This window comes from Tachypleus tridentatus, chromosome 10, assembly GCF_004210375.1.
Source record: "Tachypleus tridentatus isolate NWPU-2018 chromosome 10, ASM421037v1, whole genome shotgun sequence".
NCBI lineage: Eukaryota > Metazoa > Arthropoda > Merostomata > Xiphosura > Limulidae > Tachypleus > Tachypleus tridentatus.
Window position 1 is genome coordinate 92255417 of NC_134834.1, and position 51305 is coordinate 92306721.

Consider the following 51305-nt stretch of genomic DNA (forward strand, 5'->3'; position numbering starts at 1 on the left):
ATAGACGAAATTTGACAAGTAATTTTAGGTTTTAAAGTTCTACCAGTGTGTCAAATCTGAAAAAAATAATCTTAACGTACATGAGTTTTTCTATGGAATAAATTACCGTATTTTAAGTGCGAAGAAGAAAAGAGAAAATCAGTATATCAACGGTATTTTTCAATGAATTGCTTTGAAATTTAGTATGCGAAGTAAGAGTCCAGTAGAACACACCCATTGAAAATATGTGACAGTTTGGATTACTACAGTCCGAGCTGGCCAGGTGGTTAAGGCACTCCACTCGTAATCCAAGGGTCACAAGAATTAGGTGATTTTGTTTATTTGTTATCAGATTATGGTCTATTTCTTTTGAATGCCCATATGCATATCCGTATGTGTATATAAAATTATTTTAAAAAAGCTAAATATTAAAGAAGTGAATACATCATAAGGAAGATGGCTAGGTAGATTAAGGCGTTTGGCTCGTAATCCGAGGGTCAACCGTGGGGGCGCGTGTTATGTGACGGTCAATCTCACTATTCGTTGGTAAAAGAGTAGCCCAAAAGTTGGCGGTCGGTGGTGATAGCTAGCTGCCTTCCCTCTAATCTTACACTGTTAAAATAGGGACGGCTAGCGTAGGTGGCCCTAATGTAGCTTTGCGCGAAGTTCAAAATCAAACAGTTCGAGCGACAGAAAATGAGAAATACTAAATTATTCCTTCCGTTAACAACATACAATGTGTTCTCAGGTTGTATTGGACGTTTGACACTATAGTGTATCTTACATAAATGTGTACTTGTTTTTAACTGGCCCGGCATGGCCAAGCGTGTTAAGGCGTGCGACTCGTAATCTGAGGGTCGCGGGTTCGCATCCCGATCGCGCCAAACATGCTCGCCCTTTCAGCCGTGGGGGCGTTATAATGTGACGGTCAATCCCACTATTCGTTGGTAAAAGAGTAGCCCAAGAGTTGGCGGTGGGTGGTGATGACTATCTGCCTTCCCTCTAGTCTTATACTACTAAATTAGAGACGGCTAGTACAGATAGCCCTCGAGTAGCTTTGTGCGAAATTCAAAAACAAACAAACTTGTTTTTAACTAGTTTTGCACTGAAAAATGACACTTGGTACGTTACTACTATTAAAACATTATACGTAAAATAAATGGCGAAGCTACAAAATAGAAACAAATGTTATCAATGTTGTGATATTACACTTTGAACTTCATTGTAATGCAATGACGCTGTTTCTGCTTATTTTATAGTTCAAAACCAGATAGTTTCCTTTCTGTCAAAAAAAGTTTTCATGTGCAAGTTTCAATTAATAATCATTTAATTAATGTCTGGTAAGTATAGCGTTAACTGTAGGTGCGTTGAAAGTGTTTATTTTGTTATATATAAAAAAACTTAACGATCTTGACTCTGAGCATAAAACCTAGACAGTTCACTGCTTTCAGCCACTGTATATCTAATACAAACATCGGTTTGGGTGTATTTGTCTTACTGAGTATGTCTGGTATGTGAACTGTGGGTTGTAAAAGATGTGCAGTATGGTGTGGTTATGAAAACCAAAACAAAAAATACCTTTTGGATATTTGACTCCTACACTTCGCCAGGATTTTCTTATGGGAATATATTTCTGTTCAAACTGGGATGACTAGGTGGTTAGACAGCTTGAATCGCACTCTGCTGGTCGTGGGTTCGAATCCCCGTCTCACCAAACATGGTAGTTCCCCAACCCCTGGTAGGGGCGTTATGTGACAATCAGTCCCACTATTCCTTGGTAAAAGAGTAGGCAAACACTTGGCGGAGGGTGGTGATGATTAGCTGCTTTCCCTCGAGTCTTTTACTGCCAAATTAAGGACGGATAGCCCTCGTGTAGCTTTGCGCGAAATTCATAACAAACCAAACCAATCGTTTCTATTCGCGGCGATTCTTTCATAAATATTGTTTGTTTGTTTTGAATTTCACACAAAGCTACTTGAGGGTTATCTGCACTAGCCGTTCCTAATTTAGCAGTGTAAGACTAGAGGAAAGGCAGCTAGTCATCACCACCCACCGCCCACTCTTGGGCTACTCTTTTACCAACGAATAGTGGGTTTGACCGTCACATTATAACGCTCTCACGGCTGAAAGGGCGAGCATGTTTGTTGTGACGGGGATTCGAACCCACAACCCTCAGATTACGAGTCAAGTGCCTTAACAACAACATGGCCATGCCGGGCACTATTCACAAATAAGTGTACACCGTTTGAATCTCGTGTTTCTAACTTTCTTAACGTTTTCTTTTCATGTTTAATTCAAAACGTCCTTCAGTAATCTGTTAATCGACAGCCATGTTTCTATCTTCAAAAAAATTTTGTTTGCTCGAAACGTCGTTAAGAAAATAAAACTAAAACTAAACATTTTAAACATGGTTTACGTTCAAAAGTATTAATTTCTTCATTTCGTCACGTTTTTTTTTTTTTTTTTTGCCTTTATCATTTGTTTGTGTTTGTATAAACACACGTAAAAACTACTCGGGCTGTGATGACAAACAAGCTAATTAAATCTTCATGCAAGTTTTTAAGAAGCCGAATGCCGTCTACTGATTACGTAATAGAAGCTTATGTATACGTTACCATTATATTTGAGTCTCGATTTATGAATAGCTGTTTTTTACTTTATTATACAACATAATGTACGAAAAGACGTTTCTAGTCCTGATTTCTCAAAATGGGAATCTCGTTAATTTCGTTACAAAATTATTAGAATTATTTTCAGTTTAAACACCGTAAGCACCATACTGTACATTATCGGAGTCGCTTGATGTATGTAGGTGTAAACAAATGGTGGAAGTGTTTTGAAGCTTATTTTGCTGCCTCGGTGTGAAAGAAAATATGAGTTATTTATTCTGCCGAGAGTGTTGTTTTACAATGTGGTACTTGATCATTACGCTGTATTAGACGGTGGTGTACGTACATATATTTGCTGTATAAGTCAAATAGTAAAAGAGTGACAACTTCAGCTCCTCCGGTTTTAACGCCTGTGCTGAGAAACGTGACCACTGGTGATTCAAACGTTATAGATATGCAAAGGATATTGGTTTATTTGTTAACCTGCAAGTAGATATAGCAACTGGTGAAGTTAATATTTATTAGTTTTCCAAGAGCAGGGTTCGTTCGCCCCTGCCATTAGGAGTACGAAACTTGCAGTGTTTTTTTTTTTGTGGGTCGAAAATTTTGATATCATGATGTTGATTCACAAATTTACTTTTAATTAGAAGCTATTTATCAGTTTTGAAGTTCAATAACTTTTTTTTTCTGTAGAACTTTAGGTAGAGTATACGTAATATGTCTGATAACTTTAATAGACTGTAGTCACCTGTTGAATGAAAATGGGACGACTTGAAGAAGGCTTCAGCGTAGAAACTGAAACTTTATCACTCCTATCGGTGTTAATAAAGAGTACAGGTTGTGATAGGTTTTGTTCCTACCCGTGGCTTGAACCTACACTTTTAAAACTTCTTATAACTTGGCTGATCAACTGCTCTGGGTCTTGGTATCTGAGATACAACCTGTTTAGTTCTGTAGTGGAGTTCTGTTGGAAGTTAACTTTTGAATCTATACTAAATATTAGGATCACATCAGTGAAGCGACCTGATTTGTGTGTATACCAGAGAAATACTGAATCGGAATCTGTATACTGACTAGTACATATTGCATACTTGTAATAAACTGGCCAGTTCAAAGATCATTTGGATTCGGGTACAACCACTTTATGTACACTTGTGCTAAATTAGTCAGTTCAGAAACCATTAGAGTTCAGGTATAACCACTTCATGTGCACTTGTTATAAATTACTCAGTTCAGAAACCGTTAGAGTTCAGGTATAACCACTTTATGTGCACTTGATATAAATTAGTCAGTTCAGAAACCGTTAGGGTTCAGGTATAACCGCTTTATGTACATTAGTGCAATATTAGTTAGTTCAGAAACCGTTAGGGCTCAGGTATAGCCACCTCATGCGCACTTGTGATACATTAGTCACTTCAGAAACTATTGATTAGAGGCAACACAGCCAATTGCCAGAATCGCTTTTTCCAGCCCTTTGAGACGACTAATTGGATTATCTCGCTTTTATTACGTTTCCCATAGACGAAAGTGTGGATTTTATTCAGCGGTATTACGTGTTCAACTTTTATTTTTCGATCTGTATCAACTGGGGCAAGAAAACTACAAAACAAAGTGTATGTGAAACTATACAGAAGAAAGTTAGTCGTTTGTAACGCATTACTTAACGTTTGTTTGTTTTAGATTTCGCGCAAAGTTACACGAGGGCTATCTGCGCTAGCCGTCCCTAATTTAGCAGTGTAAGACTAGAGGGAAGGCAGCTAGTCATCACCACCCACCGCCAACTCTTGGGCTACCCTTTTACCAACGAATAGTGGGATTGACCGTCACGTTATAACTACTTCACGACTGAAAGGGCGAGCATGTTTGGTGTGATGGGGATTCGAACCCGCACCCTCGGATTACGAGTCGAGTGTCTTAACCACATGGCCATGCCGGGCCTATTACTTAATGTATGAGAGGTTTAAGAAATCTTACCAACGCTGTGCAAAATAAACCATTTAAATGAACTTTTATTTTTCCTTTGAAATCTTATGATATTTGTTTCAATATGGTAATAAGCGTATTATAATACCGTACACGACCCTATATCATAAATAAATCGCAATGTTGCGGACAAAAGTTTCGAAAGTGCCAAACTTCTATTTGTTTATATTAAGCCATACAATTTTCAGTTTAGTAAAATATTTTAATGACCGATAAAATTGCTAGAATGGTGCATGAGCACTCATTGCTTGCTGTGAAGACTGGGAAACTGTTGTACGTTAATACTTTGGTCCAGTCTGAAAAAGTATAGAAATGTCTTTTTTTTTTTTAACTGCGCATGCTCGAACTTTCCATTCCTGTACAGTTGTACTGACTTGTTTCGCTTTCAGTTTGATCTTTTATTTTTATATGTAGTGCAAGTATCTCTTGGTCAATCTACATCAGAGAAGGATTTAACAGGTTTGTATCTCAGAACAGCTGGTATGGGTATTAACACTTACTGATAAGGAGAGAACAACGTTTCGACCTTCATAGGTCATCTTCAGGTGAAGAAAGACACCGTTGCCGGACACACGTTTTAGAGACGAAAGTATAAACGGGTACTGTACTTTCTTTTTCTTGTTGTTCTTGCTATTGAATTGATTTAACAGGTTATTACGAGTTAAACTGGGCAAGGTTAGTTTACATAGCTACAGGTACATTAGGTGCAATCCATGAATATTAGTGGCAAAACTCGTAACCTCACTAGTATATCATAGTTGTGTATGTTATGACAGACTAAACTGGACAAAGCAATTTACAGAACACACACTTAGTTGGTTCGGCATTGATCTGTGAACGTAAAAAATTAACCAAACAGCATTTCTCAACCTCATGATCACAAGAACCTATACACAATTTAAAACAAAAAAATCACCCATACTGGATGATACATTCCCTGGGACTCAGCACATGAAACAAAACAAACACTCAACATATTAAGAACCAAATAAACACATCCACGAAACTATGATCACCCGATAACATTAACGACGAAATCAACAAAATAAAACAACACTTCATCAACATCAACAAATTTCCTCCAATAATCGTTGAAAAAATTATACTCACACACATACATCAACAACAAACAAACAATAATAAATCTCAAGATACAAAACACTACAAAGCCTTACACTGCTGTTTAACATATTCCTGACTTCAGAGAAAAAATAACCAACATTTGAAAAAAAAAAGTAAAACAACATTCCAGTAAACGCCAAATATATTCAAAAACTAAGTACAAAACTAAAGCCCATACTATGTAAAAACTACACTGACAATGCAACAACGGACACGACTTCTATGTTGGAGAAACAAGCAGAAGAATGAAAACCAGATTCAAAGAACACAAACAAACCACCTTCACACGTTTTTGAACACAGCAAATCAAATAAACACAATATAACCATAGAAAACACCCAGACACTAATTAGGGAAACAAATATAAACAAACGTAAAGTTAAAGAAGCTCTACTTATACAGGGTGTTCGGAAAGTCACCGTGCAGTTTTGTAATCATATTTTATTCAGTCTATTTCAAGCCAGCAACTGATAGCGGTGTTTAGAAACAAAATAAGAAGGATCCAGGCCTGTATTGATGCCAACATGGTCACTTTCAACATTGTTTATAATTGTCATTCATATTTACCTCCTGTATTCTATATTGAAACATGTCTGTTAATAAATATATAAGTGCACAGTGACTTTCCGAACACCCTGTACAACTAAAACCAGAATTAAACCAATACAAAGGAACACCTTTATACCTATACTAATTAATAACCTAATATCTGACTGCAACGCCCCCTACAAATCCGTGTCTGTTTACACCTTCGTTCCTAAGACACGTGCCCGGCAAAGGTCAGTTGCAAACTCTCTCTTTGTTAGCCTGAAGATGACCTAAGAAGGTCGAAACGTTGTTCTCTGCTTTATTTTGGTAAACGTGTTAATACCCACACCAGTCGTCCTGAGATGCAAAGTAATTTACATATCAACAGGTATATGTTGGTTGTGATCCATGTATATTAGTTTAAATATTATAATCTCACTCAGATATCATAATTGTGTAAAACCAGGTGACTAAACCTAAGGTTGTCACAGTTTTAGCTTATTGAAAAAATTACTGAGCTTTTATACAAAATATTAGTGGAGAGATTTTAGCAGTGCCTTATTATTAGCACATTGTTATCAAACATAACATGGCAAGGGAACTGAAAATAGCAAAGATCTTTATTTGGATGTGCACCACTGTTATTAAGAATGACTAAACTTTTAAAGTACTTTTTTTTCCTCGTATCATACAACTAGGATGTATTACTGTACACCGTATTTTAGAACTATTAAAAACTCGAAACTTTTTCAGTTTGATGACTAAAATTGTTTTTCAAATAAAAAAGTAAAATGTTATAAATATCTCGATGGAAAAAAGTGCGAGTAGGTGGCGTTCTATGACTACCCGACACTGTATAAACCATGTGTCATAGTCTTCACGGACTTCTTTAAATGGCTGAGTCAGTTTTGTTAAAAAGTTTTGGATATGCAAATCAGCAGCCTCATCTGAGAACTACACCTGAAATTGCGGTGGAACAGAATGTATCATAGCTACATCTTTATGTTGCTTGGCCCTTCAAAAACATGATGGTTTTTGATAGGTTATGCGAAATATTCATATACTCGGATCGTGAAGGTGTATTCAGATCGAGAATCTACAATTTCCCATAAGTAAATTGTACTTAATGGCATGGAAAAGCAAGGGAATACAAACAGTTTAGAGTACCAATACCATCCTGAAAGAGACCTGCGACGAGTCGTACCCTCGCTGTGGTAAGCAACGTGCGGTATCTTGTAACTGGAAAGAATCCACAATTTTAAAAGACAGTGGCAAAATCTGTCCATGTGCCAGACAATAAGTCCGTGTATACTACTAACACTACTAGTTGCCTCCATAACATATCCAAGAAAGGAAGACAAAGGAGAAATAGCAGTATATGGTAACACCAAATGAAGCGTTTGTGTACCATGGTAACTGTAACCAACCTTATGCCATCTCCTACCAGGCATTGGATGAAAAAAATGAAATAAAATCCATGAGTGGTAAAAGCATGATGTGGAACGTTTTGAAGAATTCGTGATCATCGCTGGTTACTGTGTGAGTGCAAGTTAAGGATTATATATTTCAGGCCCATTGTGCTATTATATTAAGAGTGTGAAATGAAAAAGATGTTTTGTGCCACAGTTAAAGTAAAATCTTTATTAGGGATTTCAACCGACTACTTTCGGTAACACAGTTTACTGTCGTCAGTATCCTTTATTATAGTAACTGTGTTACCAAAACTAGTAGGCTGAAATTTCCAATCATGATCGTTTGTAGTAATATGTAACAGGGATCGCCCATTTATTATTTTCTATCATTATTTAGTATACTATTGCGTCAGCTTACAACAAAAATGGTTGTGAGTATTACTAAACGCATCTTGCGTACGGTGTTGGATAGCGTTTATGTTTGTTTAACTACGTAGCAAAGAATAACAGCTGTATAACCGTTGACACTCAGTAGTTTTCTATGCTGTTCATATGGAGCTTCGTGATATACTACATGCGTATATAACTACGTTCAGGCCGTGGATATACTTTAGGGTCTATATGGCAGGCATGGAGCACGTAACGTTGCGACTATTACCTTAACTGCTACAACTGTTAATTATGTCGCGTATCTGTTGTTTCTGTATAGAAATCACGACCTTCCGGACACGACTCAGCCCTCAGGATCGCAGTTTTTGCTTTCTCTTTTAACCGCTGGATAAATCAATTTCCGCCATGTTACACAAGCTTCCTAGATGTTATACAAACATCTAGGTTGTCTTATACGACATAAAACTTTAAGCCAGGGTTCCCAACCTTTTTGTACTCGCGACATGAAAATGTAATTGATGAAATAAAATTAATGTTATCCCAAGCAACTTCTAACAAGGCTACGCGATTCCTCTGCCAAGGCTTCGCGACTCCCCTGCCAAGGCTTTGCAACCCCTTGGGGGGTCGCGACCCACCGGTTGGGAACCCCTGCTGAGTTTAAGACATAGTACAAATACAGTAGTACAAAGATAGTACAAATCTTAAATTCGAGCATCGGATCGGCAGTCACGGTGATGGCTGATGATAAATGTCGAATTATTGTCAACACAATAGTGTTAGATAAAGCATGCAACAGCGTAAGATCGGCCACCAGAGTTTAGAGTCGTCACAGAGGAAAAGGGTTGTAGAAGTATCACGACTCAAACAATTATCAGAAATGGAGGGGAAGGTAAATTAATCTAATCAATTAATAATTAATACGTTTTTCGATATTGTAGAATATTCGCTCTGAGAAGAAACCTGGTTATTTGCAGCAAAACCGTGACAGGACTAACTATGACCATCGGAGAGGAGGAAGAGAAAGCGAAAAGGAGAAATGTAACAACTGTAAGAAATGTTTATTTGTGTACATATGATATATTATGGCACATTGTCTTATGTTTTTTTGTTTGTTTTTGAATTTCGTGCAAAGCTACTCGAGGGCTATCTACGATAGCCGTCCCAAATTTAGTAGTATAAGACTAGAGGGAAGGCAGCTAGTCATCACCACCCACCGCCAACTCTTGGGCTACTCTTTTACCAACGAATAGTGGGATTGACCGTCACATTATAACGCCCCCACAGCTGGGAGAGTGAGCATGTTTGGTGCGACCGCGATTCGAACCCGCGACACTCGGATTACGAGTCGAACGCCCTAACACGCTTGGCCATGCCGGGCCACACACACATTGTCTTATATTTGCGTTGAATACATATGTATACATCTATACACACATACATACATATACCCATACTAAATACTAGTCAACATGCTATGCTGGTATAAAACGGCTCGGCATGGGCAGGTGGTTAAGGTGCTCGACTCATAATCCGAGGGTCACTGGTTCGAATCCCTGTAACACCAAACATGTTCGTCTTTTCAGACGTGGGGGCGTTATAAGGTGACGTTTAATCTCACTCTTTGTTAGTAAGAGTAGTCCAAGAGTGGGTGGTGATGACTATTTTCATTCCCTCTAGTCTTAAACTGCTAAATTAGGGACGGCTAGCACAGATAGCCCTCGTGTAGCTTTGTACGAAACTGAAAAAAACAACAAACAAACCTTCTAGTTTTTACATTAGGAATGGTTAGCACATATATCCCGTGTATATCTTTGCGCGGAAGTTCAAAAACAAACGAGGTGTTACAAAGTCCAGTCCATGCACTATACCAGTATAGTTCAGAAGATACTTCAACCAGGGGTTCAGACTCCACATATAGTTACATGATATAAATATAGTAGCTATATACATTTTACAAACGTCATATATAATATGATCACCATGTATTATTGTCATACATACACTGCCACTATCAATGATGTAAGGAACAACAGTCATCCAATATATATGTAGCTAATCCAACTGTTGTCATTGTTTCCCGAGAGATCTTACACACCAACCACGTATTTCATTGAACTAAATTGTTTTAAATAGGATAATAACGTTATTATACAGACTTATGTCACGACGACGGGTTCGAATCCCCCTCGCACCATACATGCTCGCTCTTTCAGCCGTAGGGGCGTTATAAGTTACATTCAATCCCACTATTCGTTGATAAAAGAGTAGCCCAAGAGTTGACAGTGGGTGGTGATGATTAGCTGCCTTTCCTCTAGTGTTACACTCCTAAATTAGTGACAGCTAGCGCAGATAGCCATCGTGTAGCTTTGTGCGAAATTAAGTAACAAATAAAAAAAAGCTTGAGGTTTGATACACAGTGTTGACATTATTTCTTAAGCTCAAATCGCTATTTTGATTCCATGTTTGAAATCTGTAATATTTAGAAGAGTGGACAACAAGATCTCAGAACTTCACCTGCGGCTTTTGCTAATAGAATAAAAGATTCAATAAAAACAAATATTGCCCGTATCATAGTTTTTACAACGTTCTAGTTTGTTTTGTGGAGGGGTACATAGTTTCATCACAACACTGCTTTTGTTAACATAATAAAAACTTTCTTACGAACTTTTTTCTTGAGAGGAGGGTTTAAGATTTTAAAGTTTTTGTAATAATTTTATTATAATACTTTCTGCTAACAAAATCACGGTTTTCTTGCGGTCTTTTCCTTTGGTTGCATAATTTCTACGATCAGCTGTTCATATATTGGTAAGTTCGTAACTTCTAGTGGTTTTCATCTCTGGTTTTATACAGTGGGATTCTATGTAGTTGTTTTTTTCAACTAAAATTCAACTTCTCGTACAGACGTCTGCACAAACAATGTTACAATTTATAATTCACATATTTATTACAGAGTTCTATTGAAAAGTGGAGGGAAAGTCGTCGCAACTATTACCTGCAACACAACTGGTGAAAATAATTTTACTTAACTCAAATTATAAAACAATAATAATATTAAACGTTTTTAAAAGATGCATATAATTAAAAGTTGATTTTTTATAAAACTAATATTAAATATTTCAATAAAGATAATTTTTATGTGGACCAAGTAAATACAGAGGTTTGATTACGTTATACAAGTATAAAGAAAAATATTGCTAAATAAAAAAATACTATGTACGGCTGGCTACTGAACTTGGAGAAAGGAACCAAACAAGGTAGGAATGGGAGTGCACATTCGGTTTAATCCGGCTAATGATGACGTAGCAGACTAAACTGTCCAGACTTTACATGGAGAATAAAATCCTTATATTACTGTTTTGTTTGTATTTTCATTTTGTTTATTGAATGGATGTTTAAAATATCGTTCCCCGCTGGCACAGTAGTAAGTTTGCGGATTTACAACGCTAAAATTAGGAGTTAGACTCCCCTCGGTGAACTCAGCAGATAGTCCGGTGTTGCTTTGCTATATTAAATCACACACACACACACGTTTAAATATCATCTCAGATTTCATCGGTATATCTTCACTTTAGAATACTACTTTTATGACTGTTTCGCAATAGCAACTTCTGGTTATATTTGTTTGCCAGTGGTATAAGTCTTCAGATATACAACTGTTCCACTGGGGGACATACCATAATATAAACATTATTTGTTTACGTCACAAAAATAGGGATTTCGGCCGATCTCCCATGGGTTGTGCTTTAAGTTCTTTTTTTGTTTTGCTGACTTTATGAAACGTTGGTGATCCTGGCCACAATGTAATACATCCTGTCACCGAACATGTTTGTCCTTTTAACAGTGGGGGTGTTATAATGTTAGAGCCAGTTATATCTTTCGTTGTTGAAAAGTAGCTTTAAGAGTTGGCGATGATGACTAGCTGCCTTCGTTCTTGTCTGTGACATCTAAATTGGGAAGGCTAATGCAGATAGCTCTCGACTAGCTTTACGTGAAATTCAAAAAACAATATTACTGTTTTTTTTTTCATTTTGTTTATTGAATGAATGTTTAAAATATCGTTTCCCGCTGGCACAGTAGTAAGTCTGCGGATTTACAACGCTAAAATTAGGAGTTAGACTCCCCGCGGTTTTTTAGTTTTAGTTGAAACTCAGTTCATGTCACTCTTTCATGGGTCATCTTACGGTAACGCATAAGCTACAAACATCATGGCCAGAAGGGTTAAGGCGTTTAACTCGTAGAGGGTCGCGGGTTCGAATCCCAGTTGCACCAAACATGCTCGCCCTTTCAGCCGTGAGGGCATTATAATATGATGGTCAATCCCACTATTCGTTGGTAAAAGAGTAGCCCAAGAGTTGGCGGTGGGTAGTGATAACTAGCTTGCCTTCCATCTAGTCTTACACTGATAAATTAGGGACGGCTAGCGCAGATAACTCTCGTGCAACTTTGCGCGAATTTCAAAAACAAAAAAGAAACATCATTCGTTAATTACGAGTATGTATGAGAGTACGTCAGAGCAAGATGAACGAAAATTATTTTAATCACATCTCTTTGTACAGGCCCGAGAATAACATACTAGTTTATTATTTTGTTTCATATTCCACTACGATTTTCAATACACATCCTAGGAACATTTTCAACAAAAAACAGAAAACCGAAACAAAGTACAGAATAAATATAAGCTTAAAGTAAGATATATGGAACATACATTTGCTCAAAAACATGGTTTGGTTGTTTTTAAGCGCAAAGTTATACTGGGCTAGCTGTAATCGTGTGTTTTTTCTTATAGCAAAACCATATCGGGCTATCTGCCGAGTCCATCGAGGGGAATCAAACCCCTGATTTTAGCGTAGCTGTAATCGTGTGTGTGTGTTTTCTGATAGCAAAGCCACATCGGGCTATCTGCTGAGTCCACCGTGGGGAATCGTACCCCTGATTTTAGCGTAGCTGTAATCGAAACCCGGTTTTTAGTGTCGTAAGTTTACAGACTTATCACTGTGCTAGTGTGGAGGGGATTATTAGAAACAGCTTTAAATAAAATATATATAACTTGCAGAGTAGTCACAAAGTCTCAATTTTTATCCGCGGGTAATAGAAGGGTTAATTTTTGTTTGTTTTTCTTTCAAGTGCAAACGCTTAGCTCATACTTTCGTCATCTGTTGACTGATTTGAGATCTCATTATAGTTTTGAACTCAGAAGGTTAAACCCTTTCTATTGATGCATTTGAACACGCCAAAGGTCTCATAGATTAACCCATTATAATCCTGCCTAAAAGAATTTCATTTGAGGGTGGACTAGTAGAGAATCTAATGAATAATAAAACTGAATCGGGTATTCGCGAGCCCCACGCTTGGTATTTCTGGCGCACAAAAACACAACTAATAACTGCTTGTTTAAAAGTAAGCACAAAGCTACACAATGGACTGTATGCTCTTCCCACTATGTGGACCAAAATCCGATTTTCAATATTATGAATTCACAGATTTACAACAGTGCACTGGGAGGGAGCATAGCTAATAATAAGGGAAACAAATGTCTCACAGACTAATTTACTCTAATCCTGTCTGAAACAACTTTATGTGCCGCGGCTATTGAAGATTCTCTCATGTTTTAAGCGATTCGTCTCGATTGACCACCAGTGACTCTGCGGTAAATTTGCTGATTTATAACACTAAAATTCAGGTTTTGATACTCGTGATGGACACAGCAGCGACGACCAATTGTGTAACTTTGCGCTTAAATACAAAACAAAAAATCATCTCAGTTAATCAGTGGAATAGTAATGACATAAAAGAAAGTAAATAATACAATAATACGCTCTGGAAGTGAAACGTATAGAGAACATTTTCACAGTCTTGAGAGGAAAGACTAGTGTTTTGTACAGATGTACGTTTTAATATATAAAGCAAATGTATAGCAGCAGTGAGAGGTTTTTTTGTTTTTTTCTTTCTTATATGGATCCAGTAGTGCAACGGGGTTTCGAACCCGCGACCCTCAGGTTACGAGTCGAGTGCCATAACCCACGTGGCTAGGCCGGGCCGTTTAGTTTTGTGATTTTGCTTTTAGCTTCATGCAACTTTGCAATGTATTATTTTCATTTACTTTCTCCACGTTCTGTATTACATATATCTCGTTAAAGATACTTTAGAAAACTTTGTTGTTTTGTTCCAGGTGTTGCTCTTGTGGAGAAGAGCATATTCTGTGTACGTAAACGGATATTAAACATCAACTCTCAAACTGCTACTTTTATACATAAACAATTCTTCTCATGTCAGGTTTAGTTTTAGATGTACAATAAGAAACAAGACCGAGTTTTAATATTTTTCTTTCTTGTCTGAAGCGGGTAAAAAGTTTATATTAAAGAAATACCTTTTCTCCAAGGTGGTACAAAATTTCAGACTCTAACACAGGATTAACATTACAATTTTCAAGGCTGAAACAAAGGTATTATAGTGTGTCTAATAACCGTGCTCTAAAGTGCATTAAAAATTGATATGTAAACTGCACATTAACGTAACAATGGTAGAACATACATTCGTGTGCTGTTAAAAGAAAAACGTTCATAAAAAGATGTGAAGGGAAGATGTTTACTAGTCATAAAACCAGAATTTCAGATTAACAGAATATCCAACTGTAAACGTATCAAAACTTCATTTTAAACTTGAAACTTTAATATTTAAAACATTAAAAATTTAGTAGAATATAACGTTTTATGCCATTAACTTGGGACGGGGGGGGGAAGAGGTTTGTCAGATAAGTTTCACAGGTTACTTCTCGTAACATACGGAAATGCAACAAGGATTTGACATTTTGTGTGTGAATTGAAATACATGTGATATTACCAAATTATACTGTAATTCTCTTTTCTTACCCTAATATGTATATTTTGTTTTTCAACACAAGTGAAAAATGGCAGGTAACCCTATCTGGGTAAAAGGTGGAGCTTTTTATTGCTTTTTATATTTTACAGATTCACTACAGATATTCTTAATTTTTACCTTAGAAAACCAAACATTTGGCACACAACACTTCAACCACTAAGCATAAAACATATCTTACAACAGTTATTGTATTCCACGTACTAATGCAGGCTCACAATTAAGTGTCAGTTTGTAGGCTGAAACACACCTGAAGACATTTGCTTAAATGTTGACAGGAAATATTTGGAATCGGTTAAAAAACAAAGGAAAAAAAACAAGCTTTTCATTTGTTAATGTACACACCACATATTCACCGATCTAATTTATTTTCTTTACAAACTTTGTGGATTTTAGAACTTAGAACTTAGCCATATTGATACAGTCACTACAGATATTATAACTTAAAAAAACATTTTATCTTGGTGAGGGTATCCAACAATTTTTTTCTCCGAGTAACACAGCACCATTTTACTTCATATTGTCAGAGAAATATGGCACATTGACTTGAAATCCAACAAAATATGCTATCAGTAAATAGTTAATGAGATCATGAGTAAACTTATATTGTATAGAAGTGTACATTTGTAAATTTTCATCTATAGTAACCAATAAGGAAGCAATACTTATGAGTTTGAAACCTCAGTTACTTGTGTTGGTCATGAATATTCATTTTAGCATGAGTGACCTTTCCATGTAGGCTATTATTTTAGTTTCATTTTACTGCACAAAAGCTGGTTTTTCTTTTTAAAAGCTTAAGATTTCAAAAGCTCCATGAAACACGTCAAACTGAAGAGAACATAAGAACTTATTGGAACTAATACTCCTGTATGAGTGTTTTGACAGAATATAGTTTACTTTAAAAGTGTGGTTTGTCCTTTTTGATTAAATGTTTGTTGATCTTTTACAGAGACATGAGGTTTCTGCACATAGCCTCATTCAGAGTAAAGGCATCCATAGAAATGAGCATTTACACTTATTCATACATATCAAGTGTGAATGAATAGCCCCTTATACAGAAAGTATGCAGAGAAACATTTACACTTATTCATACATATCAAGTGTGAATGAACAACCCCTTATACAGAAAGTATGCAGAGACAAACATTTACACTTATTCATACATATCAAGTGTGAATGAACAACCCCTTATACAGAAAGTATGCAGAGAAACATTTACACTTATTCATACATATCAAGTGTGAATGAACAGCCCCTTATACAGAAAGTATGCAGAGACAAACATTTACACTTATTCATACATATCAAGTGTGAATGAACAGCCCCTTATACAGAAAGTATGCAGAGACAAACATTTACACTTATTCATACATATCAAGTGTGAATGAACAGCCCCTTATACAGAAAGTATGCAGGGACAAACATTTACATTTATTCATACATAAAGTATGAATGACCAGCCCCTTATATAGAAAGTATGCAGACAAACATTTACACTTATTCATAATATATGAAGTGTGAACAAAGAGCCCCTCACGAAGAAGAAAGCACACAGATGAACATTTACACTTTTTCATACATGGGAAGTGTGAATGAACAGCCCCTCATAGAACAAAACATACTTAGATGAACATTACACTTATTCATACATAAAAAATATCAATGAGCAGCCTCTCATATAGAAGAAAGTGCACATAAACAAAAAATTTACCTTTTGCATGCATGTGAAGTGTGAACAAACAGCCCCTCATCAGAAGAAAGCAGACATATATGAACATTTACACTTTTTCATACATATAAAATGTCAATGAATAGCTCCTTATAAAGATGAAAATGCACACATACATTTACTTATTCATACATGTGAAGTGTGAATGAACAACCTCTTGTATAGAAAAGTACTGACTGTGAAACACCTAATTCATTTTTCACATCTTGATAAACTGAATTTCAGTTAATGTTTTCAGAAAATTAGTTCTATGAATGTTAAGTTGTATGTTTATGCATTGTACATTAAGAAGGGCTTGTGTACCATATGCAACTCAAAATACATAAATTATATAAAAGATAAATGTTTGACACCATTACCTTTACAAGCATCTAAAACTACAAAAATTATTGAAGCAAACATTTCTATGTTAATTATTCATAACCCTAGAAATAAAACCTTCACCAATAGTTATTCTAATAAATCCTAGTATATGTAGTTTTTCTACATTACTACGGATTTGCACCATAATCACAATTAAACATTTTTAACTCTATTCACATGCAATAAAACTGCATATAGTCACACAAGAAATCACAAATATTTCTAAACATTACTTTAGACACGTAGGACAATTTAAAACATCTAACAGTGACGTATTTGTCAGAACTCTGTTCTTTTTAAAAAATTAAGATAAGGGACACTTCTGGTCAGATGTGCATATGCAAACTTTGACATATATTTCTTACTGTCAACCAAAACCATCCTTTGTACTGGTTTCATTTAATTTCAGTCTTGGTTTTAGCAACCATTTTGCTTCTAGTTTTTAATGCCATCCAAAACTAAAGCTGGGTGATTATAACACATTTACTATAGACTATTGATTACAGAAATTAATGTCATGTAAAAAACCAAATAAACCCAACTAACCAGAATAGCTTTCAGTTTATTTCAACGAGTAATCTAAACATAAACATAACCAGTCCCAGTAATACCTGTTGTTTGTGTTTACCTCGCATGAACTAAGTGTAACTTTAACTTAACATGTTGGTTCATTTATTAAGAGTTAAAAACGTAATCAATGCTACACAGAGTAAGACAGCTTTAATAAAGTTATGTCATCTTAATATTGTTTATCCTTTACTTACTACTATAAAAAATTCTGAATAACTTTCTCATTCAATAGTCACTTTATTAAACATAGATAACAGTTTAACAATATACATTAACTGTTTAACCCATTTATGACTAGCTCTAACTAAGTAGAAAGCACTGAAAGGGGAAAACTAGTCCTGCTGTCCTCACAAGTTGCTTAAATTACTATAATAAGGTTTTAAGTTGTTCAACATGCTGATTCCTCAGTATGCTCACATATGTTTACAGTTTCTTCCAGCTGTATTATTAAATGTAAATATAATTAGTTTAATATTGTATCTAAACTTCCACTGGTATCAACAGCTTCACACTAAAAAGGTTTTAATACTTAAATTTTTTAATTATTTTTAAAGATTTTCACATTGATAATAAAATTAGAAAAAAATTCCAAAAACACTGCAGTTAGAGATCTTTTAATATTTCTTATACTGATTTGATTTTCACCTTACTTAACGTATGTAAGAAAGGTCACCAAGTATCATTATAAGGTTTCTTTCCAGATAGTAAAAGTTGCACTATTTTTTTTAGAGGAAGCACAACTTCTTTTCTGCTGAGTTATATGTTACACACTGACAAAAACCTTTACTAATTTTTTCATATGAAATCTAAGGAAATTATTTTTAGCATTATTTTGGTAAAGGTTTTATTAATTTGTAGTGAAAAACACGTGGAACAGTATTAACTGTACTTTCACACTTTATTACAGATTCTATACTATTGTGTATACAATATTTTTTAAAATCCTAAACAGTTCTATACAAGAACAAAACTAAACCCTACATGTTGTTCCTGAAGATGTTTATAATAATTACTACTAAAAATAGGAAGAGTGGTTGAATGTAACCATTTGTGTCAAATAATCAACCAGCATAATCTACTTATCACCCAGCTCTGTGAAAACCTTTGTTCTGATCTGTTCTATTCAACGTTGCTATTTCCAAAAAAAAAAAAAAAAAGGAACTTGTACCTTTTGAAAAAACAAAAACACACTTGAGACTTAGGGCAGTAAAAACATTCTCAGTAGTGATTTGTCTGTGCAAGTTCACTCTACAATAACTTTAGGCATAAAAAAGAAGAGTAAGAAAAAAAGTCTTCAAATATATATTTAAACAGAGGTGATAAGAACAAAAATTAAGTTTTAAAGGTGTTGTGATATAACTGTATGGATAAGTTATTGTACGATATCAATTAAACATACAACATCCATTTCATATTTTTTGCTTTTATAAAAATGAATATTTATTACAAGATATAGAGTAACAGTGGAAGAACAGTTACGTTTTTGTACTTTGTTGTTTTTGTGATTGAACTTTTTCGGTAGTAAATTCCAATGGGAATTAATTACTGTTCACCATTAGTTTTGGTGGTCTGAAAACTAACAAAATATTACAACATAGCTTGAAAATGGCTCATTAGGGTTAGATATTTCTTAAGCATTTTAAATTTCACAAAAGTTATTAGATATCAGACTAATAAATAATATATAGCACAGATCTATATTTTAATAAGACACTGAAGTTCTTATGCAAATTGTTCTACCTTACATTATCAAGAAATACTTATTACTGCATATGAAGTCAGTTTTCAAGAGTTAAAATGTCTCTTTTAGCTCAGTTTCATCTCTTATTACTAGACTTTAGACCCTATAAACTAGATGCATATTTTTCTCTACTTTGCCAACACACTGTAAACACTTTTTTTTTTGTAAACAATATCTAAGCAAGTGATGTATGTACTAAACAGAGTATTTAAAATTTACAACTAGTGCTGTCAATTTTTACTTTGTTTCGAAATGTAAATTTCTAATTATAAAAACTTAGTAGCATATAATGAAACCAAAAGCCCTTATGCTATTTAACATACAATACACATATCAGTTAATACCCAAACTAGCACAGACACTAAAATGTGAATACAAGTTCACAGTTAATTTCAAAGTTATATACATGTATAATTTCAAATTCAGATAGCCTTGTTCTAACACACAAATATCCTTCTAACAGTAACAACCAACCAATCCATGTATTCCAAAAATAACATCTTAACATAGAAATTACAATGATCAACTATCATACAATGGGCAGTTTATGCTGGTTGCTTCATTCCTTTCAAGAGGAAAGAATTTTTCCAGTTAACTCATCACTTCCACCTTTTATACAACAATTATCAACTTTCTGTATGTACACCATCATCTAAATATTCAAGAACCACAATTAATGATAAACATAATTAACACAAGAATACAACAAACATATAATAACTAAATCTCCTTCACAAAACTCAGAAATGGCACAAACTAATTTCCTAAGATATCATAAATACAAGACCATGGTGTTCACACAGAGGCATTCACTGCTGTATTTTTCTGGCATTAACAATTCTTAATTAGTATAACAAAAATGCTATGAACAGGCTATGTTTACATAAAAAAGGTAAAACTGTGTGTCAGAAATGCTTCATTACTGGCTTTACCCATAGATATGTGAACACAGCAATAGTGACATTTCTAAAAACTGGGAGTGAGTACCACATTACATTTATAAAACTATAAAAAAATATTAAGTAACACTACATACATACAATTTTCAAAATCAAAAATGTATTTTATATTAAACAGTCATGGTTTAAGCTGGTACTCTCATAATTTGTACAACATCATTAAGTGAAGGTTCCTACAGCTTTATTGCTGTAACCAAAAAAATTTGATATTTTTTATTTATATTTTATCAATTTTTTACAGTTTTATGTAAAACTTGGATTTTACATAGATCGTGAAAGTTATTTTTTTAATCCTAACACTATTACTAGTTGATCTTGTTTCATTCACTATTCTCATGAAGTTTATATATATATGCATAACATGTTTCAAGTAATGTTCATTCCAAACATAACTCTTAATTTTCAGACTTGCAGTGAGAACAATGACATGTAGATCTGAGTCGTAGTATGTAATTCATACAGATGTGACTATCATATCAAACAAGACAATATTATGTTGTTTCATATGAAATGGCCAACTTTCACTTAGTTGAAGAGGGACTGCAATTAGAATAAGCTGGATACAATTATTTGACTTATGTTTTTCAGTACTGTCAGGAGTGCTATGCTTTTCATTTGTTTGTCATGCCAAGTTGCATTATAATTGTTTGTGTTTCTTTGAAACTTTATACAAGATGTCTTCAAAAGAATTGAGACTATAGTACAAGTTCAAATTTGGAAAAAATTGCAGCTGAGACCACTAAAATCATCAGTTTGGCATTTGGACAAAGGAATAATTCTTAACAGACTATTCATTATTGGTTCCAGAAATTTCATTATAGTTGTAATAACCTCAAGAATGAATCCAGAAGAAGATCTCAATCTGTTGTGAATGAAGAAAGATTAAGAGCTATTGTGGAATCTAACACACAAATGACAATACAGGCACTTGCAGCAGACTTAGAAGTTTACAGTGCAACTGTTTCTCATCACCTGACTGCAATTGAAAAGGCTAAAAAAAATTGGACAAATGAGTACTGCATGAACTGATGGTAGGGAAGAAACTGGTTAAGAACTAGAGGGAATAACTCTTTTAAGTGAACCACTGCCTGCAACGAGAAGTGGATTCTATACGACAACCAGAAAAGATCACAACAATGGTTAGATGCATGTGAATCTCCAAGATGTGCACAGAAACCACCTTTGCACCCAAAAAAGGTTATGGTGAGAGCATGGTAGTCCTCAGAGAGAATTATCTTTTCTGCAACCAGGTGAAACAATTACAGCAGTTTTATGGCCAACAAGTTGATAAAATGCACAAAATTTAACCATCAAATAGCCATCACTGATGAACGGACCAATTCTGCTGAAAGATTACTCCAGACCACATACCTCGCTAATCACTATTTCAAAATTGAAAGAATTGAAATACAAAATTCTGGAGCATCCACAATACTCAGCTGATTATCACCTTTTCCAGCATATGGAGCTGATTTTTCCAAAACAAAACATTCACGAATCAGGAGACTTGTTGAAGCCTTAAGAGTTTATCGTCTCAAAAACAAAAGTTTTAAACAGACAGGATATTTTCATTAGTATCCCATTGGGAGAAAACCATTGCAGCAATTGGAGCACATTTTGGTTAATGAAACAGGTGTTTTGTTAAAAATATGGCATTAATGTTAACCTATACAACTGGTTATTTCATGTGATATGAACTAATATATTCTGTTGTATAAATACTAAGCTATAAAAAAGTTAACCATTCTAATAGGTCAACTTGTAAATTCATTTTTGGCATTTTGCCAATCACCTTGTATAAAACTTTCATAATGTTACAGCTCTTTGCTTAGGTGTGAATGCTTCTAAACAGTTAATGCATACCAAAATTTTACCTTACATTCACACAGAACACCAAAATTTTTTCATAAGAATAGTAAAAATATAAAGCAAATATGTAATATAAAAGTGTCTCAGATTTTTCATTAATACTTTTAAAATTAGAAATTACTTTAGGATACTTGTTAAAAACAATTCATATTAAATAAAAATGCATTTCAGTGCCTCAGCAAATAAACAAGTTCTTTTATATTAAATTATTTGACTTTACTTTCTTTTCAAATGTACTTATTACACTATCTCAAAATAATTAATTCATTCTTCATTTGATCCAATGTTGCTCAGAGGTAAGTTTATTACCTATTTTAACTTAATAATAGATTTTGATTTAATTTTTTTTAAAGAGTACTATTCTTTACATTTGAAAATTCATTTGTCTGAGCTAACACTAGTATTTGTTTTCATTTTATATTTACCAATATTTTTATATATCTTAGTCAAAAGTTATTTGGTTTTCATCCTGATATTTTTCAACCTGTATACATAAACTGTCAAAGTTTATTTGCAGAACACTACAACTTAGCATCCACTTGGAATAAGTTTTTTAAAACTTAATGTCTCAGTTTGTTGTTTTTCTTTTTCATAGAAAGAAGGACAGCAGCATAAAAGTCAACTTTTAATTTAGTACATTCCAGTTTAGTTTAAAATAAGTATTAAAGAAATTCAAATTAACAAAAAAAAATGTTAAATGTTTTATAATCACAGTCTGGTCCCAGTTAATAAAAATGCTCACAGGACAAGCTGAGCCAATCATGCAAATAAGAAATTTGTTTTCTTCTAGAACAATCTATAAATGATTTGAAAAGAGTTGAAATTACATTTACCAACATTTCTACTTTTAGAAATGCATTTTCAATTAAAATAAATCATATATTACCTCTCAAACTTTGAAAAACTTAAGACAATCAGCATTGAAATATATCCTACTACCATTTTAGAATATAAGAAAAGAAAATTATTTACCAGATACTTTGCATATTGTATACATATTTTGCATATAGTTAGCATAACACCAGATCATGTTTCACACAGTTATACCAAACTTAGGAGAGAGAAATGTATCCTGTCTATCTTTAACCCTTGACATCTAGATTATACACTACTGGCCTGCTCCATCCAGAAATCCTGCATGTTCTTCCAGATGTCTGTAAGACAAGTTTAGATTAATCTTGATTGAACTTGCAAACACCATTACTTACTTTTTCTATTAAAAATTAAAATGCTAAGACTAACTGTAAGCTAAAGCTAAAATTACATATAAAAATTAAAATTGGGAACCATATTCAGAATACTGTTAACTATTCTATGAATGACCTGATTTCAAATGAACATTTCTTAAATGTTCTTCAAATAATTATGTATCAAAATAAAAGTATTAATAAAAAACATGTTCTCAATTTAAAAACTTCAAAGTGATGTTTAAAAGAATTAACATGCATATTAATCTTAATGAAACTGTTTACTTCATACTTGTAGTAAATGTTTTAGGTTTTTTTGCTCAATATCTATCTTCTCAATGTACTTTTATTTTCTAATGAAAATTCTTATAATGAATTATACATGTCTGTTATTTGTTACATAAATTTCATCAACAGTATACAGCTACAGTGTAAAACCAGTATTTACAACACAAATAGAAGCACACACACAAACTATTTCACTGACCATTGCACATCTTTGATCATGAAATATGGAGCTGGACATCCCTTTCTTAAAATCTCTGGACTGGTAATCTAGTTTAAGAAAACGAATAATGATTAATCAAACAAGCTACCTGTTTACAGTTTTTGTTGTAGGATGAGAACAGGGAAGTTCCTTCATATTTTGAAGAACTGGTTTATCCCATTATTTATCTTCTAGAACTAAGTTCTTCATTATTCAAAATACATTTAACCAAATTAGAGAATTTTCAGGTTAGTTTCCCAAGTTCATTCAATATAGGATCTCATTACTTTCCTTAGTTCACAAGGTCATGGTGTACCACTACGAAAAAATATCAGACTGTAGTCATCCAATAATCAGTATTACACACCTTCAGAGTTTGCTTGTTTGAGAATAAGAGAGAGTTTTATGAAAAATTACTGTATAGAATAAAAATAAGCAAGGAACAGAAATCAAGGAAACAAGACAAGAATAGATAAGGCTATAAATAAATAAAAATAAGGTTATAATGAAAATTACTACAAGAATAATGACAGGCTTAGATGGAAGAATACAGGGCAATAAACAGTTCAGTTGAAACTAAGGTACAAGTCTTGTAGATTTGAAACTTTCTGCTCGTAATCTGGAAAGCAATACTAATGGTACTTAGTAGGAAACACTCATTAAGTATATAAATAAAATCTTGTTATGGATAAACAAAGAAAGAAAGACAAGAATTGTCAGGTCATTCCGTATGTAATGTCCAAAAATTTAATACAGAAAGTGTATCATCATTTCTGTCTTTGTAGAAGGCTTTAATGACTAAAATATGTAGTTATATATATAATAATGTTCAGCCAAATAAAAGAAACTAACCCAACTCCACTTTTTTTCCAGATCATTAATCATATAAACCCTTATGAAGATGGACATGCCTGAGGAGCACATTAGGCATGTAATGCTTCATGAGTTTAAAAAAAGGCAATAGTGCATCAGAAACTACATAAAACATTCAAGGTGTTTATGGTGCGGAGTCTGTCAATGAAAGAAAATGTCAAAGGTGGTTTCAGCTTAAGTGATGCGCCATGTTCAGGTCGTCCTGTTGAGCTTAACGATGACTTGCTGCTGGCTTCACTTGATGAAGATTGTGCTGTAACAGTTGACGAACTAGCACAGAAGCTTAATTCAACCCATTCAACAGTTAACCGTCATCTGCAACAGCTTGGAAAGGTGCCAAAACTTGGAAAAATGGGTCCCCCATGATTTGAAAGAAGCCATTTAAAGCAAGAGTGGTTATTTACACTTCTCTGAACTTTCGTGAATGTAACTCACTTTTTTTTTTAATAGGTTTGTGACTGGAGATTAGAAATGGATATTTTATAAAAATGTTAAGCACTGCAAACAATGGTTCAGTGCAGGTAAACCAGCTAAAGCACAGCCCAAAATGGATTTACATCCTAGGAAAGTCTTGTTAAGTGTTTGGTGGGATATTGTTGGTGTGATCCACTTTGAGTTGCTACCACTCAATGTGATGATTACATCAGACTTCTATTGCCAACAGTTAGAGTGCTTGAATGTTGCAATGAAAGAAAATAGGTCTGTTTTGATCAATTGTAAAGGTGTTGTGTTACACCAGGATAATGCACAGCCACATACAGCAAGAATCACATCTACACAGATTGAAGAGCTATACTGGGGAAATCTTCCACATCCTCCTTATTCTCCAGATTTTGCCCAATCTGATTATCATCTTTTCCAAAGTTTGCAGAACTATCTTGATGGAAAAGAACTTGGAACACATGATGTCAAAACTACTCTCTACATTCTTTTTCTCCAAACCTCAAGAATTTTATAGAAGTGGTATTCAGAAGCTTGTGAATCGTTGACAGGAAGTAGTTAATAATAATGGAACATACATTACTGATTAATTAACATTAAAAGGATTTGAAATCCTCTCTCTTTTTCTGAACCTAAAATTGGACATTATAGAACATGTTGACACTTAAGCTGCTAGTAACAAAGCACTGTTTTTGTAGTGAATGGTATTGTAAATCATACCTCAGAAGAGCTGCTTGTAAAATAACTCCTTCAGGGTTCTAAGGATAGATATGTGGCCCTTCCTTATGTGCACCTTTGGGTTAGATGTGTGTATGAATTATTTATCAGGATCCAAGACTTAAATGAAAAGTTAAAGGGTATATTTAGAACAGATGAGCTGGTTTGACCTCTGAAACAGTTTCCAGGAAAAGGATGAATTATATGATAGAAATGAGCTTCACTTAAGCGGGTTAAGCATAACGGAATCTCAAAGGAAATTGACTGAAGATAGTTTAAAGTAAACTTGCATAGTGATTAGAGAAACAGGAGATTTTAGAATTAAAACTGGTAGAACAACTAGATCAACAAGGAGACTGAAAAAACAAGTAGGGCATAACAATTTAGAAAAAACACAAGTTTTAAACATAAGCTTAGTTGTTACTAATCAAATGCTTGGAATATCCAGAACATAAAGAGATGAGTTCTGGACTTAAGTTGAATTTGCAGAGTATGGAAATTATTAAAATTTGATGTGTTGTGGAGAATATTGACAATATAAATTATTTTGAAATTGAAGGTTATAGGTTAATGGCAATAGGTTATATATATAAAAGAAGGTGGGTGGATCTTTACAGTCAAGGGGTGAACTACCTCCTGTTGGGAATGAAGATGAAATATTGTAGTCGCAAAATTGAATCAATGCAGGTTACAATAAGTTTATAAATGTAGAATTTTTTTTTAAACTGTCAACTGCTGTTGATCACCTGGCAAGACATGATGTCAATGATATTCTATAATAAGAACAGAGTTATTACTAATTGTGAAACTGATGCAATATTTATAGTAAACTTTAATTTTAGACACTGGTTGAGAGTGCCAAAAGTCAAGAAATATTGGAAAGATGCTTCTTGAAGTGAATCAGCACAGTTTTCTGTACCAAATACTCAGAAAGTCAACCTGAGTGGATGCAAGTTTAGATTTATTGTTAACTACTAGTGAGGTTTTGGTTGTAAACATTGAAGTGAGGAAACTTGAGAGTGATTATTCTATTAGTAGGTTTAATTTGCTACATGTTGAGATAATATTCATTCTTATATGCATGAAGGATGTTGATGTACTACAGAATGATATGGATCAGTTGGATATTCAGACAAATATTTGGCAACTGACATTTGATTATTGCAATTAAGTATAAGATAATGCCTTTAGGTTATCATCATTTGAATCATCTACTGAAGACATAGGTAGAATGGAACTAGCTCAATAGCATGAATGAAGATCTTAGCATAGTGGTAGATAAGTTATGCCATCTACACGGTGCTTTGTTGATTAATAGTAGTGAAGCTTGTTTGTTTGTTTTTGAATTTCGCACAAAGCTACATGAGGGCTATCTGTGCTAGCCGTTCCTAATTTAGCAGTGTAAGACTAGAGGGAAGGAAGCTAGTCATCACCACCCACTGCCAACTCTTGGGCTACTCTTTTACCAACGAATAGTGGGATTGACCATCACATTATAACGCCACCACGGCTGAAAGGGCAAGCATGTTTGGCACGATGGGGATGCAAACCCGCAACCCTCAGATTACGAGTCACACGCCTTAACACGCTTGGCCATGCCGGGCCTAGTAGTGAAGCTAATTGCATTTTAGGGTGTATTTAAAGACATATTGACAAAGACATATTGTTTACAGGTTTCATCTCTTTGTCCAAGAAAAAGTACTGCTTTTATTTTAAAGGTTTTGAGGTGGATTCCTAGGGTGATACTGATAGTGGAATGGTTATTTATGTGGATAAGTTAAGATCAATTATTTTCTCTTCTGAAAACAAGGATAAGAGGTTATTTAAGCTCACAAAAGTATCCAGGTAATCAACAGGATAACAATTTCTGATTTCTTGGTTCTAGATTAAGAAAACAACAGGATGAAAGAACACAAGTTTAGAAAAGACAAAGTTCCAATTAAGAGTTGTGTTTTTAACAGTATAACTGAAGTAAGGTTATGTCAGCAGAGGGGAAGACTGGCATTCTGTTAGGATTTAGAAATGGAAATGATCCCCTAACAATTTAATTTTTATGATGGATAAGTGGAGACATCCTTAAAGGACCCAATACTTTGTTCTGAGAGTTATGCTAATTTTGATTATGACTATTATGCCAAATAAAAAGAATTATGGTGAGTGTCATGACACATTTTCTGCAAGTAATATTAAATAGTACACTAGACCTCACAATCTTAATGTATTATAGTAGCCATACTATACTGTATTACTCAGCAGGTGACTATCGCTGTAGCAAAATAATTCTCACTAACAACAAATCACATAATTTATGCCTGTTTTGGGGTGGCATGCACAGCTCAAATTTCAACACTACAGAGCACTTCTGAACTATTTGAAATTGTTAAGTCGAAAAATCTAACCATTATCTTACAACCAACTTCAACTAACCCAAGATACTTGAAACAATAATGTTGAAAAACTGCATTAGATACAAATGAAAAATCTAGTATGAAATAAATCTTGTAGAATAGCAACAAAGGTCAAGTCATGGACAGTGGTTATTTTATTATGATCATAGAAACATCCACTTTTCCTTCTGTGATTACATTTTAGAGACTTTTTGTTAAGCATTTTAACCAGAAAGTACCCAAGTGACTTAGATTATTTCTGTTTGGTTAATATAGAATTATTTTATGTGTAATGCAATTTTTATGAGAGTAATTTCTATAACATAATTTAATAAGAATTTGGTGAATACAAAATGAGAAGCAATGTCCATTTGCATCTTTTTTTTTTTTATTAGCAATTTAATGCAAGTTTGAAATAAAAATAGCTCCATACCCAGAGGTTATTATTTTAAATCATTTTTGAAGTTTCATGGATTATCTGAGGGATCAGCAGGTTAAAGCCTCCAATTTCCTTGGGCTGAATTCTGAGGACACAAATTTAAGACTTGAAAAAAATGGGTAGCTCCTGATAAGACAGTTTTATTTTTCTGAAACAAAGATTATTTTATTGAAGGATTAGTTATCAGCAGAAGTGGAGATTGGTGTCTTACACAAGTATATGAGGGTAATTAATAATTTCCCAAAAAATAAAGATTGCGTTTAATTTTTACTTTTTTTCTTTTCCATGGGAATGAATGGATAGACAACCTTCAAGCACCTAATGGTCCTTTCTTTGTATGTAGTGTTAATTTACACATTTATTCACCATGCATGATTTTGTGGGATGTTAGGAAATAAATGATTTGTTGAAGTTTTTAATACCAAACAACAAAAGCAAAGTGTTTTTTTGTTGTTTTTTTTTAAGTTAAATTGAAGACTGATAGGAAGACAAAGATATGAAATGTTTGGGGTGTGTATAGTTATTGGCTGGGGAATGATTTTAATAAAACAAACCTAAATGATAAATTATTTTATCATACCAAGTTAAAAAACTTCAGTAACCATGTAAAGAGTTACATCCTGTTTATTAATTATAGAATTTCTGCTTTAGTAATATGGCTTCAAATAATATTGGAAAGTTATTGTTACTCCATTATGAAAAAAATTGTTTTTTAACTCTACTAGTCTTTCATTATGCGTGAAATACCACTTTTCATATTTCTCAGGAAAATACTTTTAATATTGTTCTATTGTTACTTTATTTTAAAACCTGGCAAGCAAATTAATAGAAGGTCATCCAAACTGTTCACCCTACCCATCCACATATCATTTCACTAAATAGACCACTTATCACAGATAAATGTAATCTTTCTATCTATATCTTCATATCCATAAATGTTTAACCAAAAATAAAACCACAACCACATGTCAAACATAATTAGTGCAAGAGATATCTTGGAGTTGCTGACAGGGGGGGAGTTAATATATCAAAACTTTCAGCTGACTGTTCATTTATTAGACATTTATAGTTTAAGGGTAAATATTAACTAATACAAATGGTTTAAATTAGATTTTTAAAATTATTGGCTTGGGTAATATGCTTACTTCTGGTAATCTCTTGTGTGAGAGATAGAATGAAAAAATAGTAAATGCAAAATTGAATATTAGAGGTGACCAAGTTTTGGAAGCCAAGGTTAAGACGACTACTGGAAAGCTATTTATCTGTTACGAGTATATTTATTTGAGCTGGTGGAATGGTTTTCCTGATTATGCTGTCTGTGAAATTAGATTAAAGTACGTTATTTTAAACACTGTGCATGTAGTGATGGACCAGCGTGTGAACGTGAAAGGTTCCATTTAGTGGTTTTAATGCCTTATAACAACGTTATAGTTTTAAAAAGTTGTATTTGCTATTTCTGATGAAGTTGAGGCCTTGCAAGTTGCACTCTATAGCTTCACGTATACTACTTTGGTAAAAATTGGGACAATGACCTTCTACACTGAAAAATCAATATTTCCATTAGTTTTACTACACTACACTACACTACAGTATGTATTAATTGTGCTCCGTTCTTCTGCTGGTTCTGTTCACTTTAAGTTACTTCACTTTCAAGCACCAGCAATCCTGGTACTAGTAATACAATTAACTTCGTCTTCTTCACATGTACAATTAAATAATGGAAATAACCTGTACCATGACCCACAAAAACTTTATAGAGTATGGTATATTATGGCTAACGTATTTTTATTTAAGGCTTCTCTTATACTCCATGATTCATAACATAATAAAGCAAACAATATTTTAGAACAAAATTATGCACTTACCCAAGATCTAAAAATATCTACAACGAAACGTTCTAACGTTACATTTTCTGCTGGTAGTAGAACTGCAAGAGAAAAATTTACTACTTTACTCCTGACTACAGAGCAGTCGATATAATACCGGTTGTACCTCAGGCGTAACTTTCTTCGTTGTACTTCACTTTGTACATGGAATTTTGTACTTTACATTCTAAGCTCCAAACCAGTCTAGGCTTAATAAAATTGCACGTTTTTTGGTCTTTGTTAAAAATTGTTATCAGAAGAACTCACACCAATTTCGACGAAACTTGCCAAGTTGTGTGAAGTCCTTTGTCTCAGATTTTAAAAATAATGGTATTATGTTCCCTAGTAAAATTAAATCATTATAGGTTGTGTTGTACAAAATTTGAAATCATTTTTTTACTAAACAGAAGCTACAAATAATAGGACTACTTCTTAACTGGAGTAAGAAGTTTGGATACTGATCTATATAACCCTGATTCTGCCGACTCCGACAAACCTCCTCAGACAGTCAATGACCTCTTACTAATGGCCGCTTGCGATTAGGCGCGAAGCACATTCACGTGATACAAGATTTATCTGTGACGTAACACATCGGTAAACCAGACACGTTTTTGTTAACCCTAGTGAAAATACGAAGCTTGTGAAATATTTAAAACAATATTTACATAAAACTCCTGCACTAGAGACCACATCTGTAGCTTATTCTGTTATGTATAAGCAAACTTTAATTTATGAAATTTACTAATACAGACACAACTTTCTTTTATATACAAGCGAACATTGAACTTCAACATTATACATGGTATTTTGCACCCAAAATATACGTTAAAACTAATATAAGTAATAGAATAAAAATAATGCATTTTAACTGAAAAGGGAAATTCTTTTCGAAAAGAGAAATGTCCCGTTCAATATGACTCAAAATATTATACTATATTAAAACACGGAGTCTCGTCTGTCATGAAATTAATTATTTTAAGTAACCTAACTACACTATAATCCGTAGCGAATTAACTGGAGGGCAAATGAACGCCCTAAATATTTGAGGCTAAGGTAATAATGCGAAGAGTTATTAAATATGACTTTATTCTTTTGAATTTCGCGCAAAGCTACAAGAGGACTATTTGCAATAGCCGTCCCTAACTTAGCAGTGTAAGACTAGAGGGAAGGCAGCTAGTCATCACCACCCACTGCCAACTTTTGGGTTACTCGTTTTACCAACGAATAGTGGGATTGACCATTACATTATAACGCTCCCATGGATGAAACATTGGGTGTGACGGGGATTCGAACTCAGACCGTTGGATTATGAATTCAGTGCCTTAACCACCTAGCCACGCCGGACTTATCAAAAAGGAAACGAGTTTTTTTTTTAAAGTTTCTTTAAAAGTGAGGGAGCTATTTGAAATTTTATTGTACTTATGAATAAATAATGTTTTCGTACAACGTACGTATGCAAAAAACTTATAAATATTCAGGGTGCTAACGCAATCTACCGATTGTAATGTAAAATCGTATCAATGGAAGATTTGTCATAACATCATTTAAAACAGAGATTTATTTATTCATTTTCCGGTTTGTTATTATCTATTACAAAATATAGTGTTGATTTGATTAATTCAAATCTCCACCTTTCTTTCTACCTCAAATTTTACGATAGTTAATCAGCCTTGGAGTTTGTTTATATTTAAGCACAAAGCTATACAATGGACTATCTGTGGTAAGTAGACCACATATATCGTAACCCGATTTCTAGCGTTGCAAGTCAGCAGACATACCGCTATGCCATTGTGAAGAGTTCGATTCCCCTCGGTGGGCTCAACAGATAGCTCGATGTGGCTTTGCTATAAGAAAACACAAACACCCATTGTGAAGAGAGTGTTAGAGGCATGGATGGACACACTTTAATTATAATCATAAAATAAAATCGGTTAAATTAAGTGAAATCAGATGCTAAAATGAGCAACTTAACCAATAAATGGCAATAAAGCTAACATGTAGGATCTATATAATTGTTCTAGTTATCTTTAACAAATAACAATAGAGACAACGTGTAAGATCTATGTAACTGTTCCAGTTATCTTTAACCCTTAGAGCTGAAGATTCTGATTCAATGCGTGGATCCCAAAAAACAGAAGTGCTATCGCACTATATTATTTCAACAACAGTTATAAAAATAAAGTTCATCTATCAGTATTGTTTAGTTAATAAAAACTAAAGAGAAAACGGTCAAAACGAAAAATTAGGATAATAAGTTAATTAAGTAGATTTTTTAAAAATTAGTGACTGAGAATCTATGGTTTATGTTTCGAAGACATTTTTCTATAATTTATCCGCTATTACTATTGCAAAACTAAGCCGATAAAACCGATTTAGGGTGTGTCATAGGGAGAAGGGAAGAAGACAAGTGTATATTGTACGGATTTGTTGTTTGCTTCACCAACGGTGTGTATTACTTTACTTTAAAGAATAGGATTGTTTAACTGTTTATTTTCTCCATTCACATCTGTTGTGTATCGAGTCTAAGGAAACATAAATTGAATCACATATAGAAAATGTCACACACACACACTCACATTAAACAAACTAAAACGCCCACCATGTCATTTCATTTTCTGGTAAGTCATCGTGTATTTATTGTAACAATATTACAGAACAAAGCGTTTCCGTAAATGCGGTAATCTTTGACATATTTTCACATGTGTGTGGTTAATACATAATTTGCTAGAAAAATAGTTTTATTTACTTAAAAAAAAGTTTCGTAAATTGTCGAAACTGTACTCCGGTGTATTCCGCTGTGACTCGAGCCCTGGTTGTATTGATCTTGTGGAAAAAACGTTTATTTAAATAAAGGTCTATATAAAATGTAAATCGAAAACATTGCTTTTGCAATACGTTGAAGAGAAACAAAATACTTAATTTTATAACACCTTAAAATTGGCTGATAAGATTAATTAATGAGGATAAAATATTTAATAGTGCAATTATAATTTCGTTATGAAATAAGTGTTCATACAATTAAAATACAGAGTGTCGTTTTTAACTATACTATATGTTTTCTGGAATAGAAAATAAAACAATACTGTAATCACTTTCTTAGAAATGCCATATTTAAGGACAGAACCTATGGTGTTCAACGTATACATATCTTTACTAACCTAAGGACGTATTATTCTAATGAAAGAAATAACCGAGAAACTGAAACGCTTTTATAGTTGAGAGACAAAAAAAAGATGTTAAAATGTCGTATATTTTACCGGATGTTCAGAGCAAAACTGTTGTTTATTCTATCACAACGTTTCGCCACGTTTATCTGACATGGTCAAGTGAAATACTATATATAATTCCAATAAAATCCGTGATTCCATTTCCGTGTCAGACAGAATACAGACAGCTTATTATGTAGCCTTGCGCCGAAACAAATAAGTTCAAATTCGCTTTATCAAAATTGGCTACTATTTATAGGAAGCGATAACTCGATTAACAGCAGTAAAAAGGACGATATTTTAAACAAGAAAGGAAATCCAGCGTGTTTTTTGGAAAGTGGAAATTTATTAGTACGAATAGTCATTAATTTATTTGGTTTTAAATCATGAAAGAAGTTCTAGAGAGTATAGAGCCCATCAGTGAAAAAGCGAGCATGTTTGGTATGAGAGAGATTCGAACTCACGACTCTAAGAATAGGAGTTAAATGCCTTAACCACTTGACCATACCGAGCCTTTTCAAGCGTGAATTTTGTAATTAGATATATCTGATTTAGAATAAGAAAAAAATGGCGTCGAGGCAATTGAAAACTGTAAAAATATCAACAACGCATTGAAAACAAGAAACTGCTTTGTAAAGTAATTAGCAACTAGTGGAGCTAAAGGATTACTCATGCTTAAGCCTTCAATTGGCTATAATTTGTACTTTCAAACAGATAATTGTAAGATTTAGCTGCAAAGATGAGCAAATCTTTCAATGATGTTATTTGTTTAGCAGAAACGAGGATTATAATTGTTTTGATAACACTACATGATAACATTCAAAAACAGAGACTTGAATAAATAAATTTGTTGCATCAAGTGTAACTAAATGAAAAAAAAAAAGATAAAATTCTCAGTGTTATTTAATATAACATTTCAGAGTTTTGTTTTGTTTTCTGAATGTGTGTGTGTGTGTTGTCTTATAGCAAAGTCACATCGGGCTGTCTGCTGTGTCCACTGAGGGGATTCGAACCCCTGGTTTTCTGAAGGAGCTTTGCAAATATGAAGGAAACTAGTATACAGTTCAGAAGAAAGCTGAAAAGTTTGTAACCGTAAAATAAAGTGTTTTAGTTTCTTTTTTCTTTGAAATAAGAAATATCACCAAAAACTGAGTGAGTCTTCTGTTGATGTACTATTATATCCATGATAAGAACAGCATTACCTTTGTTTGATTTAGTAAAATTATACTTTTATCATTTCCAAAGTCTTAGTGTTCAGTGTTCTTTAAAAGGTTTGATTTCAGCAATATAAGTTTATTATTGAGAAGGTTAGAGGTTCGTGAACAAAAGGCATATTTTGTTGTTTTCTTAGTCAAAGCTAAATAATGAGCTATCTGAACTCTTCCCATTGCAGGATAATGAAACCTGTGGACTTACGACCAATACACTGGAAGAAACGAAAGATATGAATAACAGATAAAAATCGATTCTTTGCTTGAGGAAAGTTTTAATAATTTCCTTCTTTTACAACTAAGAAGAGCAATGCAGTGAAACCTCCTTCGTGAATATATACGTGAAAACTACAGACTACTGTTATGGGTAAACAAAACTGTTTTCCACAGACATCAAAGTTTAAAAACAAATTTGGATAACGAATATTATGAAGGAGTAGCCGATTTATTAATCATAATGTCATTAACCACGAGAAATAGCATAAGGGCATTCCACGAAATCTGAAAGAATAAAAGACAGAAAAACATAACTCCATATTTCCAAGTAAATAGTTCTACCACCATTCCTCAATATTGTAAAGAAACATAACTCCATATTTCCAAGTAAATAGTTCTACCACCCATCCTTTATATTGTAAAAAAACATAACTCCATATTTCCAAGTAAATAGTTCTACCACCCATCCTTTATATTGTAAAAAAACATAACTCCATATTTCCAAGTAAATAGTTCTACCACCCTTCCCCTACATTGTAAAAAAAACATAATTCCATATTTCCAAGTAAATAGTTCTACCACCCTTCCCCTACATTGTAAAAAAAACATAACTCCATATTTCCAAGTAAATAGTTCTACCACCGTACCTCTATATTGTAAAAAAAAACATAACACCATATTTCCAAGTAAATAGTTCTACCACCATTCCTCAATATTGTAAAGAAACATAACCCCATATTTCCAAGTAAATAGTTCTACCACCCTTCCTCAATATTGTAAAAAACATAACTCCATATTTCCAAGTAAATAGTTCTACCACCCTTCCCCTACTTTTGTAAAATAAAACATAACTCCATATTTCCAAGTAAATAGTTCTACCACTCTTCCCCAACTTTGTAAAAAAAACATAACTCCATATTTCCAAGTAAATAGTTCTACCACCCTTCCTCTATGTTGTAAAAAAAACACAACTCCATATTTCCAAAGAAAAAAGTTCTACTACACTTCCACTACATTGTAAAAAATATAACTCCATATTTCCAAGTAAATAGTTCTACCACCCTTCCCCTACTTTGTAAAAGAAACATAACTCCATATTTCCAAGTAAATGGTTCTACCACTCTTCCCCTACATTGTAAAAAACATAACTCCATATCTCCAAGTAAATAGTTCTACCACCCTTCCTCCATGTTGTAAAAAAAACATAACTCCATATTTTCAAGTAAATAGTTCTACCACCCTTCCCCTACTTTGTAAAAAAAACATAACTCCATATTTCCAAGGAAAAAGATCTACTACACTTCCACTACATTGTAAAAAAAAATAACTCCATATTTATTTCCAAGTAAATAGTTCCACCACCGTTCCTCTATATTGTAAAAAAACATAACTCCATATTTCCAAGTAAATAGTTCTACTACACTTCCACTACATTGTAAAAAAACATAATTCCATATTTCCAAGTAAATAGTTCTACCACCCTTCCCCTACATTGGAAAAAAAAAACATAATTCCATATTTCCAAGTAAATAGTTATACCACCCTTCTTCTATGTTGTAAAAAAAAACATAACTCCATATTTCCAAGTAAATAGTTCTGCCACCATTCCTCTTTATTGCAAAGAAACATAACTCCATATTTCCAAGTAAATAGTTCTACCATCCTTCCCCTACATTGTAAAAAAAACATAACTCCATATTTCCAAGTAAATAGTTCCTACCATGCTTCCCCTCCATTGGAAAAAAAAACATAATTCCATATTTCCAAGTAAATAGTTCTACCACCCTTCCTCTATGTTGTAAAAAAAATATAACTCCATATTTCCAAGTAAATAGTTCTACCACCCTTCCCCTACTTTGTAAAAAAAACATAACTCTATATTTCCAAGTCAATAGTTCTACCACCCTTCCTCTATGTTTTAAAAAAAACATAACTTCATTTTCCAAGGAAGTAGTTCTATTACACTTCCACTACATTGTAAAAAAAACGTAACTCCATATTTCCAAGTAAATAGTTCTACCACCCTAACCCTACATTCGAAAAAAAACATAATTCCATCTTTACAAGTAAATAGTTCTACCACCGTTCCTCTATATTGTAAAAAAACATAACTCCATATTTCCAAGTAAATAGTTCTACCACTGCTCCTCAATATTGTAAAGAAACATAACTCCATATTTCCAAGTAAATAGTTCTACCACCTTTCCTCTATATTGTAAAATAACCATAACTCCATATTTCTAAGTAATTAGTTCTACCACCATTCCTCTACATTGTAAAATAACCATAACTCCATATTTCTAAGTAAATAGTTCTACCACCATTCCTCTATATTTTAAAAAAAAGCATAACTCCATATTTCCAAGTAAATAGTTCTACCACCGTTCCTCTATATTGTAAAAAAACATAACTCCATATTCCCAAGTAAATAGTTCTACCACCGTTCCTCTATATTGTAAAATAAACATAACTCCATATTTCTAAGTAAACAGTTCTACCACCATTTCTCTATATTGTAAAAAAAACATAACTCCATATTTCAGGGTAAATAGTTCTACCACCGTTCCTCAATATTGCTAAAAAACATAACTCCATATTTCCAAGTAAATGGTTCTACCACCCTTCCCCTACTTTGTAAAAAAAAACATAACTCCATATTTCCAAGTAAATAGTTCTACCACTCTTCCCCAACTTTGTAAAAAAAACATAACTCCATATTTCCAAGTAAATAGTTCTACCACCCTTCCTCTATGTTGTAAAAAAAACACAACTCCATATTTCCAAAGAAAAAGTTCTACTACACTTCCACTACATTGTAAAAAAACATAACTCCATATTTCCAAGTAAATAGTTCTACCACCCTTCCCCTACTTTGTAAAATAAAACATAACTCCATATTTCCAAGTAAATAGTTCTACCACTCTTCCCCTACATTGTAAAAAAAACATAACTCCATATTTCCAAGTAAATAGTTCTACCACCCTTCCTCCATGTTGTAAAAAAAACATAACTCCATATTTTCAAGTAAATAGTTCTACCACCCTTCTTCTATGTTGTAAAAAAAAACATAACTCCATATTTCCAAGTAAATGGTTCTACCACCATTCCTCTTTATTGTAAAAGAAACATAACTCCATATTTCCAAGTAAATAGTTCTACCATCCTTCCCCTACATTGTAAAAAAAACATAACTCCATATTTCCAAGTAAATAGTTCTACCATGCTTCCCCTCCATTGGAAAAAAAAACATAATTCCATATTTCCAAGTAAATAGTTCTACCACCCTTCCTCTATGTTGTAAAAAAAACATAACTCCATATTTCCAAGTAAATAGTTCTACCACCCTTCCCCTACTTTGTAAAAAAACATAACTCTATATTTCCAAGTCAATAGTTCTACCACCCTTCCTCTATGTTTTAAAAAAAAACATAACTTCATTTTCCAAGGAAGTAGTTCTATTACACTTCCACTACATTGTAAAAAAAACGTAACTCCATATTTCCAAGTAAATAGTTCTACCACCCTAACCCTACATTCGAAAAAAAACATAATTCCATCTTTACAAGTAAATAGTTCTACCACCGTTCCTCTATATTGTAAAAAAACATAACTCCATATTTCCAAGTAAATAGTTCTACCACTGCTCCTCAATATTGTAAAGAAACATAACTCCATATTTCCAAGTAAATAGTTCTACCACCTTTCCTCTATATTGTAAAATAACCATAACTCCATATTTCTAAGTAAATAGTTCTACCACCATTCCTCTACATTGTAAAATAACCATAACTCCATATTTCTAAGTAAATAGTTCTACCACCATTCCTCTATATTGTAAAAAAAACATAACTCCATATTTCCAAGTAAATAGTTCTACCACCGTTCCTCTATATTGTAAAAAAACATAACTCCATATTCCCAAGTAAATAGTTCTACCACCGTTCCTCTATATTGTAAAATAAACATAACTCCATATTTCTAAGTAAACAGTTCTACCACCATTTCTCTATATTGTAAAAAAAACATAACTCCATATTTCCAAGTAAATAGTTCTACCACCGTTCCTCAATATTGTAAAAAAACATAACTCCATATTTCCAAGTAAATAGTTCTACCACCCTTCCCCTACTTTGTAAAATAAAACATAACTCCATATTTCCAAGTAAATAGTTCTACCACTCTTCCCCAACTTTGTAAAAAAAACATAACTCCATATTTCCAAGTAAATAGTTCTACCACCCTTCCTCTATGTTGTAAAAAAAAACACAACTCCATATTTCCAAGAAAAGTTCTACCACCCTTCCACTACATTGTAAAAAAAATATAACTCCATATTTCCAAGTAAATAGTTCTACCACCCTTCCCCTACTTTGTAAAATAAAACATAACTCCATATTTCCAAGTAAATAGTTCTACCACTCTTCCCCTACATTGTAAAAAAAACATAACTCCATATCTCCAAGTAAATAGTTCTACCACCCTTCCTCCATGTTGTAAAAAAAACATAACTCCATATTTTCAAGTAAATGGTTCTACCACCCTTCCCCTATTTTGTAAAAAACACATAACTCCATATTTCCAAGGAAAAAGATCTACTACACTTCCACTACATTGTAAAAAAAAATAACTCCATATTTATTTCCAAGTAAATAGTTCCACCACCGTTCCTCTATATTGTAAAAAAACATAACTCCATATTTCCAAGTAAATAGTTCTACTACACTTCCACTACATTGTAAAAAAAACATAATTCCATATTTCCAAGTAAATAGTTCTACCACCCTTCCCTACATTGGAAAAAAAAACATAATTCCATATTTCCAAGTAAATGGTTCTACCACCCTTCTTCTATGTTGTAAAAAAAACATAACTCCATATTTCCAAGTAAATAGTTCTGCCACCATTCCTCTTTATTGCAAAGAAACATAACTCCATATTTCCAAGTAAATAGTTCTACCATCCTTCCCCTACATTGTAAAAAAAACATAACTCCATATTTCCAAGTAAATAGTTCTACCATGCTTCCCCTCCATTGGAAAAAAAAACATAATTCCATATTTCCAAGTAAATAGTTCTACCACCCTTCCTCTATGTTGTAAAAAAAATATAACTCCATATTTCCAAGTAAATAGTTCTACCACCCTTCCCCTACTTTGTAAAAAAAACATAACTCTATATTTCCAAGTCAATAGTTCTACCACCCTTCCTCTATGTTTTAAAAAAAACATAACTTCATTTTCCAAGGAAGTAGTTCTATTACACTTCCACTACATTGTAAAAAAAACGTAACTCCATATTTCCAAGTAAATAGTTCTACCACCCTAACCCTACATTCGAAAAAAACATAATTCCATCTTTACAAGTAAATAGTTCTACCACCGTTCCTCTATATTGTAAAAAAACATAACTCCATATTTCCAAGTAAATAGTTCTACCACTGCTCCTCAATATTGTAAAGAAACATAACTCCATATTTCCAAGTAAATAGTTCTACCACCTTTCCTCTATATTGTAAAATAACATAACTCCATATTTCTAAGTAAATAGTTCTACCACCATTCCTCTATATTGTAAAATAAACATAACTCCATATTTCTAAGTAAATAGTTCTACCACCATTCCTCTATATTGTAAAAAAAACATAACTCCATATTTCTAAGTAAATAGTTCTACCACCGTTCCTCTATATTGTAAAAAAACATAACTCCATATTCCCAAGTAAATAGTTCTACCACCGTTCCTCTATATTGTAAAATAAACATAACTCCATATTTCTAAGTAAACAGTTCTACCACCATTTCTCTATATTGTAAAAAAAACATAACTCCATATTTCAGAGTAAATGGTTCTACCACCGTTCCTCTATATTGTAAAAAAAAATAACTCCATATTCCCAAGTAAATAGTTCTACCACCGTTCCTGTATATTGTAAAAAAAACATAACTCCATATTTCCAAGTAAATAGTTCTAGCACCGTTCCTCAATATTGTAAAAAAAAACATAACTCCATATTTCCAAGTAAATAGTTCTACCACCCTTCCTCAATATTGCTAAAAAACATAACTACATATTTCCAAGTAAATAGTTCTACCACCCTTCCCCTACTTTGTAAAATAAAACATAACTCCATATTTCCAAGTAAATAGTTCTACCACTCTTCCCCAACTTTGTAAAAAAAACATAACTCCATATTTCCAAGTAAATAGTTCTACCACCCTTCCTCTATGTTGTAAAAAAAAACACAACTCCATATTTCCAAAGGAAAAGTTCTACTACACTTCCACTACATTGTAAAAAAATATAACTCCATATTTCCAAGTAAATAGTTCTACCACCCTTCCCCTACTTTGTAAAATAAAACATAACTCCATATTTCCAAGTAAATTGTTCTACCACTCTTCCCCTACATTGTAAAAAAAACATAACTCCATATCTCCAAGTAAATAGTTCTACCACCCTTCCTCCATGTTGTAAAAAAAACATAACTCCATATTTTCAAGTAAATAGTTCTACCACCCTTCCCCTACTTTGTAAAAAAAACATAACTCCATATTTCCAAGGAAAAAGATCTACTACACTTCCACTACATTGTAAAAAAACATAACTCCATATTTATTTCCAAGTAAATAGTTCCACCACCGTTCCTCTATATTGTAAAAAAACATATCTCCATATTTCCAAGTAAATAGTTCTACTACACTTCCACTACATTGTAAAAAAAACATAATTCCATATTTCCAAGTAAATAGTTCTACCACCCTTCCCCTACATTGGAAAAAAAAAACATAATTCCATATTTCCAAGTAAATAGTTCTACCACCCTTCTTCTATGTTGTAAAAAAAACATAACTCCATATTTCCAAGTAAATAGTTCTGCCACCATTCCTCTTTATTGCAAAGAAACATAACTCCATATTTCCAAGTAAATAGTTCTACCATCCTTCCCCTACATTGTAAAAAAAACATAACTCCATATTTCCAAGTAAATAGTTCTACCACCCTTCCCCTACATTGGAAAAAAACATAATTCCATATTTCCAAGTAAATAGTTCTACCTCCATTCCTCTATGTTGTAAAAAAATAACACATAACTCCATATTTCCAAGTAAATAGTTCTACCATGATTCCCCTCCATTGGAAAAAAAAAACATAATTCCATATTTCCAAGTAAATAGTTCTACCACCCTTCCTCTATGTTGTAAAAAAAATATAACTCCATATTTCCAAGTAAATAGTTCTACCACCCTTCCCCTACTTTGTAAAAAAAACATAACTCTATATTTCCAAGTCAATAGTTCTACCACTTTTCCTCTATGTTTTAAAAAAAACAAAACTTCATTTTCCAAGGAAGTAGTTCTATTACACTTCCACTACATTGTAAAAAAAACGTAACTCCATATTTCCAAGTAAATAGTTCTACCACCGTTCCTGTATATTCTAAAGAAACATAACTCCATATTTCCAAGTAAATAGTTCTACCACCCTAACCCTACATTCGAAAAAAACATAATTCCATCTTTACAAGTAAATAGTTCTACCACTGCTCCTCAATATTGTAAAGAAACATAACTCCATATTTCCAAGTAAATAGTTCTACCACCTTTCCTCTATATTGTGAAATAAACATAACTCCATATTTCTAAGTAAATAGTTCTACCACCATTCCTCTACATTGTAAAATAAACATAACTCCATATTTCTAAGTAAATAGTTCTACCACCATTCCTCTATATTGTAAAAAAAAACATAACTCCATATTTCCAAGTAAATAGTTCTACCACCGTTCCTCTATATTGTAAAAAAACATAACTCCATATTTCCAAGTAAATAGTTCTACCACCGTTCCTCTATATTGTAAAATAAACATAACTCCATATTTCTAAGTAAACAGTTCTACCACCATTTCTCTATATTGTAAAAAAAACATAACTCCATATTTCACGGTAAATAGTTCTACCACCGTTCCTCTATATTGTAAAAAAAACATAACTCCATATTTCCAAGTAAATAGTTCTACCACCGTTCCTGTATATTGTAAAAAAACATAACTCCATATTTCCAAGTAAATAGTTCTACCACCGTTCCTCAATATTGTAAAGAAACATAACTCCATATTTCCAAGTAAATAGTTCTACCACCTTTCCTCTAAATTGTAAAATAAACATAACTCCATATTTCTAAGTAAATAGTTCTACCACCATTCCTCTATATTGTAAAAAAACATAACTCCATATTTCCAAGTAAATAGTTCTACCACCGTTTTTCAATATTCTAAAGAAACATAACTCCATATTTCCAAGTAAATAGTTCTACCACCCTTCCCCTACATTTAAAAAAAACATAACTCCATATTTCCAAGAAAATAGTTCTACCATCTTTCCTGTATGTTGTAAAAAAACATAATTCCATATTTCCAAGAAATAGTTCTACCACACTTCCCTTAAATTGTAAAAGAAACATAACTCAATATTTCTCAGTAAATAGTTCTACCACCGTTCCTCAATATTGTAAAGAAACATAACTCCATATTTCCAAGTACATAGTTCCACCACCCTTCCCCTACATTGGAAAAAACATAATTCTACATTTCCAAGTAAACAGTTCTACCACTCTTCCCCTACATTGTAAAAAAAACATAACTCCATATTTCCAAGTAAATAGTTCTACCACCGTTCCTCAATATTGTAAAGAAACATAACTCCATATTTCCAAGTACATAGTTCTACCACCTTTCCTCTAAATTGTAAAATAAACATAATTCCATATTTCTAAGTAAATAGTTCTACCACCTTTCCTCTATATTGTAAAAAAACATAACTCCATATTTCTAAGTAAATAGTTCTACCACCATTCCTCTATATTGTAAAATAAACATAACTCCATATTTCTAAGTAAATAGTTCTACCACCGTTCCTCTATATTGTATAAAAAAAATAACTCCATATTCCCAAGTAAATAGTTCTACCACCGTTCCTATATATTGTAAAGAAACATAACTCCATATTTCCAAGTAAATAGTTCTACCACCTTTCCTCTATATTGTAAAATAAACATAACTCCATATTTCTAAGTAAATAGTTCTACCACCATTCCTCTATATTGTAAAAAAAACATAACTCCATATTTCCAAGTAAATAGTTCTACCACCGTTCCTCTATATTGTAAAAAAAAACATAACTCCATATTTCCAAGTAAATAGTTCTACCACCGTTCCTCAATATTGTAAAGAAACATAACTCCATATTTCCAAGTAAATAGTTCTACCACCTTTCCTCTATATTGTAAAATAAACATAACTCCATATTTCTAAGTAAATAGTTCTACCACCATTCCTCTATATTGTAAAAAAAACATAACTCCATATTTCCAAGTAAATAGTTCTTCCACCATTTTTCAATATTCTAAAAAAAAAAAACTCCATATTTCCAAGAAAATAGTTCTACCACCCTTCTCCTACATTTAAAAAAAACATAACTCCATATTTCCAAGTAAATAGTTCTACCACCGTTCCTGTATATTCTAAAGAAAGATAACTCCATATTTCCAAGTAAAAAGTTCTACCACCCTAACCCTACATTGGAAAAAAAACATAATTCCATCTTTACAAGTAAATAGTTCTACCGCCGTTCCTCCATATTGTAAAAAAACATAACTCCATATTTCCAAGTAAATAGTTCTACCACCGCTCATCAATATTGTAAAGAAACATAATTCCATATTTCCAAGTAAATAGTTCTACCACCTTTCCTCTATATTGTAAAATAAACATAACTCCATATTTCTAAGTAAATAGTTCTACCACCATTTCTCTATATTGTAAAATAAACATAACTCCATATTTCTAAGTAAATAGTTCTACCACCATTCCTCTATATTGTAAAAAAAACATAACTCCATATTTCCAAGTAAATAGTTCTACCACCGTTCCTCTATATTGTAAAAAAACATAACTCCATATTCCCAAGTAAATAGTTCTACCACCGTTCCTCAATATTGTAAAGAAACATAACTCCATATTTCCAAGTAAATAGTTCTACCACCTTTCCTCTAAATTGTATAATAAACATAACTTCATATTTCTAAGTAAACAGTTTTACCACCATTCCACTATATTGTAAAAAAAACATAACTCCATATTTCCAAGTAAATAATTCTACCATCTTTACTATATGTTGTAAAAAAACATAATTCCATATTTCCAAGAAATAGTTCTACCACCCTTCCTCAATATTGTAAAGAAACATAACTCCATATTTCTAAGTAAATAGTTCTACCACCGTTCCTCAATATTGTAAAGAAACATAACTCCATATTTCCAAGTACATAGTTCCACCACTCTTCCCCTAGATTGGAAAAAACATAATTCTACATTTCCAAGTAAACAGTTCTACCACCCTTCCCCTACATTGTAAAAAAAACATAACTCCATATTTCCAAGTAAATAGTTCTACCACCCTTCCCCTACATTGTAAAAAAAACATAACTCCATATTTCCAAGTAAGTAGTTCTACCACCCTTCCCCTACATTGTAAAAGAAACAAAACTCAATATTTCCAAGTAAATAGTTCTACCACCGTTCCTCTATATTGTAATGAAACATAACTTCATATTCCCAAGTAAATAGTTGTACCACCCTTCCCATACATAGTAAAAAAAGATAACTCCATATTTCCAAGTAAATTGTTCTACCACCGTTCCTGTATATTGCAAACAAACATAACTTCCTATTTCAAGAAAATAGTTCTACCACTATTCCCCTACATTGGAAAAAAAACATAATTCCATATTTCCAATTAAATAGCTCTACCCCTCTTCCCCTACATTGTAAAAGAAACATAACTCCATATTTTAAAGTAAATAGTTCTACCACCGTTCCTGTATATTCTAAAGAAACATAACTCCATATTTCCAAGTAAATACTTCTACCACCCTTACCCTACATTGGAAAAAAAAACATAATTCCAGCTTTACAAGTAAATAAATCTACCACCGTTCCTCTGTATTGTAAATAAACATAACTCCATATTTCTAAGTAAATAGTTCTACCACCATTCTTCTATATTGTAAAATAAACATAACTCCATATTTCTAAGTAAATAGTTCTACCACCATTCCTCTATATTGTAAAAAAAACATAACTCCATATTTCCAAGTAAATAGTTCTACCACCGTTCCTCTATATTGTAAAAAAACATAACTCCATATTCCCAAGTAAATAGTTCTACCACCGTTTTTCAATATTCTAAAAAAACATAACTCCATATTTCCAAGCAAATAGTTCTACCACCCTTACACTACATTTAAAAAAAACATAACTCCATATTTCCAAGTAAATAGTTCTACCATCTTTCCTGTATGTTGTAAAAAAACATAATTCCATATTTCCAAGAAATAGTTCTACCACCCTTCCCTTAAATTGTAAAAGAAACATAACTCAATATTTCTCAGTAAATAGTTCTACCACCGTTCCTCAATATTCTAAAGAAATTTAACTCCATATTTCAAAGTACATAGTTCCACCACCCTTCCCCTACATTGGAAAAAACATAATTCTACATTTCCAAGTAAACAGTTCTACAACTCTTCCCTTACATTGTAAAAAAAACATAACTCCATATTTCCAAGTAAATAGTTCTACCACCTTTCCTCTATATTGTAAAATAAACATAACTCCATATTTCTAAGTAAATAGTTCTACCACCATTCCTCTATATTGTAAAAAAACATAACTCCATATTTCCAAGTAAATAGTTCTACCACCGTTCCTCTATATTGTAAAAAAACATAACTCCATATTCCCAAGTAAATAGTTCTACCACCGTTTTTCAATATTCTAAAGAAACATAACTCCATATTTCCAAGCAAATAGTTCTACCACCCTTCCCCTACATTTAAAAAAAACATAACTCCATATTTCCAAGTAAATAGTTCTACCATCTTTCCTGTATGTTGTAAAAAAACATAATTCCATATTTCCAAGAAATAGTTCTACCACACTTCCCTTAAATTGTAAAAGAAACATAACTCAATATTTCTCAGTAAATAGTTCTACCACCATTCCTTTTATATTGTAAAAAAAACATAACTCCATATTTCCAAGTAAATAGTTCTACCACCGTTCCTCTATATTGTAAAAAAAACATAACTCCATATTTCCAAGTAAATAGTTCTACCACCGTTCCTATATATTGTAAAGAAACATAACTCCATATTCCCAAGTAAATAGTTCTACCACCTTTCCTCTATATTGTAAAAAAAACATAACTCCATATTTCTAAGTAAATAGTTCTACCACCATTCCTCTATATTGTAAAAAAACATAACTCCATATTTCCAAGTAAATAGTTCTACCACCGTTCCTCTATATTGTAAAAAAAACATAACTCCATATTCCCAAGTAAATAGTTCTACCACCGTTCCTCAATATTGTAAAGAAACATAACTTCCTATTTCCAAGAAAATAGTTCTACCACTATTCCTTTACATTGGAAAAAAAACATAATTACATATTTCCAATTAAATAGTTATACCAATCTTCCCCTACATTGTAAAAGAAACATAACTCCATATTTCCAAGTAAATAGTTCTACCACCGTTCCTCAATATTGTAAAGAAACATAACTCCATATTTTCAAAAAATAGTTCTACAACCCTTTCCCTACTTTGTAAAATAATCATAACTCCATATTTCCAAGTAAATAGTTTTACCACCCTTCCCCTACATTGTAAAAAAAAACATAACTTCATATTTCCAAGTAAATAGTTCTACCACCCATCCTTTATATTGTAAAAAAACATAACTCCATATTTCCAAGTAAATAGTTCTACTACACTTCCACTACATTATAAAAAAACATAACTCCATATTTTTAAGTAAATAGTTCTACCACCATTCCTCTATATTGTAAAATAAACATAACTCCATATTTCTAAGTAAATAGTTCTACCACCATTCCTCTATATTGTAAAAAAAATATAACTCCATATTTCCAAGTAAATAGTTCTACCACCGTTCCTCTATATTGTAAAAAAACATAACTCCATATTCCCAAGTAAATAGTTCTACCACCGTTTCTCAATATTGTAAAGAAACATAACTCCATATTTCCAAGTAAATAGTTCTACCACCCTTCCCTTCCCCTACATTTAAAAAAACACTCCATATTTCCAAGTAAATAGTTCTACCATATCCCTTTCCTGTATGTTGTAAAAAAACATAATTCCATATTTCCAAGAAATGGTTCTATAACTTCCATATTTTAACCAAGTAAATAGTTCTACCACCGTTCCTCACCCTTCCCTTATATTGTAAAAAAAACATAACTCCATATTTCCAAGTAAATAGTTCTACCACCATTCCCCTACATTGTAAAAAAATACATAACTCCATATTTCCAAGTAAATAGTTCTACCACTCTTCCCCTACATTGTAAAAAAACATAACTCCATATTTCCAAGTAAATAGTTCTACCACCTTTCATATTTACATTTCTAAAAACATAACTCCATATTTCCAAGTAAATAGTTCTACCACCATTCCTCTACATTGTAAAAAAACATAACTCCATATTTCCAAGTAAATGGTTCTACCACCGTTCCTCTAAAAAACATAACTCCATATTTCCAAGTAAATAGTTCTACCACCCTTCCCCTACATTGTAAAAAAACATAACTCCATATTTCCAAGTAAATGGTTCTACCACCCTTTCCTACATTGTAAAAAAAACATAACTCCATATTTCCAAGTAAATGGTTCTACCACCTTCCCCTACATTGTATAAAACATTCCCAAGTAAATAGTTCTACCACCCTTCCTCTATATTGTAAAAAAACATAACTCCATATTTCCAAGTAAATAGTTCTACCACCCATACATTTCCTCCATATTTCCAATTGTAAAAAAATTTCCATAACTCCATATTTCCAAGTAAATAGTTCTACCACTCTTCTATATTGTAAAAAAACATAACCCATATTTCCAAGTAAATAGTTCTACCACCGTTCCTCTATATTGTAAAAAAAACATAACTCCATATTTCCAAGTAAATAGTTCTACCACCCTTCCCCTACATTGTAAAAATCCATATTTGTAAAAAAACATAACTCCATATTTCCAAGTAAATAGTTCTACCACCGTTCCTCTATATATAAAATAAATTATTTCTAAATAAATAGTTCTACCACCTCCTCTATATTAAAAAAACATAACTCCATATTTCCAAGTAAATAGTTCTACCACCCTTCCCCTACATTGTAAAAAAAACATAACTCCATATTTCCAAGTAAATAGTTCTACCACCGTTCCTCTATATTGTAAAGAAACATAACTCCATATTTCCAAGTAAATAGTTCTACCACCCTTCCCCTACATTGTAAAAAAAGATAACTCCATATTTCCAAGTAAATAGTTCTACCACCGTTCCTGTATATTGTAAAAAAACATAACTCCATATTTCCAAGTAAATAGTTCTACCATCTTTCCCTACATTGTAAAAACATAACTCCATATTTCCAAGTAAATAGTTCTACCACTCTTCCCCTACATTGTAAAAAAAACATATTTCCATATTTCCAAGTAAATAGTTCTACCACTCTTCCCCTACATTGTAAAGAAACATAACTCCATATTTCCAAGTAAATAGTTCTACCACCCTTCCCCTACATTGTAAAAAAAACATAACTCCATATTTCCAAGTAAATAGTTCTACCACCCTTCCCCTACATTGTAAAAAAACATAACTCCATATTTCCAAGTAAATAGTTCTACCACCTTCCTCTATATTGTAAAAAATATAATTCCATATTTGCAAGCAAATAGTTCTACTACACTTCCACTACATTGTGAAAAAACATAATTCCATATTTCCAAGTAAATAGTTCTACCACCGTTCCTCTATATTGTAAAAAAACATAACTCCATATTTCCATGGTTCTATTTCCATAGTAAATAGTTCTACCACCGTTCCTCTATATTGTAAAAAAACATAACTCCATATTTCCAAGTAAATAGTTCTACCACCGTTCCTCTATATTGTAAAAAAACATAACTCCATATTTCCAAGTAAATAGTTCTACCACCTTTCCTCTAAAAAAACATAACTCCATATTTCCAAGTAAATAGTTCTACCACCGTTTTTCAATATTGTAAAGAAACTCCATATCCAATTGTAAAAAAACATAACTCCATATTTCCAAGTAAATGGTTCTACCACCGTTCCTCTATATTGTAAAAAAACATAACTCCATATTTCCAAGTAAATAGTTCTACCACCATTCCCCTACCATTGTATAAAAAAAACATAACTCCATATTTCCAAGTAAATAGTTCTACCACCTTTCCCTACATTGTAAAAAAAACATAACTCCATATTTCCAAGTAAATAGTTCTACCACCTTCCCCTACATTGTAAAAAAACATAACTCCATATTTCCAAGTAAATAGTTCTACCACCTTCCTCTATATTGTAAAAAACATAACTCCATATTTCAAGTAAAGTAAATAGTTCATAACTCCATTTCCAAGTAAATAGTTCTCCTTCCTCTATATTGTAAAAAAATATAACTCCATATTTCCAAGTAAATAGTTCTACCACCCTTCCCCTACATTGTAAAAAAACATAACTCCATATTTCCAAGTAAATAGTTCTACCACCCTTCCTCTACATTGTAAAAAAAACATAACTCCATATTTCCAAGTAAATAGTTCTACCACCCTTCCTCTATATTGTAAAAAAACATAACTCCATATTTCCAAGTAAATAGTTCTACCACCGTTCCTCTATATTGTAAAAAAACATAACTCCATATTTCCAAGTAAATAGTTCTACCACCCTTCCCTACATTGTAAAAAAGATAACTCCATATTTCCAAGTAAATTGTTCTACCACCGTTCCTGTATATTGTAAAGAAACATAACTTCATATTTCCAAGAAAATAGTTCTACCACCCTTCCCCTACATTGTAAAAAAAACATAACTCCATATTTCCAAGTAAATAGTTCTACCACCGTTCCCTTCCATATTTCCCAGTAAATGGTTCTACATTGTACATTGTAAAAAAACATAACTCCATATTTCCAAGTAAATGGTTCTACCACCGTTCCCTATATTGTAAAAAAAACATAACTCCATATTTCCAAGTAAATAG

General features: G+C 32.8%; 1 long non-coding RNA gene across 1 annotated transcript; it reads right to left on the minus strand.

Moving 5' to 3' along the window:
* Window positions 1-14948: 14948 nt before the first annotated feature.
* On the minus strand, window positions 14949-31077 carry LOC143229865 (uncharacterized). The gene is made up of 3 exons (XR_013016103.1): window positions 30527-31077; window positions 23805-23872; window positions 14949-23284 (listed from the first exon to the last, which is right to left on the minus strand). It is a non-coding gene; the product is annotated as an uncharacterized LOC143229865 (long non-coding RNA).
* Between the last annotated feature and the right edge of the window lie 20228 nt (window positions 31078-51305).